The sequence below is a fragment of the Helianthus annuus genome, chromosome 12 (assembly GCF_002127325.2).
Source record: "Helianthus annuus cultivar XRQ/B chromosome 12, HanXRQr2.0-SUNRISE, whole genome shotgun sequence".
In the NCBI taxonomy this organism is placed as follows: Eukaryota; Viridiplantae; Streptophyta; class Magnoliopsida; order Asterales; family Asteraceae; genus Helianthus; species Helianthus annuus.
In genome coordinates this window covers 100,643,757-100,715,845 of record NC_035444.2, presented here as the reverse complement: position 1 = coordinate 100,715,845, position 72,089 = coordinate 100,643,757, and the positions used below count along the sequence as shown (strand labels likewise).

The 72,089-nt window shown below is 39.8% G+C and overlaps 2 protein-coding genes and 1 long non-coding RNA gene across 4 annotated transcripts; 2 read left to right on the top strand and 1 right to left on the bottom strand.

Annotated features, from left to right (window-relative positions):
- The first annotated feature begins 34,310 nt into the window (after positions 1-34,310).
- On the top strand, positions 34,311-36,969 carry LOC118484983. The gene is made up of 3 exons (XR_004875426.1): positions 34,311-34,668; positions 35,848-35,935; positions 36,908-36,969. It is a non-coding gene; the product is annotated as an uncharacterized LOC118484983 (long non-coding RNA).
- Positions 36,970-40,110: 3,141 nt separating this feature from the next.
- LOC118484982 lies at positions 40,111-44,487 on the top strand. 2 transcript variants are annotated; one of them, XM_035981155.1, is made up of 4 exons: positions 40,111-40,823; positions 40,906-41,204; positions 42,384-42,471; positions 43,444-44,487. In XM_035981155.1, exons 1-3 carry the CDS (start codon positions 40,607-40,609, stop codon positions 42,444-42,446), a joined length of 579 nt encoding a protein of 192 aa, XP_035837048.1. In that variant the 5' UTR covers positions 40,111-40,606; the 3' UTR covers positions 42,447-42,471; positions 43,444-44,487. The 2 variants fall into 2 exon arrangements, 1 of the variants encoding a protein (XP_035837048.1); XR_004875419.1 differs by having other exon boundaries at positions 40,112-40,823; positions 42,395-42,471; positions 43,444-43,491.
- Positions 44,488-44,797: 310 nt separating this feature from the next.
- On the bottom strand, positions 44,798-47,188 carry LOC110895612 (laccase-17). The gene is made up of 6 exons (XM_022142931.2): positions 47,054-47,188; positions 46,831-46,982; positions 46,481-46,725; positions 46,264-46,392; positions 45,217-46,167; positions 44,798-45,130 (listed from the first exon to the last, which is right to left on the bottom strand). The coding sequence occupies exons 1-6, from the start codon at positions 47,141-47,143 to the stop codon at positions 45,000-45,002; spliced, it is 1,698 nt and encodes a 565-aa protein (XP_021998623.1). The 5' UTR covers positions 47,144-47,188; the 3' UTR covers positions 44,798-44,999.
- Positions 47,189-72,089: the final 24,901 nt, after the last annotated feature.

The window sequence follows — 72,089 nt, the reverse complement described above, 5'->3', positions numbered from 1 at the left end:
CAATGCGCTTGATTGGAGGGTCCACCATAGTTGAACACAGCACGGCCAGCTCGTTCGACCGTTTAGTGTAAGCTTCGATTTCTGACCCAGTCATTTTCAAATGATAAAACTCATCCTCCAGCTTGTGGATGTCTTCCCGAGTGCAGTATTCACGTTTAATCAGTTCCTTGAAGTCATTCCAAGGGGTGGCGTTAGCAGCTGCCAACCCTAAGATCTGCACTTGCGCGTTCCACCAAGTTAACGCGATTCCTTCCAATGTACCAGTGGCGTATTTCACCCTGCGAGCCTCAGGGCATTCACACATCTCAAACACAGACTCGAGCTTTTCAAACCAGTGGAGAAGTCCAACCGCTCCTTCAGTGCCACTAAATGTGCTAGGACGACAATCCATAAAGTTCTTGAAAGTGCAGACGGGCTGCTGAGCGTGTTGACCTATTGTGTACGAATAGGACAAGGTTAAACACAAGAGTTAATGTAGGATCTAAAGATCCTAGTATGAGTCTAAACTGCAGGGTATACTACCTGCTTGAGCAGCTGCAAGTGCTGCAGCAACTTGTTCATTAACGAAAGACGTCAACTGGGCTTGTGTCATGTTAATTCGTCCGGCCATTGGTCTTCACATCAAAGGCAACATAAGTGAGAAAGGTTCGCGAATAGTGCGATGACAGAAGAGTGTAAGCACATAGGTGTTCTCAAGCAATAACAAGTAATGAGCAGTGTAATCTAAGCATACTACGAGCAAAGTTCTATGCATTTCTAGCATGCAGGCAATAAACATAAACCTTATTACCTAGGATGTTGAGTCTTGCACGTGGAGCGAAGCGTCGTTGTGGATCGTTGAGAGCACTGTTCTGGTTATAGTCTGGTTTTAATAAAAACGTTTTCCCATATTACAACCAAGTTCTCTATAACCAATGGCTCTGATACCAATCTGTCACACCCCCAAAATCCACCTGCGGAGTATCACCGCTTGGGAGCGTGACTGACCAGGATCAAGCCACCAATCATATTGAACACGTAATTAATATTTAAAAGTAAATGTCATTCAACCACCAATATGAAGGTGTTCCAAAACATAAGTAAGTTTTCATTGTTTAGCGGAAGCGTATAAATAAAACCCATGATAATAAAGTATCAAATTTCATAAGTGTTTAACAAGACAATCACGTTCCAAGCCCACAACGACCAGCTCCTCCCTGTGCAAGCTCCATGTATCTAACGACCTGCAAGGCATGTAACAGAGGATCAACAACTAGTTGAGCGAGTTCACAGAAAGTAAATGGGTAATAATAATTTCGTTTGTAACATGTGGCTCTACTGGGCCGATAGTACGTTCTATTGGTGGGGGCTTCCCATGTTGTATATCCACTAGACTATTCGTAACCATAAGTGTTCTACATATCCCGAGAACAGTAACACGTACAAGTTTACGTAGGTTTTACGTAAGTAATCCTTCACAACCGAGGATAGGGGTACGCGGGGGTTTACGTAGGTTTTACGTAAGTGCCTGACACAACCGAGGCAGTAGTGAGTATAAGTTCACGTAGGTTTTACGTGAGTGTCCTTCGCAACCTGAGGACAGTGAGCAATACAAGTATACGTAGGTTTTACGTATGTGTCCTGCACAACCGAGGACGATGGTATGGTAGTCTAGTAACAGTGTAAGTACAGTTCTATTCAATCTCAATCCTTCAATCCCAATTCCCGTGCCCTGGGAATCCCATGCCTTAATAAGAGTGTGAACTCACCTTGGTTTGCTCGGTATGTTATTGCTTCTAGGGTTAATTAGTGTTTAAGTCCGTTACTCAACGACCTAAGGTATATTGCACATAAATCCAAGATAAGTGTTGATGTTCAATTAGGGTTTACAGGTTCTTGATGTTCAAACAGTAACTTATAGTATCCTATCACGCAGTAGCATGCAGTATCATTCAGTAACATGTAGCATCATATCAGACAGTATCACATAATCGCATACAGTAATAGACAGTAGCATGCAGTAGTATGTTGTTCTTTCACCCAGAGTTCTGAACTTGGCATCAAGATGAACTCAGTCTTTTCACACGTTTACAGGACTCAGAGCATGTATCTTTACTAATGTTCAGATCATGTTGTGATTCACTAAAGTTCGGACAAGAGATTATCACAAAAGGTCGGATTCCTTTAAGTTATACACAAGTCAGACATACAATATACAATAGAACTCGGACAAGAGAACAAGGGTTCACAAGGTCGGACAGGGGAGTCCCCTTCACAAAACTCGGACCCCTACTATGTTTAAAGGTCGGACAAGGGTGAGGGGGGGTAAAACTCGGACCATGAGGCTCCCCCTTAAAAGGTCGGACCTCCACAATCATGTACCAAAGTCGGACTAGGGGTGGCTCCCACCCTAAAACTCGGACAAGGTGCTTGCTTGTAAAATTCGGACAAGGATGTGGGGTTGAAACTCGGATATCACTAAAGCAAGCAAAGCTCGGACTGAACCCCCTTAAAAACTCGGACCTTTGAGTGATCATCAAATAATTCGGATAGTAGCATGCACACCAAAAACTCAGACAATCTAACATTACAAAGATCGGACTCCTAGTGTTTCACAAAAGTCGGACAAGGTATGACTTTGCACAAGAATTCGGACTATCATGTAACTTTCAAAAGTCTGACAAACATTCATACAAACTTCGGACTTTACATACCATTCTAAAACTCAGACAACCATCAATCATACATACGCACATTCCATTTCGTTGCGATTGTATCAGTTACATTCATACCTTTAACAGTTACGTTCTTATTTTTCTACGATCCAGAAACCCTAATTCGTACAATACATGGCACAAATCAATTCAACAAATATCATCATCATACAAGCAAGTGATTTCACGACTAATCATCATCATAACACAATAACCAAGAATCAAATCAAAATCACAGAAGTATCAAATGAGAGCTAGGGTTTTCAAGAATTCACAAGAATCAAGAATTGATACAATCAAACAATCAATTAGGGTTTACAAGTATTACAATAATCCATAACAATTACCTTGAATGATTCTAGAGAAGGAGAGGAATCAAGAGTGATGAATATCTTGGTGATGATGATTGCCAGAGAAAGTGAAAGTACGTACTTGGATTTTTGTGAGAATGATTAGTGAAAAAGGAATTAGGGTTAAGTATAGTTTAAGTTTCACTAATAACTCTATACACCCTTAATTATTATATTTTACAATAGTACACCATCTCAAACAGTTTCACAGTTTCACCACCAAGTTAATGCATTTAACAACTTTATCACAATTAACACATAACCATGCACAATCACACAATACACTTCATTGTATCAAAACATATACAATTCCATAGCAACTAATTGTGCAAATAATTAACTACACAAACAGTGAACGTGCAATAAATGCGAAATAGGAATCTTGGAAATTCGAGTTGTCACAGTTACATTCATGCTTTCCATGTTTTCGCATCATATACCTGCTACGTTCGTTAGTACATATTAGTACATGATTTCAATACATTTCATGCTATGTATGCCCATTGTGTGCGTACTTAGTACATTGCTTTACAATACATTTCATGCTACGTACGCCCATTGTGTGCATACGTAGTACATTGTTTCACATTGCATTTCTGTTGCATATGCTCATCCAGCATATGAACACATTATACTACATTTTGAACCGTTTTACTCTACAATACATTTCATGCTACGTACGCCCATTGTGTGCATACGTAGTACATTGTTTCACATTGCATTTCTGTTGCATATGCTCATCCAGCATATGAATACATTATACTACAATTTGAACCGTTGTACTCTACAATACATTTCATGCTACGTACGCCCATTGTGTGCATACGTAGTACATTGTTTCACATTGCATTTCTGTTGCATATGCTCATCCAGCATATGAACACATTATACTACATTTTGAACCGTTGTAAACATTTAACTATGTGAACCGTCTTAACCCTTCGATTATATGAACCGTTTGTAACCACTGAACCGTGTAAACCAGTTGTATCCGTTGACATGACTTACAGTTGACAATAGACATTTGACTATACATAAACATTTCTACCGTTGTTAAACATTTCATCTTGATGGTTTGGTTTGAGTAAGTGATATAAGTAACGAGGCGTGTGTAATATGATACAAGCATGGTGGATACGCCGCTGGTACTTCCTATATATAAGTGTTTGTATGGTATTACATATCGTAGCGTTATTTAAATCATTTCAATTTGATACATAGAACATTTTATACAAATAACACGCTTTTCACAAGACACTGAATTACAAACAACATATCTTATACAAACTCATTTTTACATGGTTATTCAGTTAACCATGCACTGTTCTCTTATTTATACATATCATCTGATCTTACCGTTTTTCAAATGATTTGCAAGACAAAGCAAATTACAAGGTTCATGACTAAACATTTTCTCAAACATAAGTCATGAATTCCGTTTTCACAAAACCAATGTATCTCATATGCATTTTTATGCTGACGTACCTATTTTCACATGTGTTTTCAGGAGATGATGCATAGGTCTTATCAAGACATAGTTAGGCGGACCCGTGCCTTAGTGACTTAAAACGAGACAAGAACTAGTTAATTTATGTTATGTATTCTTTGGTTCTTGTTTAAGACAATGTAAACTTTTATGTTTGATTAATAAAACGAAACTTTGTTTACCATGGATTTGAAACAACTGATTCTGTTACAACACTCCCCGACATTTCCGCCACGTTTTGAATGTTCTACGTGGTCGGGGTGTGACAGGTTCCTAACTATAGTCTAGGTCTCTAAGACATCGACCCGGACTAGGTTGAGTCCTGCCTAATTCCCTATAGTTATGGCTCTGATACCAATCTGTCACACCCCAACCGATAGAGGAAACATCGGGGCGCGGCACTGAGCGAAACAGATTATCTAGAAGTTTCCGTAACAATTATCATTACTACAATTTAAAATAACATGTCCCATACCATGTCTCAAACAGTAAAAAAATTATTACAGATAATATCTTGGCAAGTAGTTCTATTCCGACAACTGAGATATAAATAGAGCAATTGTTTATCTGCTTCTAGAGACCCTTGATTTCATTAGTACAGACAACTATTTGTTGGACTCTAGTGCTTTATTCTAGCTTTGCTTCCCTAGCAGTTAAGCATCCTAATTACCTGTCACATACGTTAAAATAACAAGTCAATACACATGGTGCAAAAGGTGAGCATACAAGTTTGATAATAGCTTATAGAGTTCGAAATCTTTTACGCATAACCAACACGTACGCCAAGGAAAACGAAGCATGTTAATTATCGACATGGATCTATCGATACCAATGACTGCGGGTTGATTGCCCAAGGCAGTTCGTAATACATGATCACCACTGTAATCTATGCAAATAATTGCCCTTAACAACCCCCGTGTGAACGGGTGCTGTGTCCAAACTATAGTACTATCGTCGTTAAGGCAGGTAGACAGCATTCCACGTGTAAACATAACAACAAGCATTCATTTAGTCACGTAATGCATGCAGTAACGGTTAGCGTTTAAAGTTTTGTGTTTGGTGTTCGATTGTGATTTTGTATAAGTAACGTATGTAACACCCAAAAGTGCATAAAGCAAAAAGGGATCGAGTATACTCACAGCGGTTGCTGGATTGAAGGGAGCGCTTGAGAGTATCTTTACCGTTCAGGTCGGTCGATCGGACGGTTGTTCGATCGGCCAGCAACCCGATCGGCTAGGTACCTCAGCAAAACAAGTTCTCAACAGGGTGTCACTTGATCGGACAATAGTTCGATCGGGTGGCACTCCTAGTGCATTGAACATGTAAGTGTTAAAGTCAAGTATCTCATGATCCAACGAGTAATCCGATCGGATGATAGTCCTATCGAACAGTAGTTCGTTCAATACTCAAACTTCAAATAAGTTGGTCAAGTGTGGGACCCAGGTGCTAGCCGTTCGGCTGACCAGTCGTTCGACTGGTTTTCCGTTCGGCTGGCTGTCCGTTCGGACAGCAGTCCCATCGGACAGTACCTTGTCCTGGTCGGCCTGTTCCTCTTGCACGTGGTAGTTCTAATTGTTTGTCATTTTATCGAGGTATTTTGACACGAGTCAAGCCACAGGAACCTCGTCATTACTTGGTCCTCCTGATCGGAAAGGAATCACCCAAATCCGGTCAGTGAACGGTTGGGGAAGGTGTTTCACGCTTAACCCGTGATAGGTGAACCTCGTGGATAGAATGCGGATCCTGGCCACACAATCACCGGGATGTTTAGTATGTCGGCACAAGCTCCGTTTCTATTGGTTTTGAAGGCATTGAGTGTAAGAGAGTTGAAAGAAAGTTGGAAACCCATCTTTCAATCCCTTTCACCGTGAATATGTATAGATTTGTGAAAGATCTTTGTTTGTTTATGTGGAAATCGGTTAGATCCAAGTTATTCTTGGTGGATTGAGGCCAAAACATGAAGTTCTTCAAGAACACCATGATGACATCATCCTAGAACACTTGAATCTTGATGATTTCATGGTTAAAAGTTAAGATTTAAAAGATAGAAATGTGTAGGAGTGCGTGTAGATCAAGAAAGTACAAGATTTAGGACGAGATCTTACCGGAATTGAGAGAAATCTGAGAAAAGGTGAAGAACACGAGCTGGTCGATCAGAGGATTTCCGAAAGTGGAAATGATGACAATGACAGGGGTATTTATAGAGTTCCAAAAGGGGAAAATTGGCTGGCCGATCGGCCAGGCAGCTCGATCGGACAGCCTGTCCGATCGGACGTCAGCCGATCGGCCGGCTGGTCGATCGACTGGTAGCCTGATCGATCAGTTGCCTGATTCGAGTGTTCGGTGTGACGATTTTTATATTTCGATTTCGATTGAGAGTGATGCGAATGCGATAGAGTTTCTTACTCAAATTACTTTTTAATCCCAACCACTCATATCTCGCGCTATCTCTTCTTCACTAATTATCATACTATATCAACATACAATCATCCTTATTTCGTATTCGGATTGCGATTGCCATTCGAGTGCGATTGAATTCGATTGTGATTCGATTTAGTCACCACATATTACATAAATAAACATGCACAAGTAACACATAAGGCACACACACACGTAATATTATTACCAAATTGCGTAGTTCGAGTTGCGAGTGCGATGTTGATTAGATTAGATTGATTAGCGTTTAATGGACTTTATCGCATTGTTAATTCCTATTATTCACAGTCGTAAGGCGATTCGTAGCGATAAAAATTCGATTACTTCGATTATTAATAATCACTCCACATAATACAACTAACGTAAAACATAAAATAGACTAACTACAGTCAAAGAAGTCAAAACAGGGATTAAGCAAGGAGATACAGATTGCAATTAGTGATATTTTCTCCTTTGACTTCAATCTTGACTTTGAGTTTGACCTTCTGAAACACTGGGGTGTTACAGGTAGAACTACTCAACGATTACGACTGTGAGATTCGTTATCACCCAGGTAAAGTGAATGTCGTAGCCGACGCTCTCAGCAGACGGAGTTATTTGCTCAGTATTCGCAATACTTAAGCTCAACACGATCTCAAAACCCTCATCCGCGAAGCCTAGCATGCCTGTTTCAATGAACGCACTCTGAAGAAGGAAAGAATCTATCACGATGAAGCCCAGCTTGTGAGCAAATCAAATGGAATCCTCCATTTTCCGGACCAAATTTGGATCCCTAAGCGGATCGATTTGCGACAGATTTTGATGGACGAAGCCCACAAATCTCGATATTCTATTCACCCCGGTGCAGATAAGATGTACCAAGACCTTCGTTACAAGTACTGGTGGCCAGGTATGGAAAGGGATATTGCCCTCTACGTCAGAAAATGCCTAACTTATGCAAGGGTCAAGGCTGAACATCAAAGGCCCTCTAGTTTACTCGAACAACCACCGATCCCCATGTGGAAGTGGGAGAGTATAGCTATGGACTTCATAACCAAGCTTCCACACACGTCATCAGGTCATGACAGCATTTGGATTGTTGTCGACCGTTTGACCAAATCCGCCCACTTTTTGCCAATACGGGAAGACTACAAGGTAGAACGATTAGCCCGAATCTACACCGACGAGATCATTTGTAATCATGGTACGCCTTGCGACATCATATCTGACCGTGATGCTCGGTTTACCTCGCGATTGTGGGAAACGTTTCAAGCGGCTCTCGGTACAACGCTTAACTTAAGTACCGTATTCCATCCTTAAACCGACGGCCAGACTGAGAGAACGATCCGTACTCTTGAAGACATGCTCTGTTCGTGTGTCATAGATTTCGGTGGTAGTTGGGATAAATACCTGCCGTTAGTCGAATTCTCCTACAACAACAGCTATCATACCAGCATACAAATGGCACCATTCGAGGCTTTATATGGAAGAAGATGTCGATCGCCTATTGTATGGCACGAGATTGGTCACTCTCAATTAACCGGTCCTGAGCTATTGCAAGAAACGACTGACAAAGTCCTCCAAATTCGAGACAACTTGTTGAAAGCTCGAAGTCGACAGAAAAGTTACGCCGATAGACGACGCAAGCCCCTTGAATTTGACGTTGGCGACTACGTACTCCTAAAGGTATCACCTTGGAAGGGTGTGGTCAGATTCGGCAAGAAAAGGGAAACTAGCGCCTTGATATGTTGGACCTTTTAATATTCTGGAAAGGATCGGAAAAGTCGCATACAGACTCAAACTACCGAAGGAACTTAGTAACGTCCACCCGACTTTCCATGTGTCGAACCTCCGAAAGTGCCTGGCTGAGCATGATTTAATCCTACCTCTCGATGACCTCCAAATAAACGAAACACTACACTTCATGGAGAAGCCTGTCGAAATCATGGATCGCTAAACCAAGCAGCTTAGACGCTCGCGCATTCCTATTGTGAAAGTCCGATGGGAAGGAAAACGAGGCGCGGAGTTCACTTGGGAACTCGAAAGCGACATGAAGGCGAAGTACCCGTAGTTGTTTGTTACGGCTTCGGCCTAATTTCGGGACGAAATTCTCTAAACAAGGGGAGGCTGTAACACCCCAGTGTTTCGGAAGTCAAAGTCAAAGTCAAGATTGAAGTCAAAGGAGGAAAAGATCACTAATTGCAATCTGACTCTCCTTGCCCAATTCCTGTTTTGACTTCTTTGACTTGTAGTTAGTCTACTAAGGCCTCGTCCAATCCAATGTGAGCATGCATCAATATCATCATCAAATATCATCAACTATTGTACCTGAAACACATGTGAAAATACATCAGCATAAAAATGCCGGCGAGTACATAGGTTTTGTGAAAAATAGGATTCATGACTTAGGTTTTTTTAAAAAATGTTTAATGAAAACTTGCCATGAATCCAGTTTAAGTGTTTGCTTTTATAAAACGTTTGAAAAGCGATAATAAGGTAGATGATATTTAAAAGAGTAATGTAAGGTTAATTGAATAACCAAGTAAAAATGAGTTTGTATAAAATAAGTTGTTTGTAAAACAATGTCTTGTGAAAGATATGTCTAAACTGAAATGATTTAAACAACGCTACGATATGTAATATCATACAAACACTTATATATAGGAAGTACCAGCGGCATATCCACCATGCTTGTATCATATTACACACGCCTCGTCACTTAAATCACTTTAAACAAACCACCAAAGTATAAAGTTCATGTTTAAACCGACCATCAAATGCTCTTGTATGAATCATTGTCAATGTTTAAAAGTCCAAAATGTAGTCATGTAGTTATGTATGTGTAAACAAAAGTTATGTATGGTAAGTAAAAATGAGACTACTTATACCATAAGTAAAAATGAACCAAAACAAAGTATTTTGAGTAAATCAAAAAGTTATGTTTTGCACAGTAAAAACATGTTTTAATGATACAAACATTTATGTGATAAGTTAACGCATACATCCAAGCCTTGAGACAACAAGATAACCTTAGAGTAAAGGTTATCAAAAAGAAATGTTTTCGGATTCGGTCATTCCATCCATCCAAACAAACCTAGGATTTTAGGAACGGGATTTGTCAAGTCCTATGGTACCACTACCTACTACCGAGCGGCATGATCGGTGTTAATGGATGTAATAAAGAACCGTTAAACAAACCAAATGTTATACCAAATGTAAACAAGTTATGAGAAAACAATGTACCAAGTATGCTAAGTAAACATACAAAGCAGAAAAGTCATGTAAATCAATGTGCTAGCATGTTAAATGAACATACATCGCAAAAGAAATGTAATGTAAAACAATGTGCTAGCATGTCAAGTAAACATACATAGCAAAACATAATGAAATCATGTACTAATAGTGTAATAATGAACATAGCAAGTAGATGATATGAAAACATGACAAGCACGAAAGTAACAAGTAGGCACATGTGTTTCACCACAAAATGTTTGAAAAATAGTAAAAGAGGGGACTATGTACTCACTTGAGGGTGCTTAGAAGTCTTGAACAACAACCAAGCAAGGCTAGATGGATCACGGAATCAAACGGAAGCCTATATAGATAACTGCATAAATAACTGGACCTAAATCGGGGGATTGGATAGTATGAGGTTTCGTAAACCAAATGAGTATTGGAACTCATATGATATGGTTAAACAAGCCCTCATACTAAAACGAAACCTAACCTAAGTGCTTACGACCCATTACGACCCGTTTAGGTAGCATATGCTACTTTAACGCGTCGTTCGCGTGAAACGCGTTCGGACCGCTTAACTAGTCCTATGACAAGTAAAATATGCCTTAACATGTCTAATATAGTTACCTAATCAGTTTAGATGTCAAAATTTAGGTTACATATGCTTAAAATGAATTTATGCGTAAAAAGGGTATTTTGGTAATTTATCTAAGGCATATAAACTACCTATCATACAACTACCTAAACGACGTGACCATAAGTTATAACCTCGGAAGGTTATTCTCTATACAACTATGGTCACCTAATGTGTTTGGTCGGATCTTAATGATCGACGAAATGGGTCGGGTTCGAAAGTATAAGCGATTGATTAGATCGCTTACCTTTACGACCCTAAACAAGCACAAATATAAAAGCGACGAGCTAAACATGCTAGAACATGTTTAGTAAAGTTAGAAAACAGGTTTCGTATTAAAACAAATGGTTTTAATACCCTAGAGTAGTTTGGTTACAAAATACGCGAGAAAACGCATTTTGGCCGAAACTACGACTCGTCACTGAGCCTAGATAACGTGGTAATCAGTAGGTATAGTCATTAGGGACTACAACCACCATGATTACGCTCACGTTATGAAGTTCAAACGAACTTCGCGTTGACCATAAACTGGTCAATGCAGAAAGTCAAACGCAGTTTGACTTTAACGCTAAAACGAATGAAAAACGCGAAAGAATACTTACAGAAGGTCCCCGCAAGATTGAATTCCAAGTATTTCTCAGGTATGAAGTGATAACCACTACAACTTAGAGAAAATCTTAGAATTCAAGTGAGGAATGAATGAAATGGGTTGGGTTTATATAGGCATGGCACAACTGTTAGGATCGTTCATCGCGAAACGTGCTTCGATCTCGGCCGTACACATGGGCCCATTGTTTTAGGAAACCTTGGGCACCCCTAGATTCAGCCCATGGATTGAAAATACCATTTGCAATTGGGTTTGGAGTGCATAACAGCTGTTAACAGCTGTTAAAACTGATTTTGCACATCTGGGAGGCCACGCGGCCCGTGTAAGACATACATGGTGTAGGATAGCGTTCGGCCCTTTTTGAGTCGATCAGAAGAATTCCTATCCAAATCAAGAGGCGGAAACTAATGATTTGGTGCTATTCTAGCTGGATTCACTTTAAACTTGCTGTTTTATTGATCAAATACAAGAATACACGTTCTGACAGCACTTCGGCAGCACTTCGTGGCTCACCGGAAAAATACACCGTAAACTATGTGTCCTAGGTTCGCTTGAAAGAACCCCCTATATATAGATGAAGGAGATTCGCTTATACGGTCATGTCCGTATAAGCGAACCTGCACTCAAACCATATAAGCGAACCTTTCAAGTAGTCACACAAGCGAACCTATCCTAGACACTGACACATGAGCGAACCTAGATATGTATACATAAGCGAACCTATACAAACTAATGATTCTAGGTTTTCGTGCCATGTCTGATCTATCCATCTCTAAGACTCGATGAAAGACGTAGTCGACAGACGTAAGTGCATCAACAAACTCCCCCTCGGATGTTGACGGAGTCTTCGAGTCTTCACACATGCCAATCTACAATCTTTATCAGTCTTCGATCTTCCTCTAAAGTATCTGTCCTTACAAGAATCCTCGTTCTCTTTCTTCATCATCAACAAAACTCCTCTCTCTCGGATGTTGATACGGTGTCTTCAGACTCCCCCTCTCAAACAGCTGGGATCGTAGTCTGGAATTCACAGCTTCATTCTTAGATCGTGTACAACTTCCATCAGGTTCAAGATCGATACCTGACTCCATTCTCTCTTAGGATTATTATCTGACAAATGTTCACCTGCACAATCTCTATCCAAACATAAGTTTCTTAAAATATTAAAATATTCCAACAATTTAGAAACTTTGTTGATAACTATAGTAATGATTTTACATTTAAGATCTTTCACTGACACTTTTCAAACAAACTTAACAATCATCACATACACTCTCCCAAACCTGTTCTTCATGTTTAGCACTTTGAACTTTGAGAATCAGCTTTTCAACACCAGTTGTTGAAAATCTTCTTGGATTTTTCAAAAGCAAAGTAACAAACACCATATGTAAAAACACAAAGCAAACGCAGAAAAGAAATATTTACAGACAATATTTTTGTGAGTTCGTGCAAGAGGATCATATCAGATTTTGAGACACATCACCAACACCGTGAAGCTTTAAACATACTCAGTTTTAAACAATTTACCTAGATTGTCAGTATGTTTGTCCACTTAAATTTTCACACAGACTTCAATTGATTCGAGATACGATATTAATGTTTTCGAAACTAAAACTTAATTGTGTATCACTCCACTTAAATATACTCCTGTATCCAGCTCCCAATATTCAATCTTACAGGTGAGTATACCACAGTTGATATCTGTAAAGGGGTAATGTGCGAGGGCCGTGAGAGCTCAGGTCGATACTTCCGTATACGCAGAGAGATGACGGCTTCGACTTCTGGTGGGTCCCCTTTAGAGGATCTTTTATTACAACAGCAGCGACTATCAATTTTATTGTTTCATCAGCTTGCTGAGGGCGAGCTTATATTTCAAAGCATTTTGCAGAAAGTATTATTCGGGGACTAGGTCAGTATTTCCATACAACAGAAGTCCCGGAATAATACCCCAGATATCACTGAGTTTAAAGACCTAGTATCTCAGAATACGGGACCTTTCAAACAAGATTTCGGGGGTTACCCATATATTCAAGAATAGTTACCCACGAATTAAGCTAGTTTGAATTTAGGTTTATATCTCGTTTCAACTTACTAATTGTGTGAAAACCTACTGACACATCCGCAGTAAGATTGTTTATCACTTTTAACTTTACAATTCTTTAGCGTGCTGTGATAGTCCACTGATATACTATTATTTCCTCTTTTATGCAACAAAAACTCATTTTTCAATTTTATCATGTTTTTGGCTTTTTCAAATTTTCTGATGTTTTTGGATTTTCTAAAAAAACTTACTCCCCCTAAAATTCAAATACATCTAAAGAAAAATTGAAAACAAACTGTACAGAACATGACAACTGATATCGAATCGCTTCAATTCTCCATCCGTTTGGCTTAAACAATCAGAACTCCCCTTCACAACAAACTATTTTCCCATAATGATTTCAAAACACTCAAGTTTGTTTTAATCAGAATGGTTTTTCTGGAAAATAAGTTTAGTTGCTTTTAGCATTTGTAAAATTGGGGTTCAAATCATCACATTGTTTTACCAATCTTATGAATAATAGTTAATTGAAGTTCAATTTAATGACCTTGATTAACCACTTGTAGAAGCAACTTGGTTCTCATTCTGAACCACTGATAACAATCACAAACATACAACCACTTGTAGGATGAACCGTTAAGCATTTCAAACCTGTTTTTCAACCAATTACCATCTGTTGGTTGAATTCTTAAGGTGCCGATTCCTACTCCTCGCTTACAAACCTGGGAGTTCCGGCAAGTCCTGCAAAACCTCAAACACAGATTTAGAAGGATGCCGATTCATGATCCACGATTACTAACTTGGGATCTCTGGCAAGTCAGGTTTTTATTCTTTGAAAAATATATCTACCCAAGCCTGACCTTCCTTGGGTGTAACAACATCTTCTTCATCTTTTCTTTCAACAGACTTGTAAACACGTCCTTTGGAAGCATAAAAATCTTTGATACTTTTGGCCTTACCGTTGACCATTTGTCCAAAGATACGTTTCACATTTCCGTTGAAAGTTTTTTCAACATCAAATTTCTTCTTGTCAGAATAAAATTGATTTGAAATTTCAACTTTTCCAACTTTCTTCATAAAATTTTCAGCACGCAAAGGTGGAAAATTTTCATCGTTCATAGTTGGAACTTTCTTTTCAACCTTTCTCTCAACCCGTGGCTCCTCTGATTTTATGGAATCAGATTCATCACCAGAACTATTACCTGAACCTTTCACAACCCATTTTTGACTTGGCACATTATCTTTTCTTCTGGAAGCACTTTTTGAACATTCTCCTTTCTCAAAAGTTGAATTTTCAAAACCAGTAAACTTCCGGGTTGACAGTTCAGTCTTCTCGACAATCTTCTCTTTCATTTTACCAGAGATTTCCTGTTTTGGCTTGAATGTCTTCGGACAATTCTTCGCCACATGACCAGCAATCTTGCACTGAAAACAGGTTCTCTTTTCAATCTTCTTCGGAACTTCATTCTTTTTCAGTTCTTCCTGCTTCTTGGCAAGGAATTCCCGATTAGACTGCTTTCTGAATGATTATTCTTTTTCAGCTTCTGACATTTTTCCTGAAACAAACACAGTTTTTGGTTTATATAATTTTTCATTTTTATAGTTTTTCGGTGGAAGAAAACCAAGACCTTTCTTTTTGAAATTATGATTATGGTTTGGTTTCTTTTGGAAACTATAACCACAATTGTAACCCATTTTCTTGTTAATCCTTTGTTGATCTCTTGAAGTGTATAGTTTAGGTTTTTCGATAAGATTGAAATCTTTTATTTCAGAAATATTAATTTCTGTTATTTTGAAAACCTTTTGAATCATTTCAAATCTGACACTTCTTATTGGAAAACTTTCATCAGAATAAAATTTGTCAGAACCTTTCAAAGTATATGCTACTTTGACAGATTCATCATTCAAATTAGATTTCGAAAGTAAAAACTCTTTATCATAAACCCGTTTGTCCTTTTTGAATGTCGGCTTTAACGCATTTGACCCAGACTTTGACTTGGTTTTGGACTCCGGATATGACTCCTCACTTTCATCTTTATCTAACACCTGATCGACCATACTTTTTATCAACTTTGACTCATGATCAGTGTCGGATGACGTGTACGTGACTTCAATTTTTTCTGGCAAGTTATCCGATGGTCCAGACTCCCATTCTAAGTTTATTGCTTTTTCGACTCTCTCAGAATTTGGATTTCGAGGTGAATATCCATTTTCGACCGGGGGCGGACATCTATTGTAGACCACACTTGATTTCTTACCAGAAGTCTTCACTTTTTCTTCGTCTTTTGTCACAGATTTCCTTTCTTCAGACGTCTTCACTTCTTCAAACGTCTTCAAATTCTCCACAACTGGATAAATCCTGTCAACAACAAAAGTAGAACATGAGTAACTTTCTAACAATTTTTTAACTTTCTCAGTTTCTATCTTTTGTGTTGCTAACTCCAACTCTAGATCAGCACATTTCTTGATATGAAAATTCGCATCATCAAGCTGTCTTAGATATGCTATCTTCAGTGTATTCATCGCCACAGCTTGTTCACCACTCGAATCAATATACTTGTTGATTTCTCTTTTCATTGTATCATATGATTCTTTTAATCTGTTTATGTTATGCAGCAACTCATTGTTCTGCTTGATTAAAGAATCACAGTTCATGCATTTTTCTGGAACTTCAACTGGTTCAGCATCAACTTTTACTTCAAATTCAGGAACTTCTTTGACTTTTCTGTCTGGTTGGAAAAATTCAGCTCTTCTTTGTCTCTCAGCTTCAGCTTCTGCTTTTAATCTCTCTTCCTCTTCTTCCTCTTCTTCAAGCTTTTTTCGTCTTGCTTCAGCAGCTTCCATGACTTTCCTGCTTCTTTCTGCACATTTCAAATCATAGGCATTAGCAAAGAAAACATTTAAAGTGTTTTTTGGACATCTCCTTGGCCATGAGATCTTTATCTGGGCAAAAATCATCCCAACTAAAACCTTCAACCAACTTCTCATCATCTTGTTCTGCCAAGCATACTTTGCTGTTTGTTGGAATATATTTTTCCCATGAAAAGTTTTCATATTTGCTTAGACATGCTCTTTTTGAATTATCAATCACATCTCTCCCATGAGCAGTTTGCGCCTGATGCTGTGCTGGTGGTGTGACTTGATGATAAATCGTCTTTTTGTGATAATCGTTGTTTCCAAAAGGATTCTGGGCTCCGATGGCTTCACGATTTTTGCACTCTCTCTTGAAATGCCCTTTTTCCCTGCAACGAAAACACGTAACTTTAGATTTATCAAAGCCTAAGTTGAAACATTTGCATCACGGAAATCATCTCTTCCTGTGATTTGTTTAAACTTCTCAGCTCGCCTCATTACACTAGCCATACACCATTTTATGTCCATTAATTCCATCTCTTCAGCATCAATTTGATCGTAATCCTCATTTGTGAGCATTGGATTACCGATCTTTCCGGCCACAAAACTGCTATAAGACTCAAGAACCATTCCCAACAAAGACATTTGATTTTTAGCAATTTCTTCAGTGTAATCTTGATCATTTTCAATACTAAGAACAATGTTGCACTGAAGTTTTCTTCCATTCTTTGTTACAGAAATGTTTGGATCGAATGATGAAAATCTTGTGTTGCTTGATCCCTGGGATGACTTCTTTTCAGAAGAATCTTTAACACTGAAAGCAGTTTCGATTTTCGGAGAATGATTTGTTGATCTAGGAACACCACCCTTGTAGTACAAGCTGATATCCTGTTCTCCATCGTAATTCTTCATCCTGGCAATCTTTCTTTGCTCCATCTCTTGAGCTTCCAGGTGTTTGATGAAATCTCCCAGTGTCATATTCTTGTAATCCTTTCTGTTGGATCTCAGCATCATCAGAAACGTTCCCCATGTTTCATGTGGAAGTGCATCTGCAAGTTTTTCAACCAATTCATCAGTATCTTTCTTAATTCCAAGTTTTGACATGTTTCTCACCAAGTTACAATATCTATCAATAATTTGCTTGGTGTTTTCAGACTTTAAACCACGAAACAGATCAAACTCTTTCTTCATGAGAGACATTTTATTTTTGAGCATATCATCACTTCCAACGAATTTTGCTTCCAATTCTGTCCCAAATTGAATATGCAGTTCCGTCATGTTGAAGCAAGATCAGAATATCTTCTTTTATTACTTGCTGAAGCAGACTAACCATGAGTTTCTCATCTCGATATTTCTTTTTGTCTTCCGTACTCATCTCCCGAATTGATAACTCTTTGTTGTTTCTTGTGGGTCTTTCATATGGCTCTTCAGTGTGTTCCCACGCATCTAAGTGAAAGGCCTCGACCCAGTTTCCAAAACAGACCACACGTTATAATCATCGATATCCATAAGTTTGGGCGGTTTCTGAGACGTTCCGGTTTCATTTTCAATCAAAGCACTTTGAGTCACTGAGATCGGGCTTGCAAAAGCGTTATAGAATTCAGTGTCCATTTTTCGAAATTTTACAAAATTACACAACAGTCAAATAAGCGAAACTTCTAAGTCCAGATAAGCGGATCAGAAAGTTATCACAAAAGCGGATCTTCACTTGTCACAATAAACGAATCCACTTGTCACAATAAACGAACTAGACAAGCAAAAACAGATGAGCGAACCAGATAAGCGGACCAGATGATCGGACCAATGAGCGGACCAAATAAGCTGACCAGATAAGCAGACCAATGAGTTGACCAGATAAGCGGACCAGTCGAGCGAATCTATTGATGTCTGATCGAGCGAACCTATGATGAGAAAACGTCTTTGGAGCGGACCTATCAGTTGATTTGGAGCGATGTTTTCGAGCGGAACTGCCAATTCAATGCCACTGAAGCGAACCAGTCTGGTAATTTTGAGCGAACCTAAGCAAATGATGTCCGCAAAAGCGAATCAACCCTGTACCTTGAAGCGAACTAACTTGCTGATGTCACCTTTTACACAAGTCCGAACAAGCGAACCCCTAAAAATCCAACTTTCTAGGTCGATTTTAGATCTGAAAATTCCAAGGGTTTACTAGTTCATGATTCCGAGTGTAGTGTGTGATTTTGAGCCGGTTTTATCGTGAAAAAATTTTGAAAGTATGAAGAAAGTGTAGAAAAATAGATGAAATCAAGCTAAAATGGCAAGAACTCCTCCTCCTGAGCTCTGATACCACTTGTAGGATTGCGTTCGGCCCTGTTTGAGTCGATCAGAAGAATTCCTATCCAAATCAAGAGGCGGAAACTAATGATTTGGTGCTATTCTAGCTGGATTCACTTTAAACTTGCTGTTTTATTGAGCAAATACAAGAATACATGTTCTGACAGCACTTCGGCAGCACTTCGTGGCTCACCGGAAAAATACACCGTAAACTATGTGTCCTAGGTTCGCTTGAAAGAACCCCCTATATATAGATGAAGGAGATTCGCTTATACGGTCATGTCCGTATAAGCGAACCTGCACTCAAACCATATAAGCGAACCTTTCAAGTAGTCACACAAGCGAACCTATCCTAGACACTGACACATGAGCGAACCTTTCCTGGTAGCCGCGCCCGATTCACCCGCACTGTCACACCCCGGTAAATCAGAGCTGGCATGACTGGACCGGTATCTTCATTGCACATCGGAAGCAAATAGCTAAGACTTCTAGAAATTGAACGCCTGCTAAGTACTCGACTCCACATGGTTCCCCTATTCCAACCGTGCCATTGTTTCTGAAAAAGTAACCTGAGAAAGAACATGCGAAAAAGTCAACATAAAGTTGAGCGAGCACATAGTTTGTTTTGAAAAGATTTAAAATAAATCTTTTTGATAACCGGTTTCAAAGTTGTTGAGAAAATATAGTAAAATTATTTTCTTGGCATGATATATTAAAAACTGTGAGTCTAGCCCACAATAGTCTTTGTGCATTGCACGAGATCGAATGGGCTGAGCCCAAATGAACCTTTATAAGCAGGATCAGCGCGTCCTCTTACTTAGGTATAATTTGAGAAACGTTACCAAAGTTTGTAAATCCATGTATTTGTGAGTTTACATCAAATGAATCTTAAAAACACTTGAAAGTTCAGTTTATAAGTAGGTATGTAATGCGTCTATGAACATGTTGATCATTAATGTGTAGCTAAGACATTAATATGTGTGCCGACATAGGAAGCACTCAACCCGGTAGACGATTTAAGTGTCGATTCACTTCGACAGGGACACAAAAGCACTCTAAGTGGCCGCACAAGGACCGTGAGTGGGGCTCGCCCGTACCCGATAGATCTACCCCCTGTTCCGTGGTCCTTAAAAGGATTAATGGTGCCTAAGTTAGCGCCTATTCGCACGTGATCCAAGAGTTCATTCCATAGCTTAATCATACCCTAGTTAATAATCAAAAGAAAAAGGGGGACAAAAACCCATTGGGTTGTCTCGTTGTAGTAACTAGGACATTCCTGTCACTAGTCATGAAAATCATGCACGTTTGCGAAAATACGCGTTTGTTTTGTAAAACCGGTATGTTTAGTGTAAACCTTTCGTAAACCATTCGAGTTCGTTGGAATTCATTTACAATATGGTTTATAAATATGTGTTTTCGTTCATCGAAATAGTGTTTTCTTTTGCAAAAACTTGCATGTCTTTCCACCCCGAAAACATTTATAAAAATGTAAAACCGTAAAAAGTAGGGGTTATGAACTCACCTGGACTTCCATGTGCAATGCTAGCTTATCGTGATTCTGTGATGTGGTTTCCAAGACGTGACTCGCTAGCGTGCAACTAAAGCATTCCTAATCAAGGAATAATTATAAGTTTTCTAAATAAATCGGCGTAGCTAAACTACGTGTCCGAGCTCTACCGAGTCGTAAATAAATCGACTGTCACAACCCCCGGTCCCTAGTTCCCGGGAACGGGCGGCCGTGAGCCAGTTTCGGTGGTATCACGTTAATTACTTATTTGGCAGCGGAAATTTTCATCAGGACCGTAGTTAGGAAATATTAAATCAGAGTAAACCACCATATTTTATAATCTTAAACAAATGGGTAAAACCCAAGTTTTTATTACAAACTGATTTACAGGGATAAATCCCACTTTATTGAAATAAACGCTTTCTTTTATTTAGGTAACTTTTATAGCCACTTTTTCCAAGCCTTCAGTGCTGTCCAGCTGGCTTCTATTTGGCTTTCACATTTTGTTACCTGAAACACGTTTTAAAAAGGTTTTGTCAGTGGGAAATACTGGTGAGTGAATCCCTGTTTAATCAAGAAATATTAATTTACTTTAAACAGTATTGAGGGCGATTACAATGTTTATATCTACCCAATTACTCATTCAGTAGTGTCAAGTCTGACTGAGGGTCATATTACACATTGGCTAACTCTTCGTCCAATGATAACGTTACTCACATTTTGTATACAAAACCCCAACATACCGGCAGTAATTGTAGAATTACAAAGACTTAATCACTGCTAATTTGCATTGTAAAAAGGTTAAGGTTTTGTAAAAACTGTTAACAAAAAGGAGATTACTCACATTGCTGTCTTAGGTTATTCTTTAGGGTTTCCTGGTGAATATCTATAATTTACACAAATGCACGTGTGTTAGTATAATAACTCATTTTAACATTAGTAATACCCTCCCCGAGACGGCATTCCAACGACTACGTCGGGCAGAACCACGACAGCCGTTACGGAACCCTAGATCAATCGGGCAGCGTATCTAATACGTCTCCAGGGGTTATAATACTTACATCGTAGCAGAATCTCGCTATTTTAGGGGGTATAATGCCCGGGTATAATAACACTACAACAGAAATTGTGATTTGAGAAGCGAAAATTGAACGAGCAGACTGAAGGCCCGTTGCCTTCTATTTATAGTGCTGAAATTGGATTTCCTCGCGGCCCGCGTGACATTTGGGCTGAGCTTACGCGGCCCGCGTCAAAGCTGGGTCAACGCGTAGCTTGGCCCGGTCATCGTATAGCTTCGCCGTGTGTTGGGCCACGTGGCGGCCCAGGGCTGCGCCACATTCCAGATCGCTCGCGGCCCGCATTAACTTGGATGCACTTCTACGCGGCCCGCATGAACTAAAGATTTAAACGAAATCTGGTTATACTCTCGCGCGGCCCGCGTTAAGTTGAGGTGAGGTCCCATGCGGCCCGCCTCAACTTAGTTTTTATTGTTTTTATATTATATGTTATTTTGTATTTTGGGCCCGGTTTTCACATACGGGGCACATATAAAGACACATTGAGATATTTAAAATATATTAGGGTGTTAGAAATATTATGAGGGTGTCGGTTTTACCGAGGGTTGTTATATCCTCCCCACCTTGTTTTAGAGCTCGTCCTCGAGATCTACTGGAACAAGTGTGGATATTTCTTTTGCATTTCTGATTCAAGTTCCCATGTGTATTCAGGTCCTCTTTTGGAGTCCCATTTCACTTTGACCAGAACTAATCTCATATGCTTGAGATTCTTAATTTTTCTATCTTCAATCTGTAGAGGCCTTTCTACAAATTTGAGTTGTTCATTAACCTCTATATCCTTGAGAGGTACTACGAGTGATTCATCAGCTAAACACTTTTTGAGATTAGATACATGAAACACATCATGTATTCTTGCCATTTCCTCTGGCAGTTGTAGCTGATAGGCTACCGGTCCTACTGTTTCAAGAATTTTGAAAGGTCCAATATACCTGGGACTAAGCTTTCCTCTTTTGATGAATCTTACCACTCCTTTCCAGGGAGAGACTTTCAATAATACTTTATCTCCCACTTGAAATCTAATGGTTTGCGTCTGTTATCAGCATAGCTTTTTTGGCGATCACGTGCTGTTTTCAGTCGTTCCTTGACTTGAATGATTTTATCAGTTGTTTCCTGTACTATCTCGGGTCCAGATAATTGTTTTTCCCCAATTTCTGCCCAACAGACTGGGGTTCTGCACTTTCGTCCATAAAGTGCTTCGAATGGTGCAGCATTGATACTTGTGTGATAACTGTTATTATAAGAAAATTCTATTAAAGGTAAGTGTTCGTCCCAATTACCTCCAAAATCAATTACACAAGCTCTAAGCATGTCCTCCATTGTCTGAATTGTCCTTTCGCTTTGACCGTCCGTTTGAGGATGATAAGCTGTGCTTAGATTTATCCTGGTTCCCATTGCTTTTTGGAAACTTGACCAAAAATGAGAGGTAAAACGGCTATCCCTATCAGAAACAATTGATAAAGGAATGCCATGTAAAGAAACGATTTCATTTACATACAATTTGGCTAATTGTTCCATACTAAAGGTTTCCTTCATTGGTAAGAAATGAGCTGACTTGGTTAACCTATCTACAATCACCCAGATTGTATCATTTCCTTTCCTTGTTTTAGGCAATTTGGTAACAAAATCCATTGTTATCAATTCCCATTTCCAAACTGGTATTTCTAATTGTTGTAACAAACCTGAGGGTTTCTGATGTTCAGCTTTAACTTGTAAGCAAGTTAAACATTTAGAAACATAAGCTGCTACATCCTTTTTCATTCCTATCCACCAGAAATTTTTCCTTAAATCCTGGTACATTTTATCACTTCCTGGATGCATCGTATATTTAGACTTATGGGCTTCTTCTAATATACGGTGACGTAAATTTCCTAATTTAGGTATCCACATTCTCTTTTTATGGAACCTCCAAATTCCATCTGTTCCTTGTTCTAATTCCTTAATCATTCCTTTTAATTTTTCAGTATCCTCCTTGATTACTGATTCTTGTGTTTTTCTAATCTGATTGTTTAAATCTACTTGTAGATTTAATTTAAGAGAACGTACCCTTTTTGGCTTTTCGTGATATTTTCGACTTAAAGCATCAGCCACCACATTGGCTTTTCCTGCATGATACTGGATATCACAATCATAATCACTAAGTAATTCCATCCAGCGTCTCTGTCTCATATTCAATTCTTTTTGCCCGAATACATATCTTAAACTCTTATGATCGGTGAATATGGTAAACTTACTACCATAAAGATAATGTCTCCAAATCTTAAGGGCAAAAATTATGGCTCCTAATTCCAAATCATGGGTCGAATAATTTCCTTCATGACTCTTAAGCTGTCTAGATGCATAAGCTATAACCTTTTGACGTTGCATCAATACGCATCCATAACCTAACTTAGAAGCATCACAAAAGATTACAAAGTCTTCAGTTCCTTCTGGTAATGCTAGTATCGGTGTATGGGTTAATCTTTGCTTAAGAATTCTAAAGGCTTCTTCTTGTTTTGGTCCCCATTCAAACTTAACAGATTTATAGGTTAACTTAGTTAAAGGAATGGCTATTCTAGAAAAATCTCGAATAAATCTTCTATAATAACCGGCCAATCCTAAGAAACTTCTAACTTCAGTTGGTGACTCTGGGGTTTTCCATTTGGTAATTGTCTCGATTTTTGTTGGGTCTACATGAATTCCTTCATGGTTAACTAAATGTCCGAGAAATTGTACCTGTTCTAACCAAAACTCACACTTTGAAAATTTAGCATAAAGCTTTTCCTTTCTCAATAGACTTAAAAGTAAGTGCAAGTGCTTTGCATGCTCTTCTTTACTTTTAGAGTAAATTAGAATATCATCTATGAAAACAATTATGAATTTATCCAAATATGGCTTACATATTCGGTTCATCATGTCCATAAATGCGGCTGGGGCATTGGTTAAACCAAATGGCATGACAGTAAATTCATAATGACCATACCGTGTTCTGAATGCGGTTTTAGGAATATCCTCATCCTGTACCTTTAATTGATGATATCCTGATCTTAAATCGATTTTAGAGAAAAATCGAGCTCCTTGAAGTTGATCAAACAAATCATCGATCCTCGGTAATGGGTACCGATTCTTAATTGTGACTTTGTTCAATTCACGGTAATCAATGCACATATGCATTGATCCGTCCTTCTTTTTAACAAATAAAATCGGCGCTCCCCATGGCGATGAACTTGGCTGTATAAATCCTTTCTCCAACAATTCGTCTAATTGTTTCTTTAGTTCTTGCATTTAAGCGGGTGCCAAACGGTAAGGTGCTTTGGCAATCGGTGCTGTTCCTGGTAACAGGTGAATTCTGAATTCAACTTCCCTGTCTGGCGGTAGTCCTGGCAATTCTTCTGGAAAGACATCTGAAAATTGGGACACTACTGGAATGTCTTTTAATTCTTTTCCTTTAGTGTTAGTGATTATAGAAATCAAATACACTATAGATCCTTTCCTTATACAACTTGCAGTTTTCATTACAGAGATGAATTTAGTGGATCTAGATGGTTTATCTCCTTTAATTGTGATCTTTTCACCTCTTGGTGATTTTATCTGTATTGACTTTTGATCACATAAGATATTGGCTTTATTGGCTATTAACCAATCCATTCCTAATACGACATCAAATCCTACCAGATTCATTGGGTAAAGGTTTGCAATAAATTTTTGATTAAAAATTTCTATTCTTGCTCCTTGCAAGATTTCAGAAATCTTAATGGTTTCTCCATTTGCTGTCTCTACTAGACATTCTTGTGGTAGTTTAGTTAATGATTGATTTAGAAGTTTGCAAAATGAAGTATTAATAAAACTTTGGTTGGCACCAGAGTCAAATAACACTTTAGCAAAAATATCATTAACTAAAAACGTACCAGCAATGACGTCCGGAATCATCCTAGCTTCGTCTTCAGTTAGAACGAATGCTCTAGCATTTTTAGTGTTCTTGTTGTTTGCAGCTGGGGCTAACTTTGGACAGTTGGTCTTGATGTGACCTTGTTCCCCACAGTTGAAACACACCCTGCTATTGGCTTTCTTCCTGCAGTCTTCTTCTTTGTGACCTGATATTTTGCAAAAATTGCAATAAATTGAGCATTTTCCAGAATGCTTCCTTTTGCAATACTTGCAATAAGGTGCAGATGTAGATCCTACATTCCTACGGTTGGAATTCCCAGAACGGAATTCTTGGGTAAGCCTTTGGGTTAGGTTTCTCCTCTGATCTTCTTCTCTAGTACGGATTAACTCATCTGTCAAGGTATTGGCTAGTTCTACAGCTTCCTCTATGGTTTGGGGTCTAGCTGCCTTGACTACATGTCTAATCTCTCCAATTAATCCCCAGATATAACGGGAGATTAATACCGGTTCAGGTGATGCAAGGGTAGGTACTATCCTAGCATATTCAAAGAATGTGGTAGTGTAACCCTTACTGTCTACCCCGGTCATTCTTAGATTCAGAAACTTATTTGCTATTTGTTCCTTTTCATTGGGAGGGCAAAATTTCCTTTCTACCATATTCTTAAATTCCTCCCATTCCATGTTATAAATCCTATCACTTCCTCTTGACTGGAGGATAGTGTTCCACCATTCTAAGGCTGCGTTTTTAAACAGATTTGAAGCAAACATTATCTTATCTTCTTCAGCACATTTGCTTATTTTTAAAACAGCCTCAGTTTTCTCCATCCAGCGTAGAGCTGCAATGGGTCCTTCATTGCCCGAGAATTCTATTGGTTTACATGACCAGAATTCCTTGTAAGAACAACCATATGGCATGGTTCTTCTTCTTTTGGGAATGGGCGCTTGAAGTACGGGTCCATTGTTCACGCTGTGTTCCGGTTCACTTGGTCGCTTACTGCTATGCTTACTTTTATTATTCGCTTCTTGAACTGTTTGAATAATAAATGGCATTGCATCTATAATTCCTTGTGCCACTATATGTTGAACGGCACTATTATCCATTTGGTTTCCATTGTTATTGTTGTCCGGATTCTCATTAACCACGTTAATGTTACTCTGGTTATCGTTATTCAGATTATCTTGATTTCCCTCGTCGGCCATCTGAATTTTAAACATTTACCAAATATTAATATCACAATTAATATTTGAATATAGCCAATCACATGACACGCACGTTTAACCAAAAACGTCGAGCATTGCGACTTTTACTCTATTTATATAGTATGCATCATTACACACTAGTACTGAAATTTAAATTACAATACCGGCTGAAATGTAAAGCTACAATACTAATAATAAGCATCCGTAGTTTTTTTTTTTTTTTCTAACACATACACACATATATTATTTTATTATTATTATTATTATTACTGTTTCTACCATCACCTTCACTGATATGGATTCATCCAAAAATCCATATTACGCTCATCGTATTTCCATACGAGGCGTTCTCCCACCTGTCGCATACGATCACTGCTTTCTAAAATTTCCTCCCCAAAAGTCCTAAGTTCCTGGACATTTTCTGCACTCATTGGGGGTGCAGGTTCTAGGACTGGGTTTGGAAACTGAGGTACGGGTTCCTGATACGGAGGCATAGGGGCCTGATACGGGTATGGATTCTCTAAAATTTCCCTAACATATGCATCACTAATGTTGTAGGGATCTTGAGGATCTAACCCTGGATAAGCTCCTAAGTTGGGCATTGGCACATTTTCCTGTATTGGGTTTTGTTGCACGTAGTCCCTAACATCGTCCCACCAGGGGTCGTAGTTGTTTGGGTCTAGAGGATCAGGTGCAGGTACCCTAGGTATCTCCTCCGGGTTGTAATCAGGCATTTCTATCTGGTTTTCTATTTCCATGGGTTGGTCAGGATTTTGTGGTTGTGGTGCTAGCATTTGTTCCAGGTTTGGGTCAGCAGCAGTGGTTGCTAAAATATGGATATTAGCAATACCCCTATTGAGCATATCCTGATTATAAGCATCAGTTTCTCTTTTTGCTGCGGCTAACACTCGCTGTTCCTGCAACTTTTTCATTCTTTTCCTACGCTCGTGCGCTCCCCTACTGAACCATCCCCTCTTTTTCTGAGGAAATGGCTCTTCAGACTGAGCCTTAAACACAAAAATCCCTTCTTCTGTGTAAGCAGAATACCCTGAGAGGGCAGGCTGAGAAGAGGAGGTGCCTTCGCTCCTAGGCGAACCAGACAGTTGACGATAGGCGTCAGAAGGTCCTTGGTCACTCATACTGTAAACTAACAAATAGTCAGATAACACATAGCAAGAAATACAATTATACACGTATTTCCATAGTTTATTTCCTAACAATTTGAATTTTGATGTCAGCAGAACACTTCTGTGGCTGAATCAGTGGCATAGCTCTGATACCACCTTCTGTCACAACCCCCGGTCCCTAGTTCCCGGGAACGGGCGGCCGTGAGCCAGTTTCGGTGGTATCACGTTAATTACTTATTTGGCAGCGGAAATTTTCATCAGGACCGTAGTTAGGAAATATTAAATCAGAGTAAACCACCATATTTTATAATCTTAAACAAATGGGTAAAACCCAAGTTTTTATTACAAACTGATTTACAGGGATAAATCCCACTTTATTGAAATAAACGCTTTCTTTTATTTAGGTAACTTTTATAGCCACTTTTCCAAGCCTTCAGTGCTGTCCAGCTGGCTTTTATTTGGCTTTCACATTTTGTTACCTGAAACGCGTTTTAATAAGATTTTGTCAGTGGGAAATACTGGTGAGTGAATCCCAGTTTAATCAAGAAATATTAATTTACTTTAAACAGTATTGAGGGCGATTACAATGTTTATATCTACCCAATTACTCATTCAGTAGTGTCAAGTCTGACTGAGGGTCATATTACACATTGGCTAACTCTTCGTCCAATGGTAACGTTACTCACATTTTGTATACAAAACCCCAACATACCGGCAGTAATTGTAGAATTACAAAGACTCAATCACTGCTAATTTGCATTGTAAAAAGGTTAAGGTTTTGTAAAAACTGTTAACAAAAAGGAGATTACTCACATTGCTGTCTTAGGTTATTCTTTAGGGTTTCCTGATGAATATCTATAATTTACACAAATGCACGTGTGTTAGTATAATAACCCATTTTAACATTAGTAATACCCTCCCCAAGACGGCATTCCAACGACTACGTCGGGCAGAACCACGACAGCCGTTACGGAACCCTAGATCAATCGGGCAGCGTATCTAATACGTCTCCAGGGGTTATAATACTTACATCGTAGCAGAATCTCGCTATTTTAGGGGGTATAATGCCCGGGTATAATAACACTACTACAGAAATTGTGATTTGAGAAGCGAAAATTGAACGAGCAGACTGAAGGCCCGTTGCCTTCTATTTATAGTGCTGAAATTGGATTTCCTCGCGGCCTGCGTGACATTTGGGCTGAGCTTACGCGGCCCGCGTCAAAGCTGGGTCAACGCGTAGCTTGGCCCGGTCATCGTATAGCTTCGCCGTGTGTTGGGCCACGTGGCGGCCCAGGGCTGCGCCACATTCCAGATCGCTCGCGGCCCGCATTAACTTGGATGCACTTCTACGCGGCCCGCATGAACTAAAGATTTAAACGAAATCTGGTTATACTCTCGCGCGGCCCGCGTTAAGTTGAGGTGAGGTCCCATGCGGCCCGCCTCAACTTAGTTTTTATTGTTTTTATATTATATGTTATTTTGTACTTTGGGCTCGGTTTTCACATACAGGGCACATATAAAGACACATTGAGATATTTAAAATATACTAGGGTGTTAGAAATATTATGAGGGTGTCGGTTTTACCGAGGGTTGTTATATCGACTCTACGAAGGTGTTGTTAGTTTGACTTAGAATAACCAATCGATGGTTATTTGATCCCGTTTATATTCGAAATACATCTAAGTCTCGAAAACGACTTAGTTTTCGAATGATTTAGAATATATTTTTAAATGTATAAATATAAATATATTTACGTAGTCGTGTTAGTCGTCGCGAATAGAAGGCGTAATGAAATAAATATACATATGTATATATTCGAAAGCTTGACGTTTGAAACAAATATAATCAACTACATTCATGTTATAAGAATATTCGGATTTTAGACGAATTGAAATAAATATAAGTAATTATATTTATATTATATGCTTTTCCGAATACTAAACGTTTGAAATATGAATTCCGAATTCCGACGCTCGAAATAATATAATAATTATATTTAGTTCGTAAAAGAGTTTAAAGTCGAAGTTTGAAATAAATACAGATGTTACATTTATTTTATAAAAGTATACTAGCTAACGACATTCGAAAATATCGGTGTTCGAAGTAAATATAAATAGTTATGTTTATTTTAAATATGTATCGGGTTTCGTTAGCTTATAACGTCGTCAAGTAAAATGTAAGTTTATCTTCGTCTTATAAGAAAATTTAAACTTCGATAGGTTTCATTTTTAGATTAAAATACATTTCGACTATCGGGTTTTAACGAAAAACGGACAGAGTTTCCTCTGTTTTTAGGATAACCTCGACATCCAAAGTGTCGATATTTTGGTAAAAATGCAACAATTTTCAACAACAATATATATATAAAATTACTCGTCAAATGTAACAGCGTAAATAATCAATAATGTATAAACGTTATCTAATCGGGTCGAGCTCGGTTCACGTAAAAACAAAACTAGACTAACGTATATCTAAAGTTTAACGCATTGTTTAAATCTGGTTACCGGGTCTGGTTTCGACCGCGATTGACCGTTGTTGACCGAGTTTGACTCGGATGTTGACCGAGTCGACTGAGGTTGACCGTTGTTGACTGTTTGACCGCCGTTGACTTCGTTGACCGTCTGTTGACCCGAACTCGAAACCAAAACAAATCTGAGCCTGAACAGTGTAGAACCAAACACGAACCAACTAAAACTCGAGCCGAGTGCCCATATCACCACAGCTGCACCTGCCGTGAACTGTCGTCGCTCACCCAGCTGCCGGAAAACAGTGACCCGAGTCGAACCACCACCCGTGTCACTTAAGAAAAACCCAAACCAGAACGACTACACTACTGTTGTTTGTCTGCGACTCCGTTAAAACGACAAACCGTCGTCAACCATCATCGTCTTCTGTCATTATCATCATCATCATCATTCCCTCGTCTCGATGTTATCCTCATCGGAAACCAGAAACAGAACATCCCTGTCGTTTACACTTGAGCCCAAAATAAATTTCAAAAGAAAATGAGGAAGGTGTGAGGGTTTACCAGAAACCTGTTGTCAACAGCATACATCATCGTCATCGTCAACAGCGGCAGTCGTCGCCGTCACCATCATCATAATCATCGTCATCTGGTTCCGTCGGAGGACGGCTCCGCTGTCTGGTTACCGTCGCCTCTCTCTCTCTCTCTCTCTCTCTCTTCGTCTGCTCTCTCTCTCTCTTTGATATCTCTCTCTCCCTCGTGGCTGACACCGTGTGCCGCCACCACAGTGGTGGCGGGCTGTAAAATGGAGGAAAGGGTGGCTGTGGAGTGGGTGTCGGAGGGGTGTCTCACCTGAAACCATCCACCGACATCACTTCAGTCGCCAATCAGAGCAACGGGGGTTGGGGAGCAGGTTATGTGTGGTGTGGTTTTTGTGTGAGAAGATGAACTGATTTTGTGTTGTTTTTAGAATTAGGGTTTTCTAAACAAGAAGATGAAGAATGAGAGCATATGGGGATACGCTTGTGGGCGTGTTTGGTGTTTGTGTTTTCAAAATTGAAGATTAGGTTATAGGTAGTTATTTATATTAGGGTTTTAAGGAGTGGGTTGGGCCCAAGGCCCATTAAGTGTGTCTAGCTGTTGCTCGGCCCAGTATAATTACAGAAACCCGTTAACGCATCCAACTCCCGTGAGATGTCGTAAGATATAATTCCTGTATTAAAATGCGAAAAATACGGTCGGTAGTCACTGCTTGCGCGTTCGCTTGTCGTTTACGATAAAAATCGCGAAAAATCACGTCGTTGCCGTTTTAATCCATTTTCTGATTCGATCTCGAATGTGGTTGCTATTTTATTATGGAGCTAAATATAGCTTAAAATTTAAGTTTTGAAGATAACACGCATTTCCGATGCTTTCGTTTTGTTGATGGTGGGTTCCTACAGTCGCGTTTTTCCTTTACGATTGTGCTTTGTAATGTACGGAAGCACGATAAATTTGCCAGACTAAATATATAAGTATAAAATATTCGTATAAAATTCGTATCTATCGGCTTTGTCAGTATTTTGTACGGCAACCGTTCGTTATCGTTTATCGTTACGCAGTTTCTCCGCAGAAAGTCGAATAGTCGTTCTTAGGAATTCCAATAGCCTAATTAAGTTAATTCGTGCCTTAAACAATATTTATTATCACCTTAAATGTTTGTTAATCGCGTAATTAGGAGCCGTTAAGTACCGGTTGTCACACGCACCTCCACCCCCGGCGGTGACAGTCTTCACTTGACTTTCTCGATGAATACCGCCAGCAGACCCCCCAGCAGGAGACTTGACTGTTTCTATCTGGATTGGGCCAGTATCTTGCGTGGTAGGGTTTTCAACCCGCGCTTTAGGATATACGTGCTCAGTTATGGGTTGATCACCTCTTGCAACCTTCACAACCTCCGGAGTCTCTGTGACCTCCAGAGTAATGTCAATGGGCTGCTTCACACCCTTAGCAGCATCAGCTTCCTTCTCAATTAACTTTTTCACCACACATGCCTTCCCTTCAACAACAGCGGTCTTTGGGGAATGACGGTGATCTTCGGCCGCGCAGATGTTTTCGCCGTAGTCACTTCAGGCCTCTTTGTAACAACCTCTGCATAGGAGGAATACTATCAATAAACAACGAAGGAAAAAATAGATAGAAGTACAAATTTAAAAACGATTACCAGGCGAGACTTTGGAATAGTGGCTCCTCAAACTGTCTTTCTTCCCAATAGGCTTGCCAGTGGCAACCTTCTTCAAAGCGGGGGAAGCTTCAGTTTTCGTCTTGTCGCGAGACCTTTTCGAGGCATTCTTCCGGATTAGTTTTTCAGGATCTAGATCCTCCTCGGTCTCTTTAGCAATTGGGGTCGCGCTGGAGTTAGGGCCTTTGGAGCCTGCGCTACCTGCACTCTGCGAGCCTTGCGGTTTCCCACCTATGACGTACAATTCCTCTAAAGATTCAGCTACATAAACAAAGTCTTCTAATCTACTTTGTCGAAGATGGGGAGTACCTTTATGCGACGCTGCATCAGACGTCGCACCGACCACCTCTGTCTTTTTTACGGTCGCGCCTCCAGCAGTAGTTGTCTTTTTCTTCGACACCCTCTTTGGCTATTTCGTCAGGGTCGATAGCCAAGTTGCGCAACACACCTGCAAACAGGTCATGTGAAGGATTTAACTCATGTTCGGACATGGCTACCAACTCCTCGGTGGATAGATAGACGATCTCTTTCCCAGTAGAAGTTATAGCCCTACAAGGCTAGGATTAGGTATGCGCGCACCTTCAGTTGCGAGTGGAGGAGCGGCAAATGCTTCAATGCGCGCGTACATGAAATTGGGACGTATTTGCTCCAACCAAAATTCCTCCCAATCACGTAAGGGCGTCGCGCCCATGACACCAACAAACGTGGGGAAGGCACTTTGATATAGCACGGTTTTTACTGTGACAACCGGTGATTAACGGCCTCTAATTATGCGATTAACCAACGTTTAAGACAATAATAAATAGTGTTTAGGGCACTAATTAAATTAATTAGGCCTTTGGAGTGCGTAGGAACGTCTAACTGGCTTTGCAGTGCGCGAATGGTGATTTGCAGAAAAATCTGCTAAACGATAAACAAAAACGAACAGAAACCGAACAAAATACTGACAATGCTGACAATCACAAATTTTATACGCGTATTTTACACTTATAAACTTAGCTGTGCGAATTTATTGTGCATCCGTACCTCACAAACGCGAACGTGAATGAAAAACACGACTGTAGGAAACGCACCGTCAACGAAACGGAAGCATCGGTTATACGTATTACCTTTAAAACTTAAGGGTTTCGTAATATTTAGTTTCGTACTAAAATTTTAACAATCGTAGTCGAAACGGGATCGAAGAACGGAATTAAAACGGTCAACGCAGTATTTACGCGATTTTTAGTTAAAGCGACGAACGAACGCGTCGAACACGACAAACGACACTATCTTACGCCTTTTATTCTTAAAAATTTCATCTTTGACGTAAAGTGGAGCTCGGATTTTGATAACGGGTCATGTAGAAAAATTCAAACCACTTAAACACGGGGTTTGGGCTTGCGGGCCTTGGGCCCAAGCCCAAGCCCATTAGAAACAAACCTAGCTATTTATTTGTGCAAAACCCTAACCTATCCCATTTTGATCAGCCGTTTCACAAACATGTTCCTTCATAAAGGCACCTTATCCACTCCACCTATCTAAATTGTCCTTCTCTGTTAACTAGACAAACACACCACAACTATAAGCTTCTCCTTCATCTTCTTGTTGTGAACGAAACCCTAACCCCCTAACAAAATCCAACAAACACAACACTCCATTGCCTGATATCTCCCTCTTATTTTTAAAGTTTGGCGCACACACACGAGAGCCGGTTACCGGCGACACCCCCCCTCTCTGCGATGTATGAAACGGACCACCACCACCATCGTGGTGGTGGTGGTGAGCGACGGTTGGCCAGGAAAGAAATGAGAGAGAGGAGACGGAGAGGAACGGCGAAGCAAGAGCGGCGCCGCCGCTCACGGCGGCGACAGTGAAGATCGGCGGTCGGAGTCTCGGTCCAGCTGGGTTCCGGTGAACCACCACACCACAATCACACCTCTCCACCTTCATCTCCACCCACTCGAAACACCTACACCCCTCCGACTCCCTTCTGCTCCGACGACAACTCAGACACCCCCTATGTTTTCCGATTTAACGGCTGCCACCACCAGATGGTGGTGGCGTATGGCGGCGGTTTCAGAGCGAGAGCAGGAAGCGAAGAGAGAGAGAGCATGAAGAGAGGAGAACGAGAGAGGAGAGAGAAAGATGGGGAGCCGAACGATTACCGTTGAAACATACCGACGGAGACGCCGCCGTGAGTAACAGTGGAGGCGTTACTTCTGACGAGTCTACCGGTAAACCTCACAACACTCTCTCTTTCCTTTTGATTTTTTTTTAGATCTGAACGGGTGTGTTTTTCCGATTATGATGTCTACAGTAGTCGATGATGATGATGTTCAGTTAGAAATGTTCAACTTCAGATGGACTCGGTTCAGGTTTCAAGGTCGAGGTTTGGTAAAGCATGTGTTCACTCGGTCCAGATTCAGCTGTGGTAGTGGGGATTATTTAGGTTCGGTTCACACGGGTTCGGTCAAGACAAGTCAAACTGGTCAATGGTTCGGTTCGGGTCAAGCGGGTTGGTCGGTCTCAGCTTTGGTTCCGGTTGACTCGGTCAAACCGAGTCGACTCAGTCAAACTCAGGTCAACAGCGGGTCAACTCAGTCGACGCAAGACCCGGTAAAGTTTAACGACGCGAAATTAACGTAGATTTTTATGGATTTTAGACTTTATATAGTTAAACGCGACCGAGCTCGACCCGTTTCGTTTTGGTATTAGTTTACGTTTATTATTACTTGACGAAAACTATATATTTGATTACATTGCATTGGGTTACTGGTTGAATTTTGAAAAGTATAGCGACACTTAGATGTCGGGACGTCCAAAAACAGCGGAAACTATGTCCGATTTTCATAAAAACTCGAATTACAAAACAAGAGTATATCTTAAAAACGACACCAATCAAAACTCTAGTTTTCTTATAAAACTAAATATAAAAGTATATGTATTTAGTGTCGTTTTATAACTTATATAACTTATAAACTGAAATTATAATATTTCGACAACAAGTGAGTTACAACTTAACGAAACCCGACAATTATTTTGATAAATATAATTATCTATATTTAATCAAACATTGATATTTCCGAAGCTCTTATAAGACGAATATAGAGTTTATATTTATTTCGAACGTCGTTACTACGTGTCATTTTATAAAATAGATATAATCACTTATATTTATTTTATTTTCAAACGATGACATTAAACCCCTTTTACACACTAAATGTAGTTTTCATAGTTATTACGAACGTTTAGCATTCGGAAATCTTTTAAAGTGAATATAATTATTTATATTTCTTTCCATTATTTAGAATCCAAATATTCTTTCAACCGTCGCTAATTCGTGCGACCTTACGAAATAAATATAATCGTTTTATTTATTTCAAACGCCATTAGTCCGTATACTTTTATAAAGTAAATATAATGTAATGTTTTATATTTATTCCAAACGCCAACGATTCGAACATGAATATATGTATTTATTTAGTTACGTCTTATGAAAGCTACGACGAGACGTACGTTGATCCATCCACGTACTTCTGAATCACGATGACCAACACGACTTCATAAGTATATTTATATATATAAATATACGTATCCTAATCATTCGGAAACTAAGTCATTTCGGGACTTAGTACTTGTCCCGAATATATACGAAACCGAGTAACCATAGATTGGTTATTCTAAGTAAAAGTAACAACACCTTCGTAGAATCGTTTAGTTAACGATTCGGTAGAGCTCGGACACGTAGTTTAACTACGTTGTTTAATTAGAAACTAATAAGCTATTCCATGTTAGGAATACTATAGATGCACGCTAGCTAATTACCGTTCTTGGAACGATACTTCGGAATCACACTAAGCTAGCATTGCACAGGAACGTCAAGGTGAGTTCATAACCCCCACTTTTTACTGTTTTACATTTTTTTATAAATGTTTTCGGGGGTGGAAAGACATGCAAGTTTTGCAAAAATAAACAACTTTTCGTTGAACGAAAACTCATATTTCTAAACCATATTGCGAATGGATTTCAAGGAACTCAAATGGTTTACGAACGGTTTATACTAAACATACCGGTTTTATAAAACAAACGCGTATTTTCACAAACGTGCATGATTTTCATGACTAGTGACGAGAATGTCCTAGTTACAACAACGGGACTGGGTTGGCCTGCGTACGAAAAACGAGACAACCCAGTGAGATCATGTCCCCCTTTTCTTTCAATGTTTCGGTTTACAACTTTCGGGGGAAAATACATGTCAAACTTAGGTATGATTAAGTTATGGAATGAACTCTTAGATCATGTGAGCATAGGCTGTAACTGAGGTGCCATTAATCCTTTTGAGGACCAAGGAACAAAGGTTAGATCTAATGGGTACGGGCGAGCCCCACTCACGGTCCATGGGTGACCACTTAGAGTGCTGTTGTGTCCAGCGTCGAGAGTTCGACACTTAAATTGCCTACGCGGGTTGAGTACCTCCTATGTCGTCGCATATATTAATGTCCTCGCGAAACATTAATGATCAACATGTTCATAGACGCTTTTCATACCAACTTACAACACTATAACCTTCAAATGTTTTTGATATTCATTTGACGCAAACTCATAATACATGTATTTACAAACTTTGATAATGTTTTCAACTTATGTACAAGTAAGAGGACGAGTCGGTCCTGCTTAAAAAGACTCTTGTGGGCTAGACTCACAACTTTCATATATCATGCCAAGAAAATAATTTTACTATATTTTCTCAACAACTTTTAAACCGGTTATCAAAAAGATTTGTTTTAAATCTTTTTCAAAACAAACTATGAACTCGCTCAACTTTTTGTTGACTTTTTCGCATGTTCTTTCTCAGGTTGCATTTTCAAAACTATGGAATGGTTCGAATAGGAGAACCCATGGGAATTCGAGTACTTAGCGACGTTCTTTTTCTAGAAGTCTTAGCTTATTTGCTTCCGCTGTGCAATGAAGATACCGGTCCAGTCACGTCAAGCTCTGATATTTCGGGGTGTGACAGATTGGTATCAGAGCAATAGGTTTCAGCGAATTAGGTTCTGTAGAGATACCTAGGCTTTAACCTTACTTTCCTCTGGGAACTTAGATATCAAGAATTGAACACGTACAGAACGCCTAAGACTCGAATATGGGTTCCAACCGTTGCCAAGAAACAATGAGTCAACAATTTTGGTTTTAAACATACACAAGAGTTGCGTTTGATACACGATACACGAAACGATTACATATACTAAGCAAAACCTTGAGAGTTTTGATAACATGCATCTAGGACCTTTGGAAAAACTCATGTCTAAGTTAATTAAAGGTTCTCACGTAGGAACTGCGATTATTAACTTGGGCAAATGCCATTATCTATATTGTCTATGCTATTTTAATTACCAAGCAGGTAATCTACGTGGAACGGAACGCTATTGCGCAACTATACATGAAACTTAAACTATACGTCAGCGGACGTCGGAGTACATCACACACGACTTTCGAGGCAAGACCTTTGGAAAACATGATCGAGCACGATAACAACGATTCTAATTCCGGCAGCGGGAGAACTACCGACCACAATGCGTCACTTTGCCACATGATCCTGCAAGCGTCACGAATCACGCTAAGGTATGCTTAAACAAGATCTCAAAACAGTCGGTGTTTAGTCTGATGAGACTCACAACTATTGGCGCTGCATAAGAAGTCACATGTCTTCACACTCCCCCTCCCTCATTAATGGCGATTACGCTATGTTCGAAATTCCAGGTAAAGTCCTTAAATTTCTTTTATTGAAATTCCGACTTTTGCATCTAGTGAGTAGATTTTTTTTTTTTTTTTTACATTTCTACTTACCTCTAATGATCATTGCATCACAAAAATTTTCTTCCGTAATAGTGAATGCTCATTTGTTTCATTCTTGATGAATTCATATTTATACATGCGTCGTTTGTTACGCATGTGACTTCACTCGAAATTGTTGCTTTATCAACGTTCAATATTGTTTCTCTATGTTGATTATTGCATTGTGATTTGGACGATTGCATTGTTGTAAAGCGTTGACTCCTTGATATCGAGTCAATGAAACTTGTTGGATCTCTTTTCCTTTTCAAGCTACATACATGGTTTTTCGTTGTAACCATGTTGAAATTTCGTATCGATACGTGCATTCATTGTTGAAATGTGACTAAACCAAGTTCAATTGTTTGAACTTGCTCATGATATATATTCAATTCAAGGTCTAATATGATGGATTGAAGTCATCATATTCTACATAATCCCAACAAGCACTTCATTTGCTTTGAACCATAACATGCTTGTTTGGTCTTCGACTTCATTGAGTCGTTTCTTTGATCACGATCACCTTGTGGTGGCGTCTCACATATTTGAAGCTTGCGCTAATCTCGCTTGCACACATCATGTACGGATTTAACTGCTTATTTATTTGATTATTGATATTAAATCCGTTTGTTCGATTTATTGTATTAAATCAGCCTTAATACAATTGTGTGTTAAGGTAATGGTACACAAATTCATTTCGTATTTCGGTGTACCTCTTAACGGTTCTTTCAGCATCGATCGAACATTTTGTGATATTCATTGCTTTTTCATTCTCGATCGAAAACATTATTTCCTTGTCTCATTTTCAATTGAAAATCCTATGAGATTTGTTTGAAACAAACATTCAGATTTACTTTGTTGAACCTCTCACTTGATTTCAAAACAAGGTGATGCTTGTTCAATCACCACTATTATTGAATTATTTCGATCACTACGACACCTTGTGGTGTCGGTATAAACTTGTAGCTTGGGCTAATTCGGTGTATCCTTGCAACACGTTGATTTTATTCATTTAACGGTTTGATTGTTGATAAATCATTTTTATGACCTTATTTATTTATACTTGTTGAATTCGAGTTTCAATCATACAACAACCAACACCAGTTTCCGTTGGTAGTGAATTCTATTGTTTCAAAATTGATTTGCATACTGTAAACGTTCATTTGGAATTCTATTGGTTGAAATTCCCCTTTTTTTTTGAACTCCGTAAACTTGGTCGCGTTGGTGATAGTATCACTACGCTTCGTTCACTTGACTTCGATTTTTGGAACAAACTCAGCTAAACCGTTGGGTTCTTATTGATGCAAAACGTCTTTACATTCATATAATTCGAATAAGTTTTGATTTGCTTATGCGGTCATTCACTTTGGTATTATTCGGACTTACCTAGGAACGACACAACTTTGAGGAGATAACATACACTAAATTTCGAGGACGAAATTTCTGCAACAGGGGGAGAATGTGACAACCGGTGATTAACGGCCTCTAATTATGCGATTAACCAATGTTTAAGACAATAATAAATAGTGTTTAGGGCACTAATTAAATTAATTAGGCCTTTGGAGTGCGTAGGAACGTCTAACTGGCTTTGCAGTGCGCGAATGGTGATTTGCAGAAAAATCTGCTAAACGATAAACAAAAACGAACAGAAACCGAACAAAATACTGACAATGCTGACAATCACAAATTTTATACGCGTATTTTACACTTATAAACTTAGCTGTGCGAATTTATTGTGCATCCGTACCTCACAAACGCGAACGTGAATGAAAAACACGACTGTAGGAAACGCACCGTCAACGAAACGGAAGCATCGGTTATACGTATTACCTTTAAAACTTAAAGGTTTCGTAATATTTAGTTTCGTACTAAAATTTTAACAATCGTAGTCGAAACTGGATCGAAGAACGGAATTAAAACGGTCAACGCAGTATTTACGCGATTTTTAGTTAAAGCGACGAACGAACGCGTCGAACACGACAAACGACACTATCTTACGCCTTTTATTCTTAAAAATTTCATCTTTGACGTAAAGTGGAGCTCGGATTTTGATAACGGGTCATGTAGAAAAATTCAAACCACTTAAACACGGGGTTTGGGCTTGCGGGCCTTGGGCCCAAGCCCAAGCCCATTAGAAACAAACCTAGCTATTTATTTGTGCAAAACCCTAACCTATCCCATTTTGATCAGCCGTTTCACAAACATGTTCCTTCATAAAGGCACCTTATCCACTCCACCTATCTAAATTGTCCTTCTCTGTTAACTAGACAAACACACCACAACTATAAGCTTCTCCTTCATCTTCTTGTTGTGAACGAAACCCTAACCCCCTAACAAAATCCAACAAACACAACACTCCATTGCCTGATATCTCCCTCTTATTTTTAAAGTTTGGCGCACACACACGAGAGCCGGTTACCGGCGACACCCCCCCTCTCTGCGATGTATGAAACGGACCACCACCACCATCGTGGTGGTGGTGGTGAGCGACGGTTGGCCAGGAAAGAAATGAGAGAGAGGAGACGGAGAGGAACGGCGAAGCAAGAGCGGCGCCGCCGCTCACGGCGGCGACAGTGAAGATCGGCGGTCGGAGTCTCGGTCCAGCTGGGTTCCGGTGAACCACCACACCACAATCACACCTCTCCACCTTCATCTCCACCCACTCGAAACACCTACACCCCTCCGACTCCCTTCTGCTCCGACGACAACTCAGACACCCCCTATGTTTTCCGATTTAACGGCTGCCACCACCAGATGGTGGTGGCGTATGGCGGCGGTTTCAGAGCGAGAGCAGGAAGCGAAGAGAGAGAGAGAGCATGAAGAGAGGAGAACGAGAGAGGAGAGAGAAAGATGGGGAGCCGAACGATTACCGTTGAAACATACCGACGGAGACGCCGCCGTGAGTAACAGTGGAGGCGTTACTTCTGACGAGTCTACCGGTAAACCTCACAACACTCTCTCTTTCCTTTTGATTTTTTTTAGATCTGAACGGGTGTGTTTTTCCGATTATGATGTCTACAGTAGTCGATGATGATGATGTTCAGTTAGAAATGTTCAACTTCAGATGGACTCGGTTCAGGTTTCAAGGTCGAGGTTTGGTAAAGCATGTGTTCACTCGGTCCAGATTCAGCTGTGGTAGTGGGGATTATTTAGGTTCGGTTCACACGGGTTCGGTCAAGACAAGTCAAACTGGTCAATGGTTCGGTTCGGGTCAAGCGGGTTGGTTGGTCTCAGCTTTGGTTCCGGTTGACTCGGTCAAACCGAGTCGACTCAGTCAAACTCAGGTCAACAGCGGGTCAACTCAGTCGACGCAAGACCCGGTAAAGTTTAACGACGCGAAATTAACGTAGATTTTTATGGATTTTAGACTTTATATAGTTAAACGCGACCGAGCTCGACCCGTTTCGTTTTGGTATTAGTTTACGTTTATTATTACTTGACGAAAACTATATATTTGATTACATTGCATTGGGTTACTGGTTGAATTTTGAAAAGTATAGCGACACTTAGATGTCGGGACGTCCAAAAACAGCGGAAACTATGTCCGATTTTCATAAAAACTCGAATTACAAAACAAGAGTATATCTTAAAAACGACACCAATCAAAACTCTAGTTTTCTTATAAAACTAAATATAAAAGTATATGTATTTAGTGTCGTTTTATAACTTATATAACTTATAAACTGAAATTATAATATTTCGACAACAAGTGAGTTACAACTTAACGAAACCCGACAATTATTTTGATAAATATAATTATCTATATTTAATCAAACATTGATATTTCCGAAGCTCTTATAAGACAAATATAGAGTTTATATTTATTTCGAACGTCGTTACTACGTGTCATTTTATAAAATAGATATAATCACTTATATTTATTTTATTTTCAAACGATGACATTAAACCCCTTTTACACACTAAATGTAGTTTTCATAGTTATTACGAACGTTTAGCATTCGGAAATCTTTTAAAGTGAATATAATTATTTATATTTCTTTCCATTATTTAGAATCCAAATATTCTTTCAACCGTCGCTAATTCGTGCGACCTTACGAAATAAATATAATCGTTTTATTTATTTCAAACGCCATTAGTCCGTATACTTTTATAAAGTAAATATAATGTAACGTTTTATATTTATTCCAAACGCCAACGATTCGAACATGAATATATGTATTTATTTAGTTACGTCTTATGAAAGCTACGACGAGACGTACGTTGATCCATCCACGTACTTCTGAATCACGATGACCAACACGACTTCATAAGTATATTTATATATATAAATATACGTATCCTAATCATTCGGAAACTAAGTCATTTCGGGACTTAGTACTTGTCCCGAATATATACGAAACCGAGTAACCATAGATTGGTTATTCTAAGTAAAAGTAACAACACCTTCGTAGAATCGTTTAGTTAACGATTCGGTAGAGCTCGGACACGTAGTTTAACTACGTTGTTTAATTAGAAACTAATAAGCTATTCCATGTTAGGAATACTATAGATGCACGCTAGCTAATTACCGTTCTTGGAACGATACTTCGGAATCACACTAAGCTAGCATTGCACAGGAACGTCAAGGTGAGTTCATAACCCCCACTTTTTACTGTTTTACATTTTTTTATAAATGTTTTCGGGGGTGGAAAGACATGCAAGTTTTGCAAAAATAAACAACTTTTCGTTGAACGAAAACTCATATTTCTAAACCATATTGCGAATGGATTTCAAGGAACTCAAATGGTTTACGAACGGTTTATACTAAACATACCGGTTTTATAAAACAAACGCGTATTTTCACAAACGTGCATGATTTTCATGACTAGTGACGAGAATGTCCTAGTTACAACAACGGGACTGGGTTGGCCTGCGTACGAAAAACGAGACAACCCAGTGAGATCATGTCCCCCTTTTCTTTCAATGTTTCGGTTTACAACTTTCGGGGGAAAATACATGTCAAACTTAGGTATGATTAAGTTATGGAATGAACTCTTAGATCATGTGAGCATAGGCTGTAACTGAGGTGCCATTAATCCTTTTGAGGACCAAGGAACAAAGGTTAGATCTAATGGGTACGGGCGAGCCCCACTCACGGTCCATGGGTGACCACTTAGAGTGCTGTTGTGTCCAGCGTCGAGAGTTCGACACTTAAATTGCCTACGCGGGTTGAGTACCTCCTATGTCGTCGCATATATTAATGTCCTCGCGAAACATTAATGATCAACATGTTCATAGACGCTTTTCATACCAACTTACAACACTATAACCTTCAAATGTTTTTGATATTCATTTGACGCAAACTCATAATACATGTATTTACAAACTTTGATAATGTTTTCAACTTATGTACAAGTAAGAGGACGAGTCGGTCCTGCTTAAAAAGACTCTTGTGGGCTAGACTCACAACTTTCATATATCATGCCAAGAAAATAATTTTACTATATTTTCTCAACAACTTTTAAACCGGTTATCAAAAAGATTTGTTTTAAATCTTTTTCAAAACAAACTATGAACTCGCTCAACTTTTTGTTGACTTTTTCGCATGTTCTTTCTCAGGTTGCATTTTCAAAACTATGGAATGGTTCGAATAGGAGAACCCATGGGAATTCGAGTACTTAGCGACGTTCTTTTTCTAGAAGTCTTAGCTTATTTGCTTCCGCTGTGCAATGAAGATACCGGTCCAGTCACGTCAAGCTCTGATATTTCGGGGTGTGACATTTACATCAGGAAAAGAGAAGCTAGCAAAAATTAAAGAACCTTCAAAAACTCCCTTACAGACAGAAGGCTCGAAGGAAGCTTACCTTCTCCATCAAGTAGCAAGACATGAACATTCTCACTATCTAGAGGTCATTTATCACTCATCCCGGCAGCAAATAGCACTTGCTCACCAAAAACCCGATTCGGTAGTGCCATTAGATTCTCATACCACGCCACGCCGCGCGAAACTTTCACGTCCTTCTTAGCAATCAGACCCATCCCCCTGAACTGCATCGCCATAGGAATAACCTCCACGTGGATAAAAAAGAATTTCATCTTCCAATCATGGAAGCTTTTAGGAGGACTAATCAAAATTTTCTTCACACTGCGCAAAGCGAAGGAGAAAAATCCCATGTTATTCTGAAGTTGATAGAAAACTCTAAATTTATCAATAGTCGGCTCCCTCCCTGAGACCGACAAACGAACTCAAAGTGCCTCACACGCATCATGCACATTGGGCTCATCTAAGATATATGAAATCCATAATACTGAAGTATATTACCCAGGAAATGGGTAGTCGGAAGTCGGAAATTCCCCTCGTAGAAGACGTCGGCAAACAACGTGATATACCCAGGCGGTGCAGTTGCAACCGTCTGTCCTTTGGAAGGATATCTTGCATCCCATTTAGGAGCAAGTTGATAACCTCTAACAACCTACTCAAACAGGCCCTCGTCCCACTTCAATAGTGGTAAACCACCACGAGCTTCTTCTACTGTGATAATATCTTCACCAGCAGACATCTCGAAGGTTCAAAGATATGATTCAAGAACTTGAAGATTTGCAGAAAAAAGATGAATATTTGAATATTGGGTTATATCATTTCACACAAGCGTAAAAAGGTTGTAGTCGATTGAATTTCTAAGTTTTATTTTTTTTATTTTTTATTATAGGTATCATTATCAATGTAAACTACAAATATGTACAAAAGTTAGAACAAATCTAATATAAAAGATAAGAAAAAGTGTAATGCTTATAAAATAAGAATGTTCTTCTACACATCAGCTTTCTACTTGTTTTGAGAGTACGTAATCATGTCAATGATCATCTTTTGTTTAATTTCTTTTGTCGGATATATGTTTATCGATTTTATGTTGGAATGTGGGATATCCAAAGAAAAGCTTAACCGGAACATGATCAAAATTAGCATGCCATCTCCATTAAAGAAAATATTTTATAAAGAATGTTTCGCAACAACTATATAATTACATTCAACAAGTGAAAATTTGGATGTTATATCAAATGAACAGCCTTCGACTCTGGTAGCTAGGCAACTCTTAGGGAAGTAAATTCAGTATGTAAAAATATGCAATCCGGCGAAACTGTATGTTAAAAAGATTGAACAGAAGCAGCCAAAATTAGCACTTTGGAAGATCCACTGGTGGAGGTAAGAGCTTTTGGTTTGGAAGTTTTCCATCCAAGACAAGCCAAGCCATCTTCAAACCCCAACTTGTATGAACTTCCAAATGGCAGTGCATGAACCATACCCCTGCTCAACACGTAAATTATCATCCACGAGAACTTAGGATATATTTGTATGTAGGAAACAGGTCTGCATTATTCATAGAAACAAACCTGGGTTATCTGCAAGAAACCGTATAGCAACCCACCCGCCAGAAGGGACACCAACCGTGTTCCTTTCAATAGGGTCCACAAGATTGAAGTTCTTAGGGTCCTTGTTAGGATCATAGTTTCCAAACCCTTGACCAACAACAAAGAAATTGAAGCCATGGAGATGAAGAGGGTGGCTTTCAACGCCAAGAATGCTAGTATCTTGCAAGACCAACTCGACACTAGTATTAAATGGAAGAACCATAAGTTTTGTACCATTGCTCACAAAGGTATTATTTGGAGGAGTCCCGGTATAGTTAAACCGATGAAATGGGGTGATAGGGAAATAAGGACTATAAACACCCTCTGATTGACCAGAATAATGGGACTGGAGAAGGGCAACACTTGGCTGTACAAAGGACACATTGTTAATAGACGCAGCGAACCTGGTTCCATTTGGGCCTTGGCAAGTTTTATTTTTTTCACAAGGACTGGTACCAAGTCCTACAGTGAAAAAAAGATGTCTGTCAATCTTCTGTGGAACATTAGCTGGAAACTGAGCACTCGCCAAGCTTCGAAGCCTATTTGAAAATTGCGTCACGAATGACGTGTCATTTAAAGGTGGTAATGCTGGTTTAAAGAGTGGCAGATTTTTCATGGGAATGGACGACTCATATTCAAGAATACCAGCAACAGTGGAATTGTCAAAGGTTCCTTGTCCTGTTACATATGGTCTTGCAGACATAACAAAGTTGGCACCAGGAAATTTCAGTTTGGTCTTAAGGAGGACATTGGTGGTTTGACCAGGAGCTAGTATAAGTGTCTCAGTGTCGAAAGGTTTTGTGTAAATGGCATCAACTTCAACAACTGTGAGGGTGTGGTTTGCTATGCTAAAAAAGAGTTCATCGTTGAGTGCTGCATTGATGAGTCGAAGTAGGTATGTCTTCGCGTGCTTAACCTTCAGTTTGAGCGTATCTGCCAATTTTGATTACGAAAGTCTATGGTGATATCTGTATATAAGTATGCATATATATAGAGTTGAAACACACGCGTACCAAATGCTACAAGTACCTTTAGCAGAACAGTTATAGAAAGGACCAGGAAGCCCATTGAAGGTATAGGCGTCAGAAACGTTTGGACCTCCACCAGTTTGTGTTGCTTCGGCAATTATGGCTTCTGGATCCGTATTAAACCATTCTCCTGCAGACATCATTTTCTATCTCATGCTAGGCAACATTATTATAAAATACCATATATAATTTAAAAAGTTGACATGATAATTTGTTACCAAAGATGATGGGAACCTCTTTATAGGGCTTTGTAAAAGGGTATGGGACACTAAGCTTTGGGAGAATGATAAGAGGGCCATAGAGACTCGCTCGTAGCCATGATATATGTGCGTGCCAAAACAAAGTTCCTCTTTGTCCGATGACCGTATAGTTATACACATAACTCTGTCCCGTTTGTATGGGGCATTGCGTTACGTAAGCTGGCCCATCTGCCCAACCACTCCGTAGCTGACGGATACCATGCCTGAGAAACATACACCGAACAATATAATATATATCGCAATTACGTACTAAATAGGATCTAATATTTTACTGTTAGAATTACAAAATATATTTATCTATCCAGTACCAATGGATTGTAATATTATTGGAGACGTTATTGGTAACTTTGATAAGCAAGCGGTCACCCTCCCGAGCTACGATGGGTGGACCTGGAAATTTCCCATTCACCGTCACCATGCTCCTCGTGTGGCAAAGCCTTGTCACATTTTGCAGTTGGATCTGCGCGCATAAATGTGTGTTATGTTGCCTTACATATACAATAAAGAAACTAGCATGTTAGATATATATACATTAAACTCGTAGTGCCTGGTAGTGCCAGCAACAGAATACACCGAAACAAGTAAGGTTATCGCAACCAATGTTCTCACAAAACCGACCATCCCTCTCGTTCAAGAAGCTGCAGAAATAAATCTTTAATTTGTTAAAATCTGCATATGATCCAACCGTTGAAAGCTGAATATATATATAGGGTGGGATGGTTGGCTTGGAGAATAAATTACAAATTCTAGGATTGACCACCGAATCTATTGTTGTTGGCATGCAACTTTAGAGTGCCAAGAAAGAGAGGATTTCCACCCTGTTCATTCAAAATCTTTCCTTTGTCGTAAGGACTTAGTAGTTCAGTATTATTATCTATTTATTATTATCCTTATTATTTCCCATTTGTAAACCAAACTATACAAGTTTCTTATATTCAATATAAGAAAATACCATGAATGCTTAATTAATTAAACTATTGATGTCACGTTTTAAGAAATGACCTCATTTTGGAAGACTATTACTAGTGAGGGTTGCATGGGACAAGTCTTATACAACGAATTTGACATGCATGTGGTTATTTCTTATTGTTATTGCAAGTTTTTGACCTACGTGCTGTTTTCACCAAAACAAGAGATTAGTTATGTCAATTGGTAAATTATAAAGACTTAAAACTGTTCTGAAAATATAGTTTTAGTCTTCATCAGGGACGGATCTAGTTAATGAAGTGCGGGTTCATGCGAACCCACTCAGTTTCGAATTCTTAGTAGATAGGTATATAAAAAATATGGGTTGAACCCATAAATAAAATGTGGTATGAACCCATTCACAAAAAATGAAAAATGGCTCCATGGTTAAGCTTTCACTCTATTCAACAACAGGTATCTAGTTCGATCATATCCTTGAAACATGTTATTCTAAGTATTTTTTCTTAAGTTTCCTTGCTTCTTTGAAACCCAAATTAGGGTTTTATATGCCATGCACTAATTTGTTCCCAAATTGCTCCAATTTCTTTTTTTTTTTGTGAGTGTTCCCAAATTGCTCCTTTTTCTATTTTTTTTTAGGTAAACTTCCAAATTCTTTACTTATCTTTGTACTTCGATTCTATTATATGATGAATATATTTTTAATTTGTTGAAACTTGAATAGATATTATGTATTATGTAAAAATGTGTAACTGATTAGAAATGTAAAATTGAATTAGATGGCGAAAATGTAAAAGTAAATGATTTATTGAAACTTGAATAGTTCATAGTTTGAATCTTATATTTATGTTTTGTGCAGAATTATATTCTAGTAATCATTCAATTTATTCGTGACTCCAATTACAAATCCTTTTCTTTGGCAAATCTTTTTGTTTACATGCTTAATTACTCATTCTGGTCTGTATATGTTAGTCAAAGTACTCTTCGAGGAAAATGTAAGCTATCTTGAATGATTCCATAGCTTTAAGTTACAATCAATACATATAAAAACAATGAAATGTGAGCATCAATAAGAAATAAATATATTTATATATGGATGGATTGTGACGTGTAAAAAAACGATATTGGTTAAAAGGAGTCGATAGTTCTTTCTTGTAAAACGATTCGTGACTCCAATATATGTGATCATATGTGTACTACACATGTGCACTATATCCGTAATACTGCACATGTGCAATACAACCAAAAACTTTTTTTTATATATTTTTTTTTTTGAAAATTTTTTTCCATGCATAAAAAGCTGCGATTTTTTAAAAAAAAAATAAAAAAAAAAATTTTGGCATGTTTTTTTTGGCTTTTTTAGTTAGTTTTTTGGTTTTCTTATTTAAACTAGTTTTCTCATGATCCATCCCCTATATATATATATATATACACATATATATAGAGAGAGAGCGGTTAACATACAAAAACCCTTATCATACTTCACGTACGCGACAATACTAACCATCAGATCAACTTATCACGCACGGATAATTAATCACGCAAGTATCAATTATCACGCATGGGCATCAAATTAACGTGCGTGATTTGTACATGTTTCGTAATAATACATAAAAAATGCTCCCATGCGTGATTAGGTTTCTAATTATAACGTGCGTGATTTTCAAATGCACTTGCGTAATTTGGTCGCGTACGTTATGTAGGTTAAGCCGTAATGTACATTATACTTTCTATATATATATATATACACACATATATATATATAGGAAAAGTGTAAAATACATTACGACTTATCGTACGATACGTACGCGATCATCCCAGCCGTTCGATCTGGTGCGAATTCAATCTTCGCATGTTATAAAAACGTAAATGAAATCGCATGGCTTGAAAATGCAATGAAATCACATGTGAAAAAATGGTTAGCATGGGGTAATGTGAAAAATGGCATGGGGTGTGTAGATAGACAAAATCGCATGTGGAAGATTGAATATCGCATGTGAAAAAATGGCTAGCATGGGGTAATGTGAAAAATGGCATTGGGTGTGTAGAATCGCATATGGAAGATTGAATATCGCATGTGAAAAAATGGCTAGCATGGGGTAATGTGAAAAATGGCATGTGGTGTGTAGAATCGCATGTGGAAGATTGAATATCGCATGTGAAAAAATTGTTATCATGGGGTGGGGTAATGTGAAAAATGGCATGGGGTGTGTAGATGGACAAAATCGCATGTGGAAGATTGAATTCACACAGTTCGTACAGTTCGCATATGGTGGTATGAAATCGCATGGGAGATGAAGATCAGACCGCTGGGGTTATCGCGTACGTAATGTACGATAAGCCCTATTGTACGTTAACTGGCCTATATTATATATATATATATATATATATATATGTATATGTAGGGGACCGCTAGAATGAGAACCACCTCGAGTTGTAAGAACCGCGAGAACCACACCGTACGGGGCGAGGTGGACCAAATTTTTTTTTTCAAAAACGTAGATGCATGTATTATAAACACATTCGTAAAAAAAAATTTTAGATAAATGCCATGCGTGTAGTTTTTTACACCACAAGTTTGTGGTTTACGAGTTTCGTAAATTTACGGAACTCGTAAACCACAAACTTGTGGTGTAAAAAACTACACGCACGGCTTTTTTTTTAAATTTTTTTTACGAATGTGTTCATAATTCATGCATCTACGTTTTTGAAAAAAAAAATTGGTCCACCTCGCCCCGGATCAAGTAGTTCTCGCGGTTCTTACAACTCGAGGTGGTTCTCATTCTAGCGGCCCCCTGTATATATATATATATATATATATATATATATATATATATATATACCTTGTAATCTTATTTCAGTACATAATCAGAGAAATTACCCTAAACCTTGTTCAAAATTGTCATGTGCGACACATATGTTTGGATGATGTAGACTAACAAAAAGAAAGTCTAAATGATTAATTGTTACCTGATGGGTTTCACACACTAGGAAATTCTATTAAATTGGTAAGCGTTAGAGATTAATTTAATCGTTCGAATAGAAAACACAGTTGAGTTGGGTATTATAAACATGTTGAATGAGTTAGATAGGTTAAAATAAGAGTTAGAAACATAAAGATGTTTGTTTAAATTTCACTTTAATAAGGCCTTATTAAAGAAATCGTAATATGCATGCTTGTCAAATGAAACTAGCATTGCAATTTACATTTTGGCTTAGGATTGTTCATGATTTTATCCTTGCCAATATCTATTCAGGAGAAGTAAAATAAGCCTAAGCATAAATGAATCAGTGTTTTCAAGCAGCTTCCAAAATATGTTCCCTTTTCGTATGTTACCTTTTTGCATTCTTAACAAACATACTTGCGCATAAAATAATATGTTCCCTTTTTGTTTTGTTAATTCAAAGTGGTTGCGGAGAAGCTTGTTGTCGTCTACCTTCTATCTTGTGACAATCCGAACTCTCAAGGTTACTCTCAAGGTTAGTGACGCCTTGTCTCGTGATTTTAACTTCTAGTTATCCCTCTCTAGTGCATTAATCTAGCATCACTCCATGAAGCTTGAATTTAAACCTAAACGTTACATCTTGTTAAGTGTGAACCTTTGTTATGTGTTAACTTGTTAAACGCTACATGTTTATGTAATTGGGCCACCGCACATAAGTGATTCGGCCCAGTTTACTTGTGTTTATGTATTTCGGCCACATGTTTATATATTTGTGCTACTTCTCGGCCCACCCATTTCCCCTTTAATCAGTTTGGCCCAATATTAAACCTCTATGTATATGTAAGCTAGTATGTATTGAGTTGCATAATCCTTAATTTACCAAAACAAACCCTACTCATCCTTCCCTACCTATACGGCAGCTACTGTAGTCGAAGTCCCACCCCCTTTCTTTGTTAATTGTCACTTGGGCTTGAGCCCATTATCACAAGTCGGCCAAAAACAAAAAGGGAACCGCCCCATTATATATTTCATGTTTACGTAATATGAAAAACTTGGATAGCAAGAACTTAAACAAAACCCTACCCCCATAAAGATATCTCGTCGGCTGTGGAACCCCCCCCCCCTCTCGAGACATCACTTTATTAATTGAAGAGCCTGGTTAGTGAATTCCTGTCTATGCTAGCTATTTATTGATGATTGTGTTTGGTATGATTTTGATTAAAAGATATTGGTATCTTGACTACCGTGAGGAACTTGGCCTATATTAACTATGTACTGCCATGCTAGATCATGTTAAAATTTGACAATTATATATTGATGTGTTTTGTTAGAATATGGATGTGGTATAATGATTTATTAAGCATGAACGTCGCAAAATAATTTGCCAAACAAAGACTACTGTATGATGAATTCCTAATAGAACACTAATTAGATTTAATTTGAATGTATGGTTTTGATTATTGGGGATAGTGTTACTGAGTATATTTTCATCGGTCCAATTATATCTTCCTATTATTACAAGCCCATGTGGCTATCTGTTTGATTTGACATTGCATATGATGAGTTTTAAAAAGGATTGTTCTCAAAATTGTTTACTCACGTGAAAAGTTTAGAGTTCCAACAAAGTTTGTTCATTTTTTGTTGAATTGTTTGGTTAGTGGAGATCTATTTAAAAAAAAGAATTCAATTAGTGATTAATTGATATGCATGTGCTGGGTGGGGGTCCACGGTTGTGATTTGGATCACAGAATGGATTGGGTTGGACTGGGTTAAAGGCTGCAAATTAAATAGTGGGCTGTAGGCTAGGAACTAAATTGGGTTATGTTCATGTTAGTTGGGCCAGCTATGGTTGGATCAAATTGTCATTCAAGCTCACATTAGTTAGCCTATATGGCGAACTGGATTATGTATGATGATATAAAAATTGTTATGTGAGCAGTATGTGAATGTTTGCTATGTGTTGAGTGATGACTAGTGTCTATTACATGCAATAGGTCTAAGGATATAAGCTGTCAAATGTTTTGTGAATATGAGTGTTGCAAGTGTGGGCCGAAGCCTTAGTAGGCTGTTACAACATGAGGACCTAAGTTAGTACTAACAATGGGTTGTAAATGGATTATGGACTAATGAGTGGCCGTGGATTGTACCAAACATAAGTGAACTATTAACTTGATAAATATTTGTATTCTTGTGATGCTAGATTGATTGTATGACCTGAACTACATGCTATATGTATGGTAATTGTGTGATACGTGAACAAGGAATATGTGAAGAAATTGTAAATGAGTTATATGGTTCATTTGCACATAAAACTGATTCCTACTGGTAACTATGCTAGGACGTGTTTGATCAACTGTTAAACGAATAACTAATCTTACCGAGCAAACCAAGGTGAGTTCACTGCACTTTTCTAAGCATGCGTCCCGGTGGTTTTGGACATCTGGTAAACGTTTCTGTTTCTGAAGGGAATACTGGGTAAACTGTTTAATTGGGATGTTGGCTATTGAACACAGTATAAATCATGTAAGACCCCATACATCTACCGTGTTGCTGAAGAAGCAACGAGGTATTTAGTTGATAGCGCTATTAGGTTTGGCACCCTCACACCGGGCCGAAAGGACGGGCGTGAACTAATTACCTGGACTTCATGACCAATGCCTAGTTAGAGGCATTGGGGTTGGGCATTCACATCGTGTACATATAAGACCCCTTACATCTATTCAAGGTTGTTTGATACCTTGACATCATGACCAATGCCTAAATGGAGGCATTGGGGTTGGGCATTCACATCTTGTAGCCATTTTGGTAATCGAGTTAATAACAACATCAAATCAAATTGTTAAGCTGTTCTATACATATATCTGGTAACTAAACTCGTTAGCAAAACTTTGAACTCACCAGCGTCGTCTGACACACTTGTCTACATGCTTGCAGGTCTATAGGTTATATCATTTGGAACATGCTGTCTGGGATGCTGGAGTGGTCATGGGTCGAGATATTTGGAATCGCAAGACACGTCTAACGGTTTTGTACATGTGGTTTATGAAACGTCTAACAAATGATTTATGCTTCCGCTGTATTCAATGAATTACGTTAAATGTTTTATAACACTTTAGGATAATGAATGAAAGTTTTTATTTAAATATATGCTATAGTTCAATGTAATTGGTGGCTTGGATCCTGGTACGTCACACGACCTGCGCTGTTTCCGCTTGTGGTATTTTGGGGGTGTGACAGTTTGGTATCAGAGCCACTGGTTAGAGTGAACTTGGTTTTAAAAACGTTTTTATAAAACCAGACTATAACCGAACAGTTCTAAATACGTGAATACGACCATGACACTCAGCTCCAGATTGCAAGGTTTGTCTCTCGTTTACTCATTACACTGTATGACTAGTGAACACTTGTTTATGATGTAGCATATGGACACACACCCGACACTATAGCATAACTACCTGGATTTGCTTGCTTACATTATGATGCATTGTTAGTATGTCGTAGTCATTAGATCCCTGTGATCTCATCGTTTGAAAACCTCTGTTTGGCATTCGAGTTCGAGGAACCATTTGACATGAGTTAGGAGGAGCTGAGATGAGTATGCAAATAACAATATTATTGTGGGTGCACACATAATAATAATGTGGGGTGCATGCGAGTCCCAGTAAGGCTTAACAAGTGAAAAAGGGGTTCCGTCCTGTTATTTGATTGATGAGAAACACAACAGACTATAGAATCATAACAGTAATTGTCTCCTACTCGAACATGATCTTTTCACTCCTCTCTGAATTCTTTCGAATCTAGATGCTATTGAGCATTACCTGAACACCCATCTGAACACCTAGCAAACAGGATAGAATGTTAGGTGCTTGTACGAACATCCCTGAGTTGGATGTCACAGCGTCGAATGTTTGGTCGATACCCTTCTCACTCCTCTTTTTGGCTAGAACTCAGTGTATTCACGTCTTAGACCCTGAAGTGCGCTCACTTTTGCAACGCTCTGGAAACAAACTGTGACAACTCGAGTTTCCAAGATTCTGTCTTTGCACTATCGCACGTTAATTGGTTAGACTGTTTGTTGACACGGCTTGTTTGTTTCACAACTGTATACGTTTGTAATACATTAAATTGTATTATGATTGACACGTTATATTTGATGTGCGATATAATTGTATTTGTGATGTGTAAATTATGTGTGTATATATTATCCATATGTTGCATTAATAAGATGATGGAATAATTGTTAACAATGTGGGAACCTTGGCCGAATACCCTACCCCACGAGATTTCACTTAGCCGAAAACACACTAGTGTTTTGTTTTCGTCCAATTAGAAGCCGGCCAAAACAGGAGTGGGCTTGGCCCAAGTAACGTTTAGATATAGTTTTGATAGATTCTTTACGCGAGAAACTATCATTCGGCAAACCCTAGCATCAGTATTATCATTCGGCAAACCCTATCATTCATCCTTCCCTGCAACCGACGATAACTAGCATCATTATTCAAATCATTTGGATCTTTCATTGCTATTTATTATAACTTGATCGGTCAGTATTATCATTGCTTATTTTATTCCTATTGAGCCATATTGTGTGTTGACTAAGATAATGCAGTAAATCGATATTGTTTAGTAAATAAATACATGACTCATGTGAATACTTGAATTAGCATGTGTTGATGCATTTCTAGCAGATTAGTCGGTCCAGTAGAAACATGGCAACACTAGGTAATTGTCGGCCACATTGATATGATAAATTACATGTCTTTTCGTAAATTCATTGATATGATAAATTACATGTGTTTTCGTAAATACATTGATATGATAATTGTCAGCATGGTGATGATATTAGGATTGAATGTTGGTAGATGTATGTGGTGGAAACCTCAATGATCTGTTGCCGAAGGCATGTGAGAGGGCTGCACTTGTTGACTAAATTGTTATGTGCCATTGGTTGAATTATTCGGCTGGATCAATTTTGGTCAAATCAAAATTAGTGGAGTCATATAAGAGTATGGTCTAAGGGTATGGGTTATGCATGTGCAACAGGTTATAATCATTACTCCATAAGTTGTCGGCCATTGCACATATTTGGTCCAATCGGCTATGGTTAATTTGATTTGCTACATTATGACATTGGGTGACATCATGATAAGTTAATCAGTGGTCTTGTCATTTACAAATAAATAATCAATAACATCAGTCCTAGGAATTTTGTGGTGATCAAGAACTCAGTGGTGTCAAAGGAGAGATGTAAAGCTCCTATTAGTGGGATTGGGCGGTTGGTGAATGGCTATTGGATGTGGGTTTGGCCCAATAGTGGTAATTCGATGTGTGTGATTATGCTTGAAAACTGATTGTAACCGAAAGATTTAAGTTATACGAAAGATAGTTATTGTGACCGAAAGATATGTGTTCTCCGAAACATAACCTTGACCGAAACATAGCTGGAGTGGACTGAAGGATAGCTATGGTCGAAAGATGACATATAGTTCGAAACATAGTTTTTGGTCCGAAAGATAATTGTGTTAATCATAGACCGAAAGATAAGGGTGGATTCGAAAGATATTGTAGGCTATAAACATACTTTGAATGTATGCTTGATTATTTGACATGCCATGCTTGGTGATGAGCGTTAATAATTGCATTCGTGCATACTAGCTGATGATTTAATGTGAAATACTACGTGTTGTGTCGTTATGCAAAATGACTGTTATGTGAACATTAAATTGCATGCGTATCATTGCGAACATGAACTGATTTGTTATACGTGCATACAATAGGGCGTGATTAAATTCTTGTGAGTGCATAACCTAGCATACCGAGCAAACCAAGGTGAGTTCACACTCTTACCAAGGCATGGGATTCCCGGGGTGTTGGGAATGGGATTGAAAGGTTGATTAGATACTCTATTGACACTATGACTAGACTACCACTTTACTATCCTCGGTTGTGAAGGATACCTATAGTTACGAGTAGTCTAGTGGTTATACAACGTGGAACACCACCACCAGTAACGTGGAACACCACCACCAGTAACGTGGAACACCACCACCAGTAACGTGGAACACCACCACCAGTAACGTGGAACACCACCACCAGTAACGTGGAACACCACCACCAGTAACGTGGAACACCACCACCAGTAACGTGGAACACCACCACCAATAGAACATACAATCGGCCCAGTAGAGCCACCTGTTACAAACGAACTTACTATTACGCATTTACTTTCTGTGAACTCGCTCAACTAGTTTGTTGATCATTCTGTTACATGCCTTGCAGATCGTTAGGTACTTGGAGCTTGCACTGGAGAAGCGGGTCGTTGTGGACAAGGATCGTGACTTTTCTGTTAAACTATTATGACACTTAAAACTGTTAACTACTACTGGTTTATTTACTATGCTTCCGCTACATTTTGAAACGATGATTTGTTTGATCACCTTTTGTATTGAATGGATGGTTTTCATTTATTTTACTTAATATTAAATGCATGTTCAATATGATTGGTGGCTTGATCCTGGTCAGTCACGCTCCCAAGCGGTGATACTCCGCAGGTGGATTTTGGGGGTTGTGACAGATTGGTATCAGAGCCATTGGTTATAGAGAACTTGGTTTTAATGCAAGGAAAACGTTTTTATTAAAACCAGACTATAACCAGAACAGTGCTCTCAACGATCCACAACGACGCTTCGCTCCACGTGCAAGACTCAACTTCCTAGGTAATAAGGTTTATGTTTATTGCCTACAAGCTAGAATTTGCATAGAACTTTGCTCGTAGTATGCTTACATTACTTTGCTCACAACTTGTTATTGCTTGAGAACACATACGTGCTTACACTCTTCTGTCATCGCACTGTTCGTGAACCATTCTTACTTATGCTACCTTTACTGTTCGATCATGTCTGGACATGTTGACATGACTCAAGCCCAGTTGACGGCTCTCATTAACGAACAAGTTGCTGCGGCACTTGCAGCCGCACAAGCAGGAGGTATAACCTGCTATTCCAGACCTATTCTAGGATGTTAGATCCTACTCTCGTGACCCAACTCTCGCGCTTAACCTTGACCTATCTTTCTCGCGCAACGGGTCAGAACGCATAGCAACATGTCTGCACATTCAAGAACTTCATGGACTGTCGTCCAAACACATTCAGTGGCCCAGAAGGAGCAGTTGGACTACTCCATTGGTTTGGGAAGCTCGAGTCGGTATTCGAGATGTGTGAATGCCCTGAGGCTCGCAGGGTCAAGTACGCCACTGGTACTTTGGAAGAAATCGCGCTAATCTGGTGGAACGCGCAAGTACGGATACTAGGGTTGGCAACTGCTAACGCCACCCCATGAAACGAATTCAAAGGAACGCATTAAAAGGGAACACTGCACACGTTATGACATCCACAAGTTGGAAGTGGAGCTTTACCATTTGAAAATGACGGGGTCAGGAATTGATGCTTATACGAAACGGACGAACGAATTGGCTATCTTGTGTCCAACCATGGTGGACCCTCCAAGCAAGCGTATCGAATTGTACCTCAAGGGTCTAGCCTCAGAGATTCAGGGCCACGTTACCTCGGCTAACCTCGACAACATCCAGGAAATCCAGCGTCTCGCTCATCGCATAACCGATCAGGCAGTGGATCAGGATAAACCGCCTAAGCACGTCAGCGCTACTGCTACAGTCACTCCTTCAGCTACTCCCGCTACTTCTAGTGACAACAAGCGGAAATGGGATGGGTGTTTCAGCAAGGGTTCAGCTACCGTTCGGTCTCAAGCACAACAGCAGCACAAGAATAGTGATCGCCAGAGCACAGCAGAAGCTAAGGATTCAGGAGTCCACGACCTGCAAATCGGAATCGCCGGCAGCAACAGCCAGCAGAAATCCTATGCAAAGAAAAGATTGTTCGCATTTCTCATTCGGGTCAAGAACCTCTCGAAGTACAAGGTGACAAGAGTGGTGCTGTGGTTGGCATCATCTCTTACTTAAAGGCGCAGAAATGTTTACGAAAGGGACATACTGCCATTCTGGCACTTGTCACTGACGCATCAACAAAGGAAAGGAAGCTGGAGGATATACCAGTTGTGCGTGATTTTCCTCAAGTGTTTCCTGAAGATTTACCTGGTTTACCTCCTCATCGTCAAGTCGAGTTTCAGATTGAGTTAGCTCCTGGAGCAGCACCAATAGCCCGCGCACCGTATCGTTTAGCTCCAACCGAACTGGAAGAACTGTCGAAGCAGCTACAAGAGCTCTTGGAAAAAGGGCTTTATTCGTCCAAGCTCTTCGCCTTGGGGAGCTCCAGTGTTATTTGTGAAGAAGAAAGACGGTACGTTCAGGATGTGCATCGACTACCGTGAACTCAATAAGGTGACGGTGAAGAACCGTTATCCTCTTCCGCGCATAGATGATCTATTCGACCAGTTGCAAGGGTCGTGTTACTATTCCAAGATTGATTTAAGGTCAGGGTATCATCAGCTGAGAGTCCGGGATGAGGACGTCTCCAAAACCGCTTTCAGAACTCGCTACAGTCATTACGAGTTTCTTGTCATGCCATTCGGGCTTACGAACGCGCCTGCAGTCTTCATGGATCTTATGAACAGGGTGTGCAAACCGTATCTTGATAAGTTTGTTATCGTCTTCATCGACGACATTTTGATTTACTCCAAGAGTCAGGAGGAGCACGAGCAGCACTTACGCCTTATCTTGGAACTTCTTCAAAAGGAGCAACTGTACGCAAAGTTTTCAAAATGCGACTTCTGGCTTCGTGAAGTCCACTTCTTAGGCCATGTGGTGAACAAGGATGGGATTCATGTTGATCCATCCAAGGTTGATTCGATCAGAAACTGGCCAGCACCGCGTACACCGACAGAAATACGCCAATTCTTGGGTTTGGCGGGTTACTACAGGCGATTTATTAAAGACTTCTCCAAGATCGCGCAACCACTTACTATGCTAACACAGAAAGGTGTCGTTTACAGATGGGGTAATACGCAAGAGACCGCTTCCCAGTACTTAAAGGATAGGCTTTGCAGCGCACCTATTCTCTCATTGCCAGAGGGCACAGATGACTTCGTGGTATACTGTGACGCATCTATACAGGGTCTGGGTTGTGTATTGATGCAGCGTGATAAAGTTATTGCCTACGCCTCTCGGCAACTCAAGGTTCATGAACGGAACTACACGACACACGATTTAGAGCTGGGAGCTGTTGTTTTCGCGCTTAAGATATGGCGACACTACCTGTACGGTACCAGGTGCACGATTTACACCGATCACAGGAGTCTCGAGCATATCCTTAAGCAAAAGGATTTGAATATGCGTCAACGGAGATGGGTTGAACTTCTAAGCGACTATGAATGCGCCATCAAGTATTATCCAGGCAAGGCCAATGTTGTGGCTGATGCCCTCAGTCGGAAAAACACTCTACCTAAGCGCGTGCGAGCGCTACAGCTTACTATCCAGTCTAGCCTTCCTGCACAGATACGAAATGCTCAGATAGAAGCATTGAAGCCCGAAAACGTCAAGGCTGAAGCCTTACGCGGCTCACGACAACAAATGGAACAAAAGGAAGACGGCGCCTACTATGTAACGGGCCGGATTTGGGTCCCTCTCTATGGCGATCTACGCGAACTTGTGAGGGATGAAGCACACAAGTCTCGCTACTCGGTACATACAGGGTCGGATAAAATGTACCACGACATTAGAACTACATATTGGTGGCCTAGCATGAAGGCCCACATTACAAATGATTGGCTTGTGCGAGAGTCAAGACAGAATACCAGAAACCCTCAGACTTACTTCAGCAACTCGGGATACCACAGTGGAAATGGGAAGAGATTTCCCTGGATTTTGTTACGAGCTTACCTAGATCCCAGCGTGGGAATGATACTACATGAGTGATCGTGGATCGACTCACCAAGTCTGCACATTTCCTGGCTGTAAAGGAAACGGATAAGTTCTCCACTCCCGCAGACATCCATCTTAAAGAAGTTGTTTCTAGGCACGGGGTGCCCATCTCCATATCCACCGATCGAGATGCACGATTCACGACAGAGCTATAACAGTTACCATACCAGCAAACAAGCCGCTCCATTCGAGGCATTGTACGGACGTAAATGCCGGTCACCTCTCTGTTGGGCAGAGGTGGGGGATAGTCGGATTACGGGTCCAGAGATGGTAGTGGACGCCACGGAAAAGAATGCACAGATACGACGACGCATGGTGGCAGCACGCGACCGTCAGAAAGCCTACGCGGTCAAGCGTAGCAAGCCCTTGGAATTTGAGGTCGGGGACCGGGTTTTATTGAAAGTTTCACCCTGGAAGGGTGTGGTTCGATTTGGTAAACGAGGCAAACTGAATCCGCGGTACGTCGGACCATTCGAAATCTTAGAAAAGATTGGCAAAGTAGCCTACAGATTAAACCTACCAGCTGAACTCGGTGCAGTTCACAATGTATTTCACGTGTCGAATCTGAAGAAATGCCTATCAGATGAGACCCTTATAGTTCCTTTTAAGGAACTCACTATCGACGAGCGGTTGCAGTTCGTCGAGGAACCAGTTGAAATCACGGACCGGGATGTTAAGGTCCTCAAACACAAGAGAATCCCTCTTGTTCGAGTTCGTTGGAACTCCCAGCGTGGCCCAGAGTATACCTGGGAACGCGAAGATCAGATGAAAGAAAAGTACCCCCAGCTATTCGAAACCAATGCATCCACTTCTGAGGCTGAAGCTACTACTACTGAATTTCGGGACGAAATTCCAAATCAACGGGGGGATGATGTGACACCCCAGGAAAACCAGTGAATGATGTAACTTACCTAGCTTCCTCAGTGAGTGCGTACCAAATTTCGGGACGAAATTTCTTTTAAGTTGGGGATAATGTGACAACTCGAGTTTCCAAGATTCTGTCTTTGCACTATCGCACGTTAATTGGTTAGACTGTTTGTTGACACGGCTTGTTTGTTTCACAACTGTATACGTTTGTAATACATTAAATTGTATTATGATTGACACGTTATATTTGATGTGCGATATAATTGTATTTGTGATGTGTAAATTATGTGTGTATATATTATCCATATGTTGCATTAATAAGATGATGGAATAATTGTTAACAATGTGGGAACCTTGGCCGAATACCCTACCCCACGAGATTTCACTTAGCCGAAAACACACTAGTGTTTTGTTTTCGTCCAATTAGAAGCCGGCCAAAACAGGAGTGGGCTTGGCCCAAGTAACGTTTAGATATAGTTTTGATAGATTCTTTACGCGAGAAACTATCATTCGGCAAACCCTAGCATCAGTATTATCATTCGGCAAACCCTATCATTCATCCTTCCCTGCAACCGACGATAACTAGCATCATTATTCAAATCATTTGGATCTTTCATTGCTATTTATTATAACTTGATCGGTCAGTATTATCATTGCTTATTTTATTCCTATTGAGCCATATTGTGTGTTGACTAAGATAATGTAGTAAATCGATATTGTTTAGTAAATAAATACATGACTCATGTGAATACTTGAATTAGCATGTGTTGATGCATTTCTAGCAGATTAGTCGGTCCAGTAGAAACATGGCAACACTAGGTAATTGTCGGCCACATTGATATGATAAATTACATGTCTTTTCGTAAATTCATTGATATGATAAATTACATGTGTTTTCGTAAATACATTGATATGATAATTGTCAGCATGGTGATGATATTAGGATTGAATGTTGGTAGATGTATGTGGTGGAAACCTCAATGATCTGTTGCCGAAGGCATGTGAGAGGGCCGCACTTGTTGACTAAATTGTTATGTGCCATTGGTTGAATTATTCGGCTGGATCAATTTTGGTCAAATCAAAATTAGTGGAGTCATATAAGAGTATGGTCTAAGGGTATGGGTTATGCATGTGCAACAGGTTATAATCATTACTCCATAAGTTGTCGGCCATTGCACATATTTGGTCCAATCGGCTATGGTTAATTTGATTTGCTACATTATGACATTGGGTGACATCATGATAAGTTAATCAGTGGTCTTGTCATTTACAAATAAATAATCAATAACATCAGTCCTAGGAATTTTGTGGTGATCAAGAACTCAGTGGTGTCAAAGGAGAGATGTAAAGCTCCTATTAGTGGGATTGGGCGGTTGGTGAATGGCTATTGGATGTGGGTTTGGCCCAATAGTGGTAATTCGATGTGTGTGATTATGCTTGAAAACTGATTGTAACCGAAAGATTTAAGTTATACGAAAGATAGTTATTGTGACCGAAAGATATGTGTTCTCCGAAACATAACCTTGACCGAAACATAGCTGGAGTGGACTGAAGGATAGCTATGGTCGAAAGATGACATATAGTTCGAAACATAGTTTTTGGTCCGAAAGATAATTGTGTTAATCATAGACCGAAAGATAAGGGTGGATTCGAAAGATATTGTAGGCTATAAACATACTTTGAATGTATGCTTGATTATTTGACATGCCATGCTTGGTGATGAGCGTTAATAATTGCATTCGTGCATACTAGCTGATGATTTAATGTGAAATACTACGTGTTGTGTCGTTATGCAAAATGACTGTTATGTGAACATTAAATTGCATGCGTATCATTGCGAACATGAACTGATTTGTTATACGTGCATACAATAGGGCGTGATTAAATTCTTGTGAGTGCATAACCTAGCATACCGAGCAAACCAAGGTGAGTTCACACTCTTACCAAGGCATGGGATTCCCGGGGTGTTGGGAATGGGATTGAAAGGTTGATTAGATACTCTATTGACACTATGACTAGACTACCACTTTACTATCCTCGGTTGTGAAGGATACCTATAGTTACGAGTAGTCTAGTGGTTATACAACGTGGAACACCACCACCAGTAACGTGGAACACCACCACCAGTAACGTGGAACACCACCACCAGTAACGTGGAACACCACCACCAGTAACGTGGAACACCACCACCAGTAACGTGGAACACCACCACCAGTAACGTGGAACACCACCACCAGTAACGTGGAACACCACCACCAGTAACGTGGAACACCACCACCAATAGAACATACAATCGGCCCAGTAGAGCCACCTGTTACAAACGAACTTACTATTACGCATTTACTTTCTGTGAACTCGCTCAACTAGTTTGTTGATCATTCTGTTACATGCCTTGCAGATCGTTAGGTACTTGGAGCTTGCACTGGAGAAGCGGGTCGTTGTGGACAAGGATCGTGACTTTTCTGTTAAACTATTATGACACTTAAAACTGTTAACTACTACTGGTTTATTTACTATGCTTCCGCTACATTTTGAAACGATGATTTGTTTGATCAGCTTTTGTATTGAATGGATGGTTTTCATTTATTTTACTTAATGTTAAATGCATGTTCAATATGATTGGTGGCTTGATCCTGGTCAGTCACGCTCCCAAGCGGTGATACTCCGCAGGTGGATTTTGGGGGTTGTGACACAAACCGTGTAGTATTTAATCAATTTGGAAGATCGAGGGACAGGAGGATGAGCGTAGCACTTCAGCGACCCCAGTATTTGAACAACTCTGGTTATCGGCAAAGAACACCAGTGAATTGGCTTCAAACGAATCCTTAAGCCTAGCAAGTGACTCATGGGAGTCAACCCTTAGGAATCAACCGGGACATAACCGATGACGATTGACTGTAGAACGGAATGTATAACTGCCCGTACCATGAGTAGTGCCTTAGGACGGGGCACGAAATGTGAAACGATGGACCCTGTTGACGAAAGGACGCCGGACACCATTACAGGCAATAACACTGGGGGCGACAGTCACGGCAACATCAAGGTACTGGTAATCGTAGCCTACAGTATGGAAATGAAGGTGCCTACGACACGGTTTGGCCATTGATATTCAAGAAGACAACGACAAAGGTACTAGTCTCGGATCTGTTTAGCCCCGATACTTCTAGAAACCGAACCTGTTGTGGAACTGGCCGATGACAAGTCAATTGACACCTCATAAGTTCGTTGGGATGCGAACTCGACCTTGTGGGACAAGTGTACGGCATCGGCTTTCCTCCTACTATCTTTGATGGTTTCGATGCAGTAGTTGTGTAGATTGATTAACTGGATATCGCGTAGATATACCCTATGGGGAGGAAATTTTGCATCACTTTATATTTTGAAGCGTCAGAGTGGTGTAAAGGTTAGCATCATATCAACAAAGAAGGCCCAGAAGTGTCTATGGAAGGATTACCCCGCTATGTTGGTACACGTTACTGATGTTAAGGCTAAGGAAAAGAGGATCGAGGATCCACCAATTGTTCGTGATTTTCCCCCTATGTGCTACCAGAAGAATTATTAGATTTACCTTCTCATCGTTAGGTGGAACAACAGATTGGTATCATGTCAGCAACAACCCTTATTACTAGTACTCCTTGTTGTCCTATATCAGGAAGGTTACAAGAACTGCCTACTCAACTTCAGGAACTATTGGACAGGAGTTCTATCGGACCTAGTTTTTCGCTTTGGGGAGCCCCATTTATATCCGTGAAGATGAGCCTTTTCGTATGCATACTGATTTCGAGAACTCAACAAAGTGGCAGGCAGGAACCGTTTGCCTCGACCACGTATTGACAACCTATTGACCAGTTGTGAGGGACAAGCTTCCATTCGAGGATTGACTAACGAGCAAGCTATCATCAGGTGAAATTCCAAGGGGAGAATGCTCTTAGAACAACATATCGAACGCAATACGGCCATTGCGACTTGGCACACCATGAACATGGAGTTAATCAACACACCAGTAGTTATATGGATCACATGAATCGGCAATGCTTATGTGGGCATGTTGAATTCTTTCCAGGAGAAAGGAACATCATGGGCAGCTTTGTATCTTATTTGAGAGCTCCTGAGGGAGGAGCCACACCGCGCGAAGTCTTGATAAATGTAACTTCTCGATGCGAGAGGTACCTTTTTGGTCATATAATCAACGAAGTGGGAATACACGTGGATCTCGCTAAGACCCGTTTGGGTTAGAAACTGATCGACACCAAAGATTCCTACAGGATACAGCAATTCCTTGGTTTCGCTAGATACAATCGCAAATTCATCGAGGGATTTTCAAAAATTGTGTCACTGTAACCTCTGTAGCACAACAGGGTGCTGTGTTCATGAAAGACAAAACAGGAGGACATCTTTTCAGCTTTCGAATCCTAACTCTGCAATGCACTGAGCATCGTCTCTACCTGAGGGTGCGGGTGATTCAGTGGTATATCATGATGGTTCGAATCAGAGTCTCAGTTACACGCCGATGCAACACGAGAAGGTGATAGCTTACACAGTAGACTTGCAAGGAGAGTTGCACGAGTTACAACCTACGGTGGGAACCATGGTCTTTTGACTTAAGTTAGAGGCATTACTTGGACGGTACCAAATGCACTACTTAGACCGATCATAAGGGCCTCCCGCGTACCCCTGTTTCGAAGGAATTAAACACGTAATGACATCGCCGGATGAAACCTTTGACTGAATTCCACTGTGAAGCCTGGACGTGTATGAGCCTCGCAGCACCCCAGCAATTCTACCCTATCTGATTAGACTCGCATGTCCAAACCGAAACACTGAAGGAAGAAAATTTTCAAGTTGGATGCCAAGACGGACGACACTCGCCATTTCAGGAAACAAATATGGGTCTCACTATACAGCAATCCAAGGGAACTGGTGTTGAGGGAAGCGCACCAGCTTCGACATTCTAGTCATCTGGATTTTGATGGAATATATTAGGATCTAAGGATCTTGTACAATGGGCTTGAATGCCTACACAGCGAAGCATGCATACGACGTTCGACGTGTGCGAAAGTCAAGATGGAACATTAGAAACCTTCTGGTTTGTGTCAGTAACCAGAAACACCCATATGGAAATGAGAGCAGACTGCCATGGATTTGTTCACTAGTCTACTTACAACTCGAAATGGAAACACTATCACCTGGATGATCATTGATGAACTCAACTTACCAGCACACTTCTTGCAATCAAGAAAACTGACGAGTCTCCATAGTTGTGAATATTCCTCCGAGAGAGGCGGCTTTTAGGTACGAGGTGCCAACTCCTGTTATCTCTGAATTTGATATGTGCATGATCTGTGTCAGGCAATACAGAACACCCTGGGAGGGTGTGGAATGCTTGGGAAGCATGACAAGCTTAACTGACGTCACGATGGACCATTCAACAGTCTGGGAGGAAGCGGTAGCGTAACCTACAAACTCGAGTTACCCGGCGAATCGGGTAACATACGCGATATCATTTATGTTTGGGATCTAAGGCAGTGGTTGTCTGACGAAACACGTGCGATACCTTTACTGGAGGAGTTTAATGAACACATGGACCAGGAAGTCAAGGTTCGTTAACTTAGTCGTATCACGATTGTGAGAGTTCGTTGGAACTCAAGACGTGGATCGGAGTTCACGTGGGAGTGTGAGGATCAGATGAAGCTCAAATATCCTCAACTTTTTCCTGAAGACCAAACTAAATCTGGTAAAACTGGTGAATTTCGGGACGAAATTCCTCTTCAAGTTGGGGATGATGTGGCACCAGAGCAAAATCCGCAGCAACCTTGATTTTCTCACTTCATTCCTCTGTGCTACTTGTCAAATTTCGGGACGAAATTTCTTTCAAGTTGGGGATGATGTGACAACCCGAACTCTCAAGGTTAGTGACGCCTTGTCTCGTGATTTTAACTTCTAGTTATCCCTCTCTAGTGCATTAATCTAGCATCACTCCATGAAGCTTGAATTTAAACCTAAACGTTACATCTTGTTAAGTGTGAACCTTTGTTATGTGTAAACTTGTTAAACGCTACATGTTTATGTAATTGGGCCACCGCACATAAGTGATTCGGCCCAGTTTACTTGTGTTTATGTATTTGGGCCACATGTTTATATATTTGTGCTACTTCTCGGCCCACCCATTTCCCCTTTAATCAGTTTGGCCCAATATTAAACCTCTATGTATATGTAAGCTAGTATATATTGAGTTGCATAATCCTTAATTTACCAAAACAAACCCTACTCATCCTTCCCTACCTATACGGCAGCTACTGTAGTCGAAGTCCCACCCCCTTTCTTTGTTAATTGTCACTTGGGCTTGAGCCCATTATCACAAGTCGGCCAAAAACAAAAAGGGAACCGCCCCATTATATATTTCATGTTTATGTAATATGAAAAACTTGGATAGCAAGAACTTAAACAAAACCCTACCCCCATAAAGATATCTCGTCGGCTGTGGAACCCCCCCTCTCTCGAGACATCACTTTATTAATTGAAGAGCCTGGTTAGTGAATTCCTGTCTATGCTAGCTATTTATTGATGATTGTGTTTGGTATGATTTTGATTAAAAGATATTGGTATCTTGACTACCGTGAGGAACTTGGCCTATATTAACTATGTACTGCCATGCTAGATCATGTTAAAATTTGACAATTATATATTGATGTGTTTTGTTAGAATATGGATGTGGTATAATGATTTATTAAGCATGAACGTCGCAAAATAATTTGCCAAACAAAGACTACTGTATGATGAATTCCTAATAGAACACTAATTAGATTTAATTTGAATGTATGGTTTTGATTATTGGGGATAGTGTTACTGAGTATATTTTCATCGGTCCAATTATATCTTCCTATTATTACAAGCCCATGTGGCTATCTGTTTGATTTGACATTGCATATGATGAGTTTTAAAAAGGATTGTTCTCAAAATTGTTTACTCACGTGAAAAGTTTAGAGTTCCAACAAAGTTTGTTCATTTTTTGTTGAATTGTTTGGTTAGTGGAGATCTATTTAAAAAAAAGAATTCAATTAGTGATTAATTGATATGCATGTGCTGGGTGGGGGTCCACGGTTGTGATTTGGATCACAGAATGGATTGGGTTGGACTGGGTTAAAGGCTGCAAATTAAATAGTGGGCTGTAGGCTAGGAACTAAATTGGGTTATGTTCATGTTAGTTGGGCCAGCTATGGTTGGATCAAATTGTCATTCAAGCTCACATTAGTTAGCCTATATGGCGAACTGGATTATGTATGATGATATAAAAATTGTTATGTGAGCAGTATGTGAATGTTTGCTATGTGTTGAGTGATGACTACTGTCTATTACATGCAATAGGTCTAAGGATATAAGCTGTCAAATGTTTTGTGAATATGAGTGTTGCAAGTGTGGGCCGAAGCCTTAGTAGGCTGTTACAACATGAGGACCTAAGTTAGTACTAACAATGGGTTGTAAATGGATTATGGACTAATGAGTGGCTGTGGATTGTACCAAACATAAGTGAACTATTAACTTGGTAAATATTTGTATTCTTGTGATGCTAGATTGATTGTATGACCTGAACTACATGCTATATGTATGGTAATTGTGTGATACGTGAACAAGGAATATGTGAACAAATTGTAAATGAGTTATATGGTTCATTTGCACATAAAACTGATTCCTACTGGTAACTATGCTAGGACGTGTTTGATCAACTGTTAAACGAATAACTAATCTTACCGAGCAAACCAAGGTGAGTTCACTGCACTTTTCTAAGCATGCGTCCCGGTGGTTTGGGACATCTGGTAAACGTTTCTGTTTCTGAAGGGAATATTGGGTAAACTGTTTAATTGGGATGTTGGGTATTGAACACAGTATAAATCATGTAAGACCCCATACATCTACCGTGTTGCTGAAGAAGCAACGAGGTATTTAGTTGATAGCGCTATTAGGTTTGGCACCCTCACACCGGGCCGAAAGGACGGGCGTGAACTAATTACCTGGACTTCATGACCAATGCCTAGTTAGAGGCATTGGGGTTAGGCATTCACATCGTGTACATATAAGACCCCTTACATCTATTCAAGGTTGTTTGATACCTTGACATCATGACCAATGCCTAAATGGAGGCATTGGGGTTGGGCATTCACATCTTGTGGCCATTTCGGTAATCGAGTTAATAACAACATCAAATCAAATTGTTAAGCTGTTCTATACATATATCTGGTAACTAAACTCGTTAGCAAAACTTTGAACTCACCAGCGTCGTCTGACACACTTGTCTGCATGCTTGCAGGTCTATAGGTTATATCATTTGGAACTTGCTGTCTGGGATGCTGGAGTGGTCATGGGTCGAGATATTTGGCATCGCAAGACACGTCTAACGGTTTTGTACATGTGGTTTATGAAACGTCTAACAAATGATTTATGCTTCCGCTGTATTCAATGAATTACGTTAAATGTTTTATAACACTTTAGGATAATGAATGAAAGTTTTTATTTAAATATATGCTATAGTTCAATGTAATTGGTGGCTTGGATCCTGGTACGTCACACGACCTGCGGTGTTTCCGCTTGTGGTATTTTGGGGGTGTGACATATCTTGTTGTAATTTTTTATTGACAAAAGATAATGTAAACTGTTGTATTCCTTATAGTTTTATTTAAGACAATATAAATATACAAACATGTTCAACCCCTGAGATCATATGCAAACAACCATAACATACATCATATGGATGAAAGGTTTATACACCATCACAAAATAAATACATAACAATGCCAAGTACAAACCATAGTCGCATACCCATCCATATTGGACATAAATACATCATAAATGAAAAAGATAAAGTGTCTACCAACAACCGAAAATATAAAACCACAAACAAAAAAAAAAACATAAACATCTATGTTAGTGGAGGATGCATATGAGGCATAGGGAGAAACTCTGTCTATGAAACCTCCCATATCCTTTGTATCGAACCATCACGTAGATCATTCCCTGCTCCATCCTCTCCATAAATCCTAATAAACCATCACCAACACCACGTCTCTCATCATCAACCTCCTCAACCAAACCAAACCAAACCAATGACACGAGTAACAGCAACACCCCACGAGTTCTCCTACCCCTACGACGGCTTCTGCCCCTTGGTACAAGTGGCAGAGCAATGGACCAATGAGCGTCCAACAGGCTGTATCCGATCATGCTCTATGATTAGCAATCGTACAGGAGACAAGAAGGTACATAAGGACGCATACGTGGCACCACTCAGTGAGCGCCGACATCTACTCCATGATCTCCACTTAGCCACTGATGACAGATGAGACAACAAGGACAACGATCAGGCCACGTGGATTCATTCAACGTGGGCCAACTCCCTTCTCGTCCAGAAGCACTAACGGTCGTAGCAGAGGGGACAAAACGGGATATTCCTTGGTGTCGATTCCAGGCCCAAGGCCCAAGGCCCATCAGCCCATCTCCCTCCACACCACTCCGGCTATAAATAGCATCCTTCACCTCCATGTTTAATCATCCGGTTCCTTGCTTTCTCACTCTTAATCACACACTTTTTTCCTCAAAGCATATACTTATTCTCACGCCGGAGAGTGGTTACGAGGAAAACCCCCTATTCCCCTCCTCATAACGAGCATAACGGGGTGTTTAGTGTTTTGCAGGATCTTAATCACCACAGCTTGGAGAAGACCAAGAAGATTAACCTTATTTGTCGAGGCACATACCACGAACTAATCACCAGATTAGTTTGGTGTTTCTTCATTGGCGCCCACCGATTTTTACAATCATTTTCATCTTCTTTTTCTAAGCTATTCTGTTCTCTCGATCAATGGCTGATCAGGGAATCCCTTTTCCACCTTTCGGGGCACACTCTTAGCTAGGCACCGTGGAGGACATCTCGCACGTCCAAAACCTACCTACTGACGAATTCACCGAGGGGGAAGCTACAAACGTTGGGGTCGTCCTCGCAAGTGGTGTTCACACCATCCATACGGTAACCCCAACAAGTCACGGCGCTTGCCCGTTAACTCCAGCACCATCGAACATATCTGCGCTGTTAGGCCTACCAGAAGGGGAGACACTCGCCTCCTGGTATGCAAAAAGTCAGGCAACCTTGAATCTCATATACGCGCAGTTGAGCGTGTAGCAAGCAATCCTTCAGACGCAGACGGAACCATCTCTTGTGGCAACTCCTGTGCCAAGGCAGGGGACGTATTAGACACTTCCTCAAGAGCGCATATTGAGGCAACAACGTGAGAGGCCCTCATCATTAAGGAGACAAAGTGCGCACGATACGCATGACACTTACTATGAAACCGATAGTTATCATGAAACTTCCTCTCTTGTGCAAAGACGTCCACTGAGTAGCCGGCTCGGGCCGACAACATCAATGACGAATGGGCGAAGAACACTGATAAGAACGACTCCACTTACCAATAAGAAGTAAGCTCTTAAGTTTTCAACCGTCTTCAGAAGAACCATGAATCATACAAGCCAAGGCCGCACATCACCTACAACGAAGCTGCAGAACACGACTTCAGCCTCGTTTATCGGCCAGCGGCAGCAGCTGAGCACTCAATATTAATCCGGAGCATCGTTTTGGCTCCTTTGGAGAATGGACCATGCCCATGTGGTGCCATCTTTCTGTTCAAACACTTATAGGGGCGGCTCGCGCGTGGTTCGACAACCTCCCCGCAGGAAGAATCAAATCATGGATTGATTTCCAAGAACAGTTCTTGGCCCACTTCAGCCAGCAAAGACGATACAAGCGCAATACATCTGAAGTCATTAATATCTGGCGGCGCTATAACTAATGCTTGGAAGATTTTATCACTCGCTTCAACAAGGAGTGTTTAGAGATTGGTGGCGTGAGCGAAGATCTCATGCGCGCTTATAACACCCCAGTGTTTCG

Excerpts from the sequence above, each read along its gene's own strand:
- LOC118484982 (XM_035981155.1), top strand. The coding sequence starts at position 40,607 with ATGTTTTCCGATTTAACGGCTGCCACCACCAGATGGTGGTGGCGTATG. Across the intron at positions 40,824-40,905 it reads TACTTCTGACGAGTCTACCG|TAGTCGATGATGATGATGTT; the intron begins GTAAACCTCACA and ends TGATGTCTACAG. Across the intron at positions 41,205-42,383 it reads CTCAGTCGACGCAAGACCCG|GAATACTATAGATGCACGCT; the intron begins GTAAAGTTTAAC and ends ATTCCATGTTAG.
- LOC110895612 (XM_022142931.2), bottom strand. The coding sequence starts at position 47,143 with ATGGTCGGTTTTGTGAGAACATTGGTTGCGATAACCTTACTTGTTTCG. Across the intron at positions 46,983-47,053 it reads CCAGGCACTACGAGTTTAAT|ATCCAACTGCAAAATGTGAC; the intron begins GTATATATATCT and ends TTATGCGCGCAG. Across the intron at positions 46,726-46,830 it reads AATAATATTACAATCCATTG|GCATGGTATCCGTCAGCTAC; the intron begins GTACTGGATAGA and ends TATGTTTCTCAG.